General features: G+C 37.2%; 1 protein-coding gene and 1 long non-coding RNA gene across 2 annotated transcripts; one reads left to right on the top strand and one right to left on the bottom strand.

Moving 5' to 3' along the window:
* The first annotated feature begins 38,885 nt into the window (after positions 1–38,885).
* Positions 38,886–41,738, top strand: LOC128921559 (uncharacterized). The gene is made up of 3 exons (XR_008470995.1): positions 38,886–41,002; positions 41,064–41,339; positions 41,403–41,738. It is a non-coding gene; the product is annotated as an uncharacterized LOC128921559 (long non-coding RNA).
* Positions 41,739–42,032: 294 nt separating this feature from the next.
* LOC128921573 (uncharacterized) lies at positions 42,033–43,400 on the bottom strand. Its single transcript, XM_054229566.1, has 2 exons — positions 42,523–43,400; positions 42,033–42,458 (listed from the first exon to the last, which is right to left on the bottom strand). The coding sequence occupies exons 1-2, from the start codon at positions 42,579–42,581 to the stop codon at positions 42,122–42,124; spliced, it is 396 nt and encodes a 131-aa protein (XP_054085541.1). The 5' UTR covers positions 42,582–43,400; the 3' UTR covers positions 42,033–42,121.
* Between the last annotated feature and the right edge of the window lie 28,689 nt (positions 43,401–72,089).

The raw sequence follows: 72,089 nt of genomic DNA, 5'->3' as shown, positions 1-72,089 counted from the left end.
TTTAGAATGGGGCTGCCTCATAGTATTTGTGCAAAGTTCTGCACCGATATCTTCACTAGTACTTACTTTAAATATTGTAAAGTAAACGATTCATATTGTCTTCAAAGTTCTGTTATATAGGAAGTAGGCGTGGTTGTGAAGCTATTTGGCCTATTTTCACAACATATCATTGGGATGTAAGGAAACTATTACAAACCAAGTCTCATTGAAATCGGTGGAGTAGTTCCTGAGATATGGTTTTTGACCCATAAGTAGGCGACGTCACGCCCATTTTCCATTTTGTAAAAAAATCTGAGTGCAGCTTTCATCTGCCATTTCTTAAATGAAATTTAGTGTTTCTGACGGTTTTCGTTAATGAGTTAACCCTTCTTCTTCTTGACTGGCGTAGACACCGCTTACGCGGTTATAGCCGAGTCCAAAACAGCGCGCCACGTATCCCTCCTTCTGGCAGTTCGGAGTGGAGGTCTCCCTCTTCCTCGGCTTCCACCAGCGGGTACTGCATCGAATACTTTCAGAGCTGGAGCACTTTCATCCATTCGAACAACATGACCTAGCCAGCGTAGCCGCTGTTTTTTTATTCGCTGGACTATGTCTATGTCGTCGAATAACACATACAGCTCATCGTTCCATCGTCTGCGGTATTCGCGTTTGCCAATCCTTAAGGGACCATAAATCTTCCGCAAAACCTTTCTCTCGAAAACTCCTAGTGCCGTCTCATCGGATGTTGACATCGTCCACGCTTCTGCACCGTAAAGTAGGACGGGAATGATGAGAGACTTGTAGAGTTTGGTTTTTGTTCGTCGAGAGAGGACTTTACTTTTCAATTGCCTACTTAGTCCATAGTAGCACCTGTTGGCAAGAGTGATTCTGCGTTGGATTTCCAGGCTGACATTGTTATTGCTGTTAATGCTGGTTCCCAGGTAGACGAAATTATCTACAACTTCAAAGTTATGACTGTCAACAGTGACGTGGGAGCCAAGACGCGAATGCGCTGACTGTTTGTTTGACGACAGGAGATATTTCGTCTTGTCCTCGTTCACCACCAGACCCATACGCTTCGCTTCCTTATCCAGTCTGGAAAAAGCAGAACTAACGGCGCGGGTGTTGTTTCCAATGATATCGATATCATCGGCGTACGCCAGTAGCTGTACACTCTTGTAGAAGATTGTACCTTCTCTATTTAGTTCTGCAGCTCCTATAATTTTCTCCAGCATCAAGTTAAAGAAGTCGCACGATAGTGAGTCACCTTGTCTGAAACCTCGTCTGGTATCGAACGGCTCGGAGAGGTCCTTCCCGATCCTGACGGAACTTTTGGTGTTGCTCAACGTCAGTTTACACAGCCGTATTAGTTTTGCGGGGATAACAAATTCAGACATCGCGACATAAAGGCAACTCCTTTTCGTGCTGTCGAAAGCAGCTTTAAAGTCGACAAAGAGATGGTGTGTGTCGATCCTATTTTCACGGGTCTTCTCCAAAATTTGGCGCATGGTGAATATCTGGTCTGTTGTTGATTTTCCAGGTCTAAAGCCACACTGATAAGGTCCAATCAGTTTGTTGACGGTGGGCTTTAGTCTTTCACACAATACGCTCGACAGAACCTTATACGCGATGTTGAGGAGGCTTATTCCACGGTAATTGGCGCAAATTGTGGGGTCTCCCTTTTTGTGCATTGGGCAGAGTACACTGAGATTCCAATCGTCAGGCATGCTTTCTTCCGACCATATTCTGCAAAGAAGCTGATGCAAGCACCTTATCAGCTCTTCGCCGCCGTATTTGAATAGCTCGGCCGGTAATCCATCGGCCCCCGCCGCCTTATTGTTCTTCAAGCGGGTAATTGCTATTCGAATTTCTTCACGGTCGGGCAATGGAAAATCTGCTCCATCGTCGTCGATTGGGGAATCGGGTTCGCCATCTCCTGTTGTTGTACTTTCACTGCCATTCAGCAGGCTGGAGAAGTGCTCCCTCCACAAACTCAGTATACTCTGGTTATCAATAACTAGATCACCTCTGGGGGTCCTACAGGAGTGTGCTCCGGTCTTGAAACCTTCAGTTAGTCGCCGGATCTTTTCGTAAAATTTTCGAGCATTACCCCTGTCGGCCAGCTTGTCAAGCTCTTCATACTCACGCATTTCGGCCTCTTTCTTTTTTGTCTGCAAATGCGTCAAATGAGTTATGAGTTAACCCACTTTTAGTAATTTTCAACCTAACTTTTGTAAGGGAGGTTGGCGTGGTTATGATCCGATTTCTTTTATTTTTGGACTGTATTAGGATGTGGCTAAAAAAACGACTGCAGAAAGTTTGGTTTATATAGCTCTATTGGTTTGCGAGATATGTACAAAAAACTTAGTAGGGGCGGGGCCACGCCCACTTCCCCAAAAAAATTACATCCAAATATGCCCCTTCATAGTGCGATCCTTCATACCAAATTTTATTTCCATAGCTTTATTTATGGCTTAGTTATGGCACTTTATGTGTTTTCGGTTTTCGCCATTTGTGGGCGTGGCAGTGGTCCAAGTGGTGCCAAGAAATAAGTGTGCCCAGTTTCATTAAGATATCTTAATTTTTACTCAAGTTACAGCTTGCACAGACGGACGGACGGACGGACGGACGGACGGACAGACAGACATTCGGATTTGAACTCCACTCTTCACCCTGATCACTTTGGTATATATAACCCTATATCTAACTCGTTAAGTTTTGGGTGTTACAAACAACCGTTATGAGAACAAAACTATAATACTCTCTTTAGCAACATTTGTTGCGAGAGTATAAAAAATGAGTTGCCATTATAATTTTACCATACTGACGTGTTTTTGCTATTGGGTCATATTGACCCACTAATTATTTATGAGGGGTACAATCTCAATTTGTGCCGAAGGGTTAATAATGATATAATAATATTTGCCGAATATTTTATATAAATTTGAAAATATTTTCTGATCAAAAGCATATAAATTATCTATACTAATATTATAAAGAGGAAAGGTTTGATTTTTTGTTTGTTTGTCTCCAATAGGCTCCGAAACTACTGCACCGATTTTAAAAATTCTTTCACCGTTGGAAAGCTATACTATCCCTGACTGACATAGGCTATATTTAGTATAAAAAAAGTAGAGTTCCTTACCAAAACTCCGATAATGAAAAAAAATACCAAAAAACTTTCTTTAATCGCGAATGCTGCAAAAACGATTGAAGATATAACAAAGTGATGTACTACTTAGAACTTATCATTATCTACAAAAAACGTCCGGACATCATATCTCTAACTATTATAGTATTGTCACAATAAGCGATTTTATATAAAAAAATTAATTAAAATACCACTCCTTGAAAAGGCTCTTTATTAGTTCCTTTGTATTAATCCTTATCGAAATAAATGATTTATTTTTTAAGATCGCTTCAAAACCTTTATATAACTTTTTGAATTATTAGATTCTGACATTCCATTCAAAAGATATCACGAGTTAAAAATTTTGAAAAGCCGCTCGACAACTAACTATGCGTTGTATGTAGAGTTGTAGGCGTCACTCGGGCACGGTGGTACGGGAGGGGGTTAAGATCACTCGCTCGGTCGATTCCCTACTGAATGGTCCTGTGCGGAATTAAAAAAATTGTCGCTTGATAATAATATAATATAAAAATGAATTGCTGTTCGTTTGTGCCGCAAAAAAACGAGAACGGCCATACCGATCTGGGTAATTTTAGTCTTGAAATATTCGTGTAAAGCCAGAAAAAGATTAGAAAGTGAGTAAATATGGAAAAATTGCGATGAAGATAATAATAAGAGAATTTTATTCGAGTTGACAAGAAAAAATATAAAAAGAGAAAACAAAAAAATAATATTTTGAAGGTTATCATTGTTGTTTTGTTAAAATATTTTTGTTATTGTTCAATTGTATAAGGTTGTGTCGATAGCCCAAAACAATTTGTAACAAATAAGGAAAGGCTAAGTTCGAGTCCAACCGAACATTTTATACTCTCGCAATTTATTGATGTAATTTTATTAAGATGTGATTTACGCCAGACTCTTCCAATTATTCCTGGATCAACTGTTACTGACGGGCTAATCGCATGCCTAAAATCATTTAATTTGTGGCGACACATAAAAAATCATCAATTAACAACTAACATATGAGTGTTTTTGCAACAATATCAAATTGCGACTGTAGAATCAGTTGAAAATGGGTAGGGTTGCAGTTGACACCTCCATGGATTAATAGCATTTCCAACAGATTTCTGTCACTTCATTGACTCGAAAGAGAAGTTTTCCTGACATGAAACCTCAATATGATAACCATAAATGACTGATTGAATGACCTATATTGGTGGTAAAAAAAAGATATCGATGATCTTAATGCGACAATTTAGAATTTCGGTCCAAGAGAGTTGACACAGCTACAAACCAGGATGACGTAGTCAATTATTCCAAACTATTTAAAATTGCCTGTACTATCACCACTCACTTTGCAATTAAAATAGTATGAGTTGTCATCATGCTGCGTAACATAACTCAACCTCGAGTAATCAATATCGTCGCTGAAGTCAAGATTGGACCGACTTAATTTAATGAATACCTTAGCCACAAAAACGTGTGACCGGGTCTGTTAGTTCTTTATAATTTCTAAAAAACCGAAAAATATTTCAAAAATTCCTATAAGTTTACATAAAGTAATAAATTGTGTAGCATAACACGGCAACTCGACATTGTAGTTTTGGGTCTTTTTTAGTACAGTGCAACCCGCGGGAAGTGCCCATTGCCTTGAGTTGTTGTTGTTCATAGTAGCAAAATCTTAAGGCAACCCGCGCGAAGTGCCTTTTTAGTAGTATATTACGCACGTAAACCCTTACCGAATGCCTATCGGTTTCCTTCATTCTATTGTATTCTAATCGCAATATCTTTCTATGTAGTTTAGATTATCTACTTGTAGGTTTATACAATGACGCATACTAAGTTGGTAGCAATTTCTTAGTTAAACAATTAAATATTTTTGAGTTAGAAATAATTTACAATAAACGAGTAGTAGATTGCTACAGACAACTCTCTTTGATATGTACGGTATGTCAAGAAATTGTTTTGACAAGAGAAAAATATGGTTTTACGATTTCTAAATATCTTAAAGTAAGTAATTTTTAATATAAAATATTGATTTTTAAAGTCGATTATAGTTCCTTATAACATTTAAAATGATTTATAAAATAAAAAGGATAAAAATTCGGAAGAAAATCGTTTTAAAAAGCTTATAAATTAGAAACTTCTTCAAATACATAGATGCGTCAAGAAAGTATTTTAACACAAGTCAAACAAACCCAATGCGACCAACACTTTACTGGAAGTAGGATTTTACTGTATGAAACGCTCAAAGCGTACAATACTAGGAATTTTACAACTTATTTGCTATTTATTTATTTTTTAATCTGTTATCAACTAGTGACGAAATTGTAATTCGATCTTTTGTGTGTTGAAAAAATAAAATGCCTGGCAAAAGAACCTCGTTTGATGTGGCTTAGTTGCTATACTATAATTACCAGATCGGTAAAAGTGTCGAAGAGTTGTGATTAATGTTTTGCTTAAGTAGAAAAACAATTTATAATATTTTAAAACGTGCAAACAAGGAAAGCAGTCTGGAAGCAAAGCCTTCGAGTGGCCAGCCGCATTAAATATATAACGACCCACGAATCTTGACTAGGGCCCTTGCATTTGATCTGCAGATTGAATGAGTTGTCACTGTGTCCCATAAAACTGTAAGATATCTTCTTAATCGGAATGAGTTTACATCACGAGTTACAACAAAGAAGCCACTGCTTTCCGTTAAGAATATTGAAATTCGGTTATCGTTCACCAGTTATCTTTTGGGATGATGTCATATTCTGTGACGAGACCAAAGTAATGCTCTGCTATAATGATTGACCAAATAAAGGAGGAAGCCTTTAAAAGCGTTGGAAAATCGAAACTAATCCAACTGTTAAGTTTGTCTGTCATGGTATGGGGCAAGTAAAGAGTTGGCGATGTGGCTTTAATTTTAAAAACATATGTATTTGATAAGCAGTGCTCAAAAGTTTGGTTTTATTAAAGACAACAAGCCGAAATTTAAATTTTACCAGTATAATGACCCAAAACATGAGGCTCATACTGTGAAGATGTGGTTGTTCTTTAATTGTTTATTAAAAATTTGTGGGTTTATTACAAAAAAAAGTATCTAAACGAACACCTAAAAATCGGGCAGAGCTGCAAACCATAATAACGGAATAGTGGCGCAAAATACCTAGCAACTACGACGTAGAAAAACTTATTTACTCTACGAGGGCTGCTATATATATTTCTGGCTTAGGCAACACTAAGTGTTGCCAGGTGCAATCTGACATTTCCATTGGAAAGTTTGACATTTTTTAGCATAACATCACTCAGAACGTTTTGTCATTTAATCGTGAATTGTTTTATTTACAGGGAATTAAAAAATTCATCTCGGCCAAAAAATGGAATTAACTCGTGAACATTTTCGTGCGATCATTTTTCACAACTTTCGAACTGGATTATCGCGAAAAGAGTGCATCGATGAACTAAGATCTTTGTATGGCTATGAAGCACCATCCTATAGCACTGTGAAAAACTGGTACAACGAATTCAATCGTGGCGCACGCTCGCTCAAAGACGAATTTCGTGAAGGTCGTCCAAAAATAGCCGTTGGGCCAGAAAACATCGATGCCGTACATGAACTGATAATGCAAGACATGTAACATACCTTCAGATAGAGGCATGCCTATGTATTTCTCCCACCAGCATACATTCGATATTGCATGAACACCTGAACAAAAAGGTTTGTTCTCGTTGGATCCCGCACAATTTGACAATCGCTCAAAAAAAGTGCTTCGAAAATTGGTTTGAGCGCATGCAAAAGTGTATAAATCTTGATGGAGAATATTTTGAAAAACAATAAAACCATTTTCGTTGATAAATATTCCTATTTTCATTATTAGGCCAGAAATATATATAGCAGCCCTCGTACGAAAACTCGACTATAGGCTGTGTATATTGCAAAGGGAAGCCACACAAAATATTAATTTGAAGTTTTTGTTTCTTATTCCACTTTTCCACTGACACAATAAATATTGAGTGTTTTTGAATTTTGATGTTTAAAATGTACTTTTTTATCTAAATTTTATCTATTCTTATTGCATATCATTTTAAATGTTCCATGTAACTATGTATATACAACAAACTTAATAACAGAACAGAAAGAACAGTTATACTAAATAAGACGTACACTCATTTCGTTTAACTTAAATATGCACATTCCATATATGTATGTATATGTATATGGAAATTTGTAAATATAATAGAATCTACGGTATATGTACTATATGTATATGTACTTCAAAAGAGATGCTTTACAGAAAACCTGTTGTTGATAAATCTGCCCAACAGTACAATAAATCAAATAAGGAAAAAATGCGTCAATTCCCACTTTTATGGCATTAAGTCAATCAAAACTGAACCTTTTTATTCCTAATTTAACATCTGTGCAGTGCTTATTAAAATTTTATTACATAAATGTCAAACACGACTGTCACGTACTATATATATCACAAACAAATTATGGAATAATGCCTATGGTTTCCGTACTACAATGTGTACGACAATAAAAGCTCAAGATATCATATACCAGCATAGTGACACACATGTAGTATTGTTTACATGCATCAGCTGATACAAATAAATTAAAGCAAAATATAATTATGGATAACAGGCAGGAAAATGGATCCTGACTTAGTTATTAATGCAAGCAATCTTAAAATATTATTTTGCATTATAATTATTACTTCTCAACATATTTATACTCTCGCAACCTGTTGCACAGAGTATAATAGTTTTGTTCACATAACGGTTGTTTGTGTTACCAAGAAATATAAGAGTTAGATATGGGGTTATATATACATATATGATCAGGATGACGAGTGGATTTAAAATCCGGATCTGTCCGTCCGTCTGTCCGTGCAAGCGATAACTTGAGTAAAAATTAAGATATCTTAATGAAACTTGGAACACATGTTCCTTGGCACCCTGAGGAGGTTGCTTTCGAAACCCGAAACCCCATAAAACGCGATAACTAAACCCTAAATAAAGCTATGAAAGTAAAACAAATAAAGCTATATCAACAAAACTCTCTAGAGTATACTATTTTAGGTACTATCTTATACAATTCAAAAATGGAGACAATTTAATAATTTGTATCCGTATCAAAAATGGGTGAAAAGGGGTCATAACTTCACATAGCTCCCATACTAATACTATGGTTTCCAACTTTTGATGGATTTTATACCATATATATGCCGAATATATGCGTCAAATTGCGTGTTATATTAATTAAATTAACCTTCCCGGTTCCTCAAATACTACGCAAACTTAAGGTCTTCGGGTCATATTGACCCGATTTAAAAAAAAAAACTCGGTGTTATTTTTACAAATTAAATACAGATGGAATTATTTATGTTATATATTTATTCAAATAAAAAAGACACAATTTATGACATTTGTTACTCTTGACAACATGAGAGGCACATAATTAACAAATGTCTTGGACATATGGATTTCTTACATTTTTTACAGATTTTCGAAGTATTGGCATCTCTTGATGACGGACATACATTACACCTTTTTCTTTTATTACAACTCTGTGCACTGGAAGTAGCTGTTGTCTCAGTAACAGTTGTCTTCACTCGTTGTACTAATTCCAGCAATGCATTTGTCCAAGGAAGAGTACCTACGCTCAATGTGACCATTGACCAATTCCATGCCCAGTTTTTCTAAAAACAGACGTCTTTGTACTGTCCTGTTCTGTTTCCAATCAGGATTGGTATCACAATATAATACGTAAGCATTGAAACATGAGATATCAATCATATTATGAAATATGGCTACAGGCCACCTTCTTGTCATACGTTTGCAACTATAGGCCGAAACCATTTTGTCTAGAAAATCAACAGCTCCCTTAGTTGCGTTAGGGGGTGTAGTGCAGGTCGCCTCCGAGTGGTGCACCCTGGGTAACGCTAAATGACCTGCGGCCTTTCACGGCCTTACCAACCCCCCTTGATTGACGACCTTAGGCACGTATTCGGACAACGAGTAGGAACACCTTTTATGAATTGGTTGAACCCTGGGCTGGTGGGTGCGGCATTCTGTCACCTGAGTATGATGTGGTGACACACATCAGAAATGGCTGACGGGTTAATGTCGCAACCGCCTCCGTCCCGTTAAAACCATGGCAGGCCTCGGAGTACGTTCCCCCCCCCGTCACCATTCAGTTGGTGTGGTAGGTGTTGGTTGAGAAGACTCCCTCTTTACGCTGGTCGGCTCTGAACGCATAGCCTCATAAAGGAGTGCGTCAACCCTCGTCTTGGCCTCGTTTACGAGATAACCTTGGGACCATCAAAGGCGACTACCTCTCGGGGGGTGGATAGCGGCTCTGAGTGGGGACCCATTTAGCATGAATACTGAATCAAAAAACAACAAAAACAACACAACTAACGAGGACAAGAACGACAGCAGTACATTGGAAGGTGAAAGGAAGTCGGAACCGACACCTGGATCCATCCTGGTCTCAATTGGGAGCTCGGCACCTGAGGTGAGGACGAAATCGTCCCCTCCCAGATTGCCCAACAGGAATAGGGCGGCCTCTGTCTCCGGGAAAACTACTGACGGACGGACGGGAGGTGTCGGCGGAGTCCAGCCAATTGCTGACCACAAGAAGGCTGAGTTGCTTGGCGACATCGCCAGCACTAGCAAAGGAACCTCTGCTAGACTCATGGCACGGTAAACTTACGGTCTAAAAGTGTTTCGGCTAATTCATATGATGTAAAAAAATTATCACATATCAGATTGTAGCCCTGTAAGCTCTCTGTCAGATCTAAAACAACACGCATCCCTTGATTTTTTTCCGGAGCATTTCCTTGAAGTTTTCCGGTATAGCATTGAATTGAACGAACATATCCTGTTTCACTGTCACACAAAATCCAAAATTTTACGCCGTATTTACTTGGTTTACTTGGCATATATTGGCGAAAAGGACACCGACCTCTGAATAAAAGTAACTGTTCGTCAATTGTGATATTTGTATTCGGATTATAGTACATAGGCAATAGCGTCGCCCATTCATCCCATATATCTCTTATAGCTGCTAATTTATCACTCTGTCTCCTTGCTTCTCCATCCGAACGTTTATCAAAACGCAAAATGACGGTAATTTTTTGAACTGTTTTAGGGACATTGTTACTCGAAATATAGGTTGTCCAGACCACAAGCTGTCGAGGCTTTCATCGTTAGACTTGAAAACGCCAGCAAATATAAGAAGACCTAGATATGCACCTAACTCTATTTAATCCATCGCATCCCATTCATTTCCAAACTGTGAAGATCCTTCCATGTTTGTTTGTTTCAAAACTATAGATTTTATGCGTTTGTTTATAAATAAATCAAAAGCGCTTCTAAATATATTGATGCGATTAGAAGCATATCTGGTATTTTCGACCACACAAATTCACCATTTTTTGATCGCATTTCATTCTAACTAACACTTAGGGTATTCACAAGGTGTCATATTGTGTCATATCGTCATATTGTCATATTTTTTTATGACTGTCATATCAACACTGTTGTTGTTTCACATGCAAAATTAAAATATGACTGATACAACACTGCGTGGTATGTTTCTTGAGTTCGTTATTCTATTAGGCAATTCACAAGCTTTGTTGTATGTCTTATGTCATATTTTAATATTCTTAAAAAATACGACACTTGTGAGCATCCTGAACTGTTGTATGTCATATTTTGTCATATTTCTACACTTAATCATAGCGATTTTTGCTGAGGCCAAAACCAGATATATGTCCGTATTTTCCAGATATATGCAATGTGCGGTATAAATCGGTTGAGAAGTGTTCGGGCAGAAGGGCACGAGCAAAACCGACCCAGAAAAACCGGTTCTTCACAGAAAACCGACTACCCGTCGAATTTTTGCCCCAAAACGCCCCAAAACGCCCCAAAGCCCCACCCACCGACCGCCCACACTGCCACGGGTGTGTCCCAAAAAAACCCGGTTCCAAAAAATAACCGGTTACTGCAGTACTAGGCATATGCCGCAAAAAACCGAAAAAATTCGGCAGCAAGTGGGTAGGGGCAGCGGGTAGGTGGGTAGGGCAACGAGTGTGTCCCAAAAAACCCGATTCCAAAAAGTAACCGGTTACTGCAGTACTAGGCATATGCCGCAAAAAACCGAAAAAATTCGGCAGCAAGTGCCCCTACCCACCTACCCACTGCCACTACCCACCGATTCAATGTTCCAATTAGGTTGAATATTGTCCGTAGGATTTCCATCGGAATTATTCTCTGTTTCACTTATTATTTCATCTTCAGAACTTATATCGTACAAATAACTAATGAAACAAAAAACTGTCAACGCTTGTAAGAGGGCGACGAAAGCAATATGATTCTACCCACTTAGAAACAATATTTCTAAGATTACCATCAACAAAGAATCGCTTGGTGACTTGGGTATAATTGATACTCAACAATAATAAATATGTTCTTAGAAGCTGTATGTTTGAATCAAAGCATTGTACTTCACCAAATACGGGTATTTCTGAACCGAGGATTTTTTCATTAGCAGACATCACCATAAATTCACAAGCCGTTATGAAATCTATTAGATATTACTACTTTTATTATAAATCACAACCGATCTTAGCCCTTCCTTACTTGTTTTCTTTATTTCAGTTTATTTTGAATTTAATTAATTTTCTGTAATGTAAAAATGTCAGAAAACATATGATTGTGGCAGACGACTCTAAAGCTTTCGGCGTGTTCAATGCGATCCATTGAAGTATATTTCACAACACCACACAATTTCAATGCTTTCTAGAAATGTGTTGTAGTACAGAACACCATTTGCTTTCAAACAAAATTCGGTGATACACATATGGTTTCTGAAGCATACTACAATATGTACTACATGTATGTCTCAGGTATAAGTCAATTTGAAATATGAGAACTGTCTGGATAATGAAATTTATTCGATGCATAAAACGAGCATCTATCATACGTATATAAGTATATAAACTATCATTAGCTAAATAAACCTGTTTTACTCTAAGCAACATGTTGCGAGGAGAATGGGATCATGTGTAGAAGTTCACGTAAGTGAGAAAAGTTTCTGATTGTCATTCACTTGGGAATGGCCAGAAACGATTCTTCTCCACATGATTCAAGCAGCTCACGACTTCCGGTTTTAGGCCAAGTATCCTCTGGGTAGCCAACAGACATCCGTTTGAAGGCGAGCTAAAGTGAGAAGGCGAACCCGCTTCTGCTTTTGTGCGTAGGGTTTGGCACCCACCACATAAAAACGAAGTACCAATGAAAAATCGAAGAAAGCCTCGGATGAGACACCCTCCTTTTAATGACGACCCCTGCAAACGTTTTAAGGATAATGATTTAAGGGCATGCACCTGGAATGTCCGGACCCTTAATTGGGAAGGTGCCTCTGCCCAGCTGGTTAATGTCCTCATACGACTAAAGGCTGATATCACGGATATCCAAGAAGTGTGAGTGGGACAAGGACGGAAGAAGGTGGGTCCTTGTGAAATCTACTACAGCGGCCATATAAAGGAGGGCAAATTTGGTGTTGGATTTGTGGTGGGATAGAGACTCCGGCGCCGAGTCCTGGCATTTACCCCGGTGGTTGTACGTCTAGCCACAATCCGCGTAAAAGCGAAGTTCTTCAACATATCGCTTATTTGCGCCCACGCCCCAACGGAAGAGAAGGACGATGTGACCAAAGATACTTTCTATGAGCGCCTAGAACGCACCTACGAGCGCTGCCCCCGCCACGATGTCAAAATCGTGCTTGGTGATTTCAACGCTAGGGTGGGTTAAGAAGGTGTCTTTGGCACAACAGTTGGAAACTTCAGCCTCCATGACGAAAAATCGCCAAACGGCCTGAGGCTGATCGACTTCGCTGGGGCCCGACATATGGTCGTCTGTAGTACCAGATTCCAGCATAAGAAAATACATCAAGCTACTTGGCTGTCTCCTTATCGAAACACGCGTAACCAAATCGATCACGTTGTGATAGACGGAAGACATGTCTCTTTTGTTTTAGACGTGCGTACGCTCCAAATGTAGACTCGGCCCATTACCTAGCAGCAGCAAAGATACGCACTCGCTGCACTATGTGCAGCAAAGAACGCCCGTCAACAAACACAAGGAAGGTTAGACGTCGAAAAGCTGCAATCACAACCGACAGCCGTACTATTTTCTACTCGACTTGCACTCCAGCTCTCTGAGAGCACTCATCAGCATCTCGATAAAAGGGATCTGTGGAACGGCATCTCAAACTCACTGCGTACAGCTGCAGCCGAAACAATTGGATTTCGGCAACTACAAAAATTAAGCTGGTACGACGAGGATTGTCGTCTCGCAGCGGAGAGAAATCAGACTGCCTACAACAAGTGAAGATGGGATAGATACCGAGAGCTGAAGAGGGAAGCGAGACGTATCTGCAGGCAAAAAAAGAAAGAGGCCGAAATGCGTAAGACAGAGGTAATGCTCGAAAAGTCCACCATGGACCAGATATTCACCATGCGCCAAATCTTGGATAAGACCCGTGAAAATAGGATCGACACACACCATCTCTTTGTCGACTTTAAAGCTGCTTTCGACAGCACGAAAAGGAGCTGCCTTTATGCCGCGATGTCCGAATTTAGTATCACTGCAAAACTAATACGGCTGTGTAAGTTGACGTTGAGCAACACCAAAAGCTCCGTCATGATTGAGAAGGACCTCTCCGAGCCGTTCGATACCAAACGAGGTTTCAGACAAGGTGACGCACTATCGACTTCTTTACTTGATGTTGGAAAAAAATAATACGAGCTGCGGAGCTAAATAGAGAAGGTACAATCTTCTACAAGAGTGTACAGCTGCTGGCGTACGCCGTTGATATTGATATCATCTGAAGCAACAACCGCGCCGTTTGTTCTGCTTTTTCCCGCATGGATAAGGAGGGGAAGCGAATGGGTCTGGAGGTGAATGAGGAAAGACGAAATATCTCCTGACATCAAGCAAACAGTCGGCGCATTCGCGTCTTGGCTCCCACGTCACTGCTGACAGTCATAACTTCGAAGTCGTCGATAATTTCGTATACCTTGGAACCAGCATCAACAACACGAACAATATTAGCCTCGAAATCCAGCGCAGAATCACTCTTGCCAATAGTTGCTACTTTGGACTGAGTAGGCAATTGAAAAGAAAAGTCCTCTATCTATCGATATAAATAAGAGCACTACAAAATAAATTTTTTATACCTGTGGAAGTACATTTGATGCCATTATACATATATGGAACTCGATTTCTTTTGCATGGCCACCACGGGCTCGCTTGCAGAATTCCAGACGCTGAACCCAAGACCGCGAGATAACAAGTTCACCAAACTTGGTTTACAATAAATCAATTGTGGCGTCGTCCTGTTGGAACCACATATTGTCCAAGTCCATATCATCCAATTCGGCCCAAAAATATGTGGTTATCACTGAGCGGTCAGACAGGACGATTATGAAGACCATAAATTGGACGTAGGCTCTTAAAGTTGAGGCCACTGACTCCGAATTTCGGTAATAAATTTAAAAGTTTTCGCCTAATTGTTGAATCATATGTATAACTTTCAATGATGAACTAGCAAACCCCACTGAAGAGAAATGTCAAAAGAACAGGAAAATTATGGCGTTGTTTGCTGTCACTATCGGTATACTTTTGTAGACCCTTTTGAAAAACCGTCTACATACATATATATGTACTTTATAGATTTTTAAATTTATTAATAAGTAAATAAACAGAAACAAGTAAGGAAGGGCTAAGTTCGGTTGTGACCGAACATTTTATACTTTCGCAATTTATTTTCACAACATATCATTGAGATGCAAGGAAAATATTACAAACCAAATTTCATTGATATTGGTCGAGTAGTTTCGGAGATGTGGTTTTTGATCCATAAGTGTATACAAATTTGGGTGGAGCCCTTCTGTATAATGAAATTTAAGGTTTCTGGTGTTTTCCCTTACTGAATTAACTCAATTTTAGTCGTTTTCAACATAACCTTTATATGGGAGGTGGGCGTGGTTATTATCCGATTTCTTTCAGTTTTGGACTGTATAAGGTAGTACCTAAAATAAACGATTCTATAAAGTTTCCTTGATATAGCCTTAGTAGTTTGCGAGATATGTACAAAAAGTTTAGTAGGGGACGGGGCCACGCCCACTTCCCCAAAAAAATTACATCCAAATATGCCCCTTCGTAGAACAATCCTTTGTACGAAATTTTACTTTTATAACTTTATTTATGGCTTAGTTATGGCACTTTATGTGTTTTTGGTTTTCACCATTTTGTGGGCGTGGCAGTGGTCCGATTTTGCTCATCTTCGAAAGCAACCTTCCTATGGTGCCAAGAAACAAGTGTTCCAATTTTCATCAAGATATTTATTTTTTACTCAAGTTACAGCTTGCACAGACGGACAGACGGACATCCGGATTTGAACTCCACTCTTCACTCTGTTCACTTTGGTATATATAACCCTATATCTAACTCGTTCAGTTTTGGGTGTTACAAACAACCGTTATGTTAAAAAAACTGTAATTCTCTCTTTAGCAACTTTGTTGTGAGAGTATAAAAAGGCATGTCTAAGTAACACTTAGTTTATACATAAAAATTGATCAACTGAATATTTGACCCATATATGTAGTATATCAGGGCTGAGGTAATTCCTGAACCGATTTCACTCATTTTTACCACAAAGGTACACTATATCAAAGACTATACGCTTTAGGTATATGTCAGCTTCTTCTTTTTGACTGGCGTAGACACCGCTTACGCGGTTATAGTCGAGTTCAAAACAGCGCGCCACGTATCCCTCCTTCTGGCAGTTTGGCGCCAATTGGTTATACCAAGCAAAGCCAGGCCCCTCTCCACCTGGTCCTTCCATCGGAGTGGAGGTCTCCCTCTTCCTCGGCTTCCACCAGCGGGTACTGCATCGAATACTTTTAGAGCTGGAGCACTTTCATCTATTCGAACAAAATGACCTAGCCAGCGTAGCCGCTGTCGCTGGACTACGGTAATTGGCGCAAATTGTGGGGTCTCCCTTTTTGTGTATTGGGCAGAGTACACTGAGATTCCAATCGTCGGGCATGCTTTCTTCCGACCATATTCTGCAAAGAAGCTGATGCAAGCACCTTATCAGCTCTTCGCCGCCACATTTGAATAGCTTGGCCGGTAATCCATCGGCCCCCGCCGCCTTATTGTTCTTCAAGCGGGAAATTGCTATTCGAATTTCTTCACGGTCGGGCATTGGAACATCTGCTCCATCGTCGTCGATTGGGGATCGGGTTCGCCATCTCCTGGTGTTGTACTTTCACTGCCATTCAGCAGGATGGAGAAGTGTTCCCTCCACAAACTCAGTATACTCTGGTCAACAATTACTAGATCACCTCTGGGGGTCCTACAGGAGTGTGCTCCGGTCTTGAAACATTCAGTTAGTCGCCGGATCTTTTCGTAAAATTTTCGAGCATTACCTCTGTCGGCCAGCTTGTCAAGGTCTTCATACTCACGCATTTCGGCCTCTTTCTTTTTTTGTCTGCAAATGCGTCTCGCTTCCCTTTTCAGCTCTCGGTATCTTTCCCATCCCGCTCGTGTTGCGGTCGATCGCAACATTGCGAGGTAGGCAGTCTGTTTTCTCTCCACTGCGAGACGACAATCCTCATCATACCAGCTGTTTTTCTGACTTTTTCGAAAACCAATGGTTTCGGTTGCAGCTGTACGTAAGCTGTATAAGTATGCCGTCCCGGCTCTCTTATACCGAGATGCTGATGAGTGCTCTCAGGGAGCAGGAGTGCAAGTCGAGTAGAAAGTCGTTCGGCTGTCGGTTGTGATTGCAGCTTCTCGATGTCGAACCTTTCTTGTGTCTGTTGACGTGTGAGCTTTTCTACACAGAGGCGGGTGCGTATCTTAGCTGCTACAAGATAGTGGTCCGAGTCGATGTTGGGACCACGAAGCGTACGTATATCAAAAACACTGGAGACATGACGTCCATTTATCACAACATGATTGATCTGGTTGCGAGTGATTCGATCCGGGGACAGCCAAGTAGCTTGATGGATTTTCTTATGCTGGAATCTAGTACTACAGACGACCATATTTCGGCCCCGGCGAAGTCGATCAGCCTCAGACCGTTTGGTGATGTTTCGTCATGGAGGCTTTATTTTCCGACTGTTGTGCCAAAGACACCTTCTTTACCCACCCTAGCGTTGAAATTGCCAAGCACAATTTTGACATCGTGGTGGGGGCAGCGCTCATAGGTACGTTCTACGCGCTCATAGAAGGTATCTTTGATCACTTCGTCCTTCTCTTCCGTCGGGGCGTGGGAGCAAATCAGCGATATATTGAAGAACCTCGCTTTGATGCGGATTGTGGCTAGATGTTCATCCACCGGAATGAATGCCAGGACTTGACGACGGATTCTCTCTCCCACCACGAATCCCAAACCGAATTTGCGCTCCTTTATATAGCCGTTGTAGTAGATGTCACATGGACCCACCTTCTTCCGTCCTTGTCCCGTCCATCGCATTTCTTGGATTGCGGTGATGTCAGCCTTTACTCTTACGAGGACATCAACCAGCTGGGCAGAGGCACCTTCCCAATTAAGGGTCCGGACATTCCAGGTGCATGCCCTTAATTCGTAGTCCTTTAAACGTTTGCAGTGGTCGTCATCAAAATTGGAGTCTCTCATCCGAGGCTGTTTCTTTCTTTTCATTGGGGGGTGTTTTTATGTGGTGGGTCCCAAACCCTACGCACAACCGCAAAAGCGGGTTTCGCCTTCTCACTTTAGCCCGCCTCCAAACGGATGTCTGTTGGCTACCCAGAGGATACTTGGTCTAACACCGGAAGTTGTGAGCTGCTTGGGCCACATGTAAAAGAATCGTTCCTGGACACTCCCAAGTGAATAACAGTCAGAACTTTCCTCACTTACGTGAACTTCTACATATGACTCCATCGTCCAATGGGAGCTAGGGGAAGTTATAACCCGATTTTAACCATGTTCGATATCCGGACCCTTGAAAAGTTATAGTCCGATTTCGACAAATTCCATAAGTGATGCCAGATCTCAAATACAGTATTTATGCAAAGCTTTACTCCGCTATTTTCATTCCGCATTCATCTCATGTATATAATTAGGTTAGGCATAAGCAGTAATAAAGATAAAAGTCATAAATGAAAATGTTAAAAAAATACGATTGTTGTGAACACCTCATTATAATTTTGTTGTGATAATTCTAAGACAGAAGCTGATTAAGTAAAAACATCAATATACAACGAACAGAATACAAAACGCTCTGAGTTGTAATTGTGTAAATTTGTTTTGTAAGAAATCCCACAACAATTTTTTTAAACCATTTGTGAGTACCCCAATTATAAAGTGAAGGAATGAGAAGGAATTCAAAATTGAGTAATATGGGAAGTAGGCTTGGTTGTGAACCGATTTCGCCCGTACATCTGTGTCATTAGCCCCATTTTCAAAAATATAATTAGGATGCCATGAAAACTAGTAGCAACTTTAGTTGTTTACGAGATTTGCAAAAAAAAACTTAATTGAGTTAGGAAAAACACTAGAAACCTTTAATTTCATGGTAAAGATTGTACACTTATGAGTCAAAAACCATATCTCCGAAAATACTCGACCAATGACAAATGAAATTCGGTTCTTAACATTTTCCTGGCATCCCAATGACATGTTTTGAAAATGGGTCCACAACTACGCCTTCTTTCCATATATCACAACTTTGAAGTCGATCTGAATCGTTTACTTTACAATATTCAAATTAAGCACTAGTGAAGATATCGGATCATAACTTTGCACAAATACTGCATTTATAGTGTGACATCGCCCTTCTAAAAATCGTCGAAATAAGACCATAAGTTTTCAGGGCACCATGTATCGAAAATGATGACCTCAGTACTTCTAATAAAATGTTTAACGAAAATATAGGTAAGGCTTTCAGATATTTGAAGAATTTCAGAGGGACTCTTTTTCTTCTAATAGTGTTTTTACGTGGCAAAAATGAATTTGATTTTAGAATTTTGAAAAACGTTTTCGTTCTCGTTTTCATTCCGATACATGATTCAATTATAAAAGGTTTGGTAAGTAAGCAGCTTTCTCTCTCTTTTTTGACACCACTTCTGGTTTAGCAAAAAAAATAATGTTTTTTGTGAAATCTATCCAAATAATTGTTCAAAAATTTGTAAATAGTAGCAGATATTTACCAATACAATGCAATCTTTTTCATTTTTATATGTTTTTTCGAATATTTATTTGTTGACATTTTAATTTTATATTGCAGAAATTTATGTAAAATGTTCGACTGCATTTTTAATGTGAAAACCGCATAACCGCTTCGTTTTTATAATTATCGTTTATTTACATATATCGACGCGATGATCGCTTCATTTATTGGATTTCAGTTATTGTGTGTTTGAACAAAAACTGAAACCGTCGATGGTCAAAACAGCACTATTTCAAGGTATAAGCTATACCGAAGTTTACAGGATTGGGGTCCGATATTTCGTCTCAAAAGGTCTGAACTCATAACAAAATGCAGCAAGGAGAGAAATGAAGTTATAAGAAAATTTATTTGTCTGCCACGGTTTGAAGAACGAATGTGCAGACATTTTATTGCAAGAACTTTCTTTGGAATAGAGTTAAATGAACTCCAGTTATATTACATTTGTGTTGCTTAACTACAGTGTAAACCTTATATTAAATACATAGTTTTCATTGTAATTGACAGAAGAGCGGCACTCATATTGGTATATAAAATTTGAAAAGTGGGTCAAAAACCATATCACCGTAACTACTCTACCAATTTCTATGAAATTCGGTTCATAATATCTTCCTGGTATCCCAATGATATGTTATGAAAATATTGCAATTCGGTTCACAACCACGCCTACTTCCTATATACCAGAACTGAGAAGACTATATGAATCGTTTACTTTACAATATATAAAGTAGAGTGAAGATATCGGAACTTGTGTTCGCACAAATACTGCAAAATGTGTGTCATCGCCCTTCCAAAAATCGTCGAAATCGGACTCATATATCGAACATGAGGACCTCAGACCATCGAATAAATTGTTTACCGAAAATATAAGTAAGTCTCTCAGATATTTTGAAGAAATTTAGACGGAATATTATTCTTCTAATAATATGTCTCCGTGCTAAAAATGAGTGATATTAGGTCATAACTTCCCATAGCTCCCTTATACCTAATAACAGAGTTTTCAAATAATGACTACTATGAGAGTCAAATTGTGTGTTATGTTAATAAAATTAAATAAATAAATTGCGAGATTATAAAATGTTCGATTACACCTGAAATTAGCCTTTCTTTACTTGTTTTAAATACAGTATTTAAATTCGAAGAATACTTCACAAAAATATTTTGGTTAATTCGCAAACAACTGACTACTACATACATACATATATCCACATACAAAGCATAGCTATTTGATTTGACCACCTCAGTCATCGTTTAACTCAATTGCCATCCACAAGGAAGCCTAAATGAAGTTGTTAACATGTGAGAAGTAAACAAATACATGAACGAAACTATTGTCAGAAGCGAGCGATACATTGCTACAATGCTGATGTACATTAACATTGCTCAATAGACAACAAGTAAAGATGGATGTTTGTAAAGAACCGAACAATTTATACTATCGCAATTTACAAGGCTTAAAGGACATATTTCCAAGTGTTGGTGAAACTTTATATTAAAACTGTTGCACATAAATTCATGAATAGATTGCAGTCATATATGATATAATCGGTCCTATTCCCGTTGTCGTTATCGTTTTAATACGAAATAAGAACATCTATTGGCATTCCTGTTGGCGTTATAGACATTTATCGAAAATAAATTGAGATTCTCCAATTGAAACGAGTGAAGCTACGACATAGGAACAGTCGTTCTTTGCCGTTGCTTTAATTGAGAACGACATAGAAACGACGCGGTTGTTTGAAGGAATATTTAAAGTGAAGATGAAAATTCCAAATCAGAAACAGTTCGAAATTTAATTTTTTTCCGGAAATGGAAAAATATCGTGCATATGTCAAAGGTTTTAGAAGAGGGATAAAACCTTTAAATTTCGATTTTTTTGGAGGGATATTTCCAAAAACTAAATCCATTCGAACCGCCATCTCGCGTCGGAGATGGTTGACATTAACAAAATTGCACTTTTATACTCTCGCAACAAATGTTGCTAAAGAGAGTATTATAGTTTTGTCCACATAACGGTTGTTTGTAAGTCCTAAAACTAAACGGGTTAGATATAGGGTTATATATACCAAAGTGATCAGGGTGACGAATAAAGTTGAAATCCGGATGTCTGTCTGTCCGTCCGTCTGTCCGTCCGTGCAAGCTGTAACTTGAGTAAAAATTGAGATATCTTAATGAAACTTGGAACACGTATTCCTTGGCACCATAAGATGGTTAAGTTCGCGGAATCGGACCATTGCCACGCCCACAAAATGGCGATAACCAAAAACACATAAAGACCTATAACTAAGCCATAAATAAAGTTATGAAGATAAAATTTGGAACATAGGATCGCATTAGAGAGGGGCACATTCAAATGTAATTTTTTTTGGAAAAGTGGGTGTGACCCCGCCCCCAAATATGTTTTTTGTATATATCTTGCAAACCAATAAAGCTATATAAACCAAACTCTGGTTCTCTGCAGTCGTTTCTTTTAGCCGTTTCCTTATACAGTCCAAAAATGAAAGAAATCGAATAATAACCACGCCCACCTCCCATACAAAGGTTAGGTTGAAAAAGACTAAAAGTGCGTTAACTCACTAAGGAGAAACGTCAGAAACACCAAATTTTAAATAAGAAATGGCAGAGGGAAGCTGCACTGAGATTTTTTTACAAAATGGAAAATGGGCGTGGCGTCGCCCACTTATGGGTCAAAAACCATATCTCAGGAACTACTCGACCGATTTCAATGAAACTTGGTTTATAATAGTTTCCTTACATCCTAATGATATGTTGTGAAAATAGGCAAAATCGCTTCACAACCACGCCTACTTCCTATATACCAGAACTTTGAAGACAATCTGACTCGTTTACTTTACAATATATAAAGTAAGTACTAGTGAAGATATCGGTGCAGAACTTTGCACAAATACTATGTTTTTGGTGTGGCAGCCCCATTCTAAAAATCGCCGAAATCGGACCATAGGTTTTTAAGGCCGCATATATCGAACACGAGGACCTCGGTGCTTCTAACCTAATATTATGGATTCCAACTTTCAATGAACTTTATACAATATATATGACGAATATGTGGGTCAAATTGTGTATTATATAATATATATAAAGTTAAATAAATAAATTGCGAGAGTATAAAATGTTCGGTTACACCCGAACTTAGCCCTTCCTTACTTGTTTTTCTTAGGTTAGGTTAGGTTAGGTTAGTCTGGTAGGCCTGCAGGCCACGCATAGACCAGTTATGGTGCTTTGCGATACCAGAATGGGGCGCCTTTACGTGTTCCCTGAGTAGTAGTCATCGTTCAGGATGCCTGCGCCTGTCGTGAATTTTAATAGTTTATGAGGCTTCACTGACGATAACTCCTCTAGCTTATCGTACTGTGGGGCCCCTAAGTACCTAAAACGCTGTCTCGCTAACGCAGGACAAACGCACAAGAGATGCTCCACTGTTTCCTTGGTGCCCTGCTCTTTACATTTTCTGCATTCCTCCCGATCTAACAGCCCCATTTTATAGGCATGCGCCGCTATAAGGCTGTGACCGGTAAGAATGCCAACCATGGTCCTACAGCCCTTTCTATCGAGCTCCAGTAGGAACCTTGTATATTTTTGATCTACCGCTTTGCACATGGCCTTTGCAGTTTTACACCCCGGTAGATTCTTCCAGCGAGATATGATTCTTCTTGCCATGCACCTGTCTATGTCATCGTATAGAATGTGCATGGGTTTAGCGATGTTGATCATGTTTCTGGGTGACAGCTGTACACCACTCTTGGCAATCCCGTCTACGATTTCGTTGCCCTCAATGCCTTGTAGCCTCATATTTCTGGCGACCCTCACCACTGCTGCCCTGCTGCTCAGGACACTTTTGGCCGATATTCGACACGATGTTACTGCCTTGATTGCCGCTTGGCTGTCTACGTAGATGTTAATTTTAGAGTATTGGCTTTGTGCGCTGGAGGCTAGCTCTGCTGCCTTCCCAATAGCAAAGACCTCTGCTTGAAATATACTGCAGTGGTTCGGCAGTTTGAACGGTTGTCTTATGCCTAATTCCGGACAGTATATTCCTGCACCTACTCCCTCACCCATTTTAGAGCCATCCGTATAGATATTTAAGGTGTTGCGTGTAGTTACGGTGCCCTTGCGCCAACCATCCTTTTCCATGTTTACCATGAAACCTCTTTCCCAGTTGTAGAATGGCAAAGAGATCTATAGGTGGTAGGTTTAATATTCGTTCTAGAGCAGCCGTTGGGGTGGTTCTTAGGGCCCCCGTTATACATAGCGCTGCAAGCCGCTAAACCTTTTCCATCGGCTTCCGATACGTAGATTTCCTGGTACCCGTTCACCATACCAGAACCCCGTAGAGCAGAATTGGTCTCACTATTGCTGTGTAGCACCAGTGCATGAGAGTGGGAGAAAGCCCCAGGTAGTGCCAAACATCTTCCTGCATGCATACAGAGCATTACTGGCTTTCCTCACTCTTTCTTCCACATTGTACTTCCACAGAAGTTTGGTGTCCAAGACTACCCCTAGGTATTTGGTACGGTCCTTGAGCGGGAGCTCGGTCCCATTTAGCGAAGGGGGCCTCCATGCAGGTATTTTGTACCTTCTAGTAAACACCAGAAGGTCTGTCTTTTCCGCATTGAGCCCCAGTCCCGCTTGCGTTGCCCAGTTATTGACAGTGCTGAGAGTGCTGGTCATTATACTGCTGACAGTGTGCAGACATTTTCCCGTTATTAAGATGGCGATGTCATCCGCATACGCTGTTATCTTGGGAGCTTTGTTTTCAAACTGTTTTAGTAAGTTGTTTACCACTAATGTCCATAAGAGTGGAGATAGCACTCCGCCTTGCGGAGTACCTCTACAGACTTCCTTGGTCACACTGGCATCATTCCATTCTGCTTTTATCTTTCTAGCAGGGACCGTGACTCTTATGACTTTTATCAAAAAAATCAAAAAGTAAGAGTTATTTTTGATTTTTATATATTTAGATCAAAAATAAAAATTATTTTTGATTTTTATATATTTAGATCAAAAATAAAAGTTATTTTTGATTTTTATTTTTTTAGATCAAAAAATAAGAATTATTTTTGATTTTTATATTTTTAAATCAATAATAAAAATCAATTCAAATTTTTATTTATTTATTTATGCCGTATGTATTACAATATGCTGCATGATTCCAATTTTTATATATGAATATATGCGTTCTATCCATTATCAAGTTCAGGGGCATAACAATTTGTTGTTATTATAACCGTACACCTTAGTTTTTCTTTAAAGCTTAACAGAGATTAAGAAACATATTATGTCACAAATTTTGAATTGATTTTTATTATTGATTTAAAAATATAAAAATCAAAAATAATTCTTATTTTTTGATCTAAAAAAATAAAAATCAAAAATAACTTTTATTTTTGATCTAAATATATAAAAATCAAAATTTAAAAATCATACAATATTTCGCATATAGTTCACCTAAAAATCATGATGGTGTAATCAAACTTTTCTACGATGTTCCTTTATGTATGACTTTTTTGATTAAAAATTGTAAAATAACTCTTATTTTCGGTCCCTGCTTTCTAGACATCAAGAGGTTTTTCACCCATCTTTGTATGACAGGCTTAATACCCATTGACTCAATACTTCGCAGTATGGATTCCGTAGACACATTATTGAATGCTCCCAGAGCATATTCCTTGTATTCTAGAGCTTTTTCAATGTTATATACCAATGAATGGAGTGCAGTCTCCACGGATCTGCCTTTGTATACGCATGTTGCGATTTGGACAAGCTGCCAGGAGGTGCTGTGTCTCTTATATGTGCATCTAGTATTTTCTCCAGCGCCTTCAGAAGGAAAGAGGTAAGACTTATGGGCCTGAACTCTTTCGAGTAGGTTAGATTGTTTTTACCTGCCTTCGGTATGAAAACCACCCTAGCCTCTCTCACAGCCAAACCTTAAACATCCTCTGAATATCATTCGCAACCACGGCACGACCATCTGCATTGCGTTCTTTAGCATAGCTGGAAAGATGCCATCCGTACCGGGAGATTTGTAAGAGTCGAAGGAGCGGATTGCCCATTCTATTTTATCCTCCGTGATTATACACTCGGACAGGATAACAGCAGTATTTCCTTCGTGTGGAGTGTTAACCGGGTTCTTGCATCCCGGAAAGTGTGCGCTAACTAGAACCTCTAAGGAGTCCCTGCAATTCTCCGTCCACTCTCCGTTGTTTCTGCGAACCAGGCCTGGCGAGGGGGGGCGTTTAGATAACAGTTTTCTAAGTCTTGCCACCTCATTTGTTCTTTCAAAGCTGCTACAAAAGTTTTTCCAGGACTGTCGTTTGCTCCTGCGCATTAACTTTTTTTGGTCTCTTAACAGATCCTTATATTCCAACATTCCTCGCTCTCCGCTAGCTTGGCCAAGTTGAAGATTTTCCTTACACTGCGTCTACACGATTCGAGCTCCTTGTTCCACCAAGGGGGTCTCGTTTTGCGTTTGGGCCGCAGCATAGGACAAGCGGACTGATAAGCCTTAGTAAGAGTGCTACAGAAGAGATTCACACCTTCCTCTAACTCTTGTGGAGAGTTGAACACGCACGGTCTAAGTCTTTTACCAAACAGTATTTGTCGGTAACGTACCCAGTTTGTAATTTTGGAGTTTCTTTTAGCCTCAAGTCTAGCTTTAACCCCCTTTCTAATAGAGAAATGTATGTATCTATGGTCAGAGAATGACGGTGTACTTAGCACCCTCCAGTTCTCAACCGTTGTACCACCACTGGTATAAAGTGTAAAGTCTAGGACGTTTTTCGAGGTTGGTCCTATATACGTAGGTTCCTCCCCCCGGTTTGCTATCACTAGACTACTCATTAATATAAAGTTTAATAGGGACTCACCTCTTGCATTGATATCCCGGCTTCCCCAAATCGTGTGGTGCGCGTTAGCGTCAGCCCCAACTACCAGCGACTGTTTCCTTCTGCTGGATGTAGCCACCAGCCTCTGGAGTTCTGCAGTCGGTGCCTCGCCGTCATGTGGCAGGTAACAGGATGCAAGGAGTATGAGCTCATCCCTGCAATCCTTTACCGCCACCACCGTCAGGTCATCTGTGGAGAGATTTAAGTTAACATGGGAATACATCTTTTTGCTTACCAGTACCGCCGTTCTTACCTTGTTAGTGACGCTCGGGGTATATGTTGTGTAGTTAGGTGACTTTAGTCCAGCGACCATGTTACCCGATGCTATCCATGGTTCCTGGAGTAAAGCCACGTCGTAGCCGCCCTTCTCTAGATTGAGAAGGAGTTCGGCAGATGCAATCTTACTTTTGTGGAGGTTCACCTGAAGTACCGTCAGCTCCTGGTTCATTAACCTTAGAGTACTGATCAGGTGACCCCTCCACCTCCTGCAAGACTAATGAAGTCGCCATTATCTCTTCAATTCCGAGATCTTTTTCGACTTCACCCGTCTCCAGTGTGTTTACGTTGCCATCCGCAGGGTGGCGCTTTTTGAGACGAAGGAATACGCTTCCAACTCCCCACGCCATCTTCCCGAATCTGGCATATAAAATGTCGTCAGCCGCCTTATTGATTTGGAGTATATAGCTCTGGCCTCCATCTGCGTTTGCAGTTTTAGCTACGCTCACTACTCTCCAATCACTGGTCGGCACGTCCGGGTTTTGTCGTTGTAGCAGTCGAAGTGCATGTTCCGGGTCTACCACGCGAGGTATCACCACCTTCGCTTTGGGAACCGACGGAATGCTGCTCCGATCCACAACCTCGAGTTTCGCGTCCTTCCACAGGTTTGGAAGCGTTCTCACTGCTTCCTTCACCCATGTCAGCGACGGGTCGTCCTTACATTTAAGGATTTTGACGCCACCAAGCCACCCCGCTCCATCAAACGTTGGCATTGGCTTCTAGCTTCTAGTAGCTTCATTTCGACTACTTTCCACCGCTCCTGCGACATCTGTCCCAGCGGGTTACTGCGGTCAATGAGAGCCACGATCAAGTGTCGCTTTGCCACCTCATTAGCTGCCGCCGCTGCTCTGGACGTTGTCGGCTTGTCGTCCGCTCGCTTGACTTTTGGCTTCTCAGCCTCGTCTTTTGTCTTTCTTTTCTTTGTTGGCGCTTTCGGTTCGCTCTCTGTCGACCGTTGCCTCTTCTCAGCAATATGCCCCTCGATACGGTTAGCAAATGCTGAGTTCGAGGCACTGCACCAACTACGTGAGGCAAAGTGCGCTCGTCCGCTTTTCACATCCTCTCTGGCCCAAGCCAACCGTTTCATCTCCTCTTCACTCAGGTTGGACTTGCCTTCGAGTCGGTTACAAATGCTGACCGCCGCCTTGTACCTCGATTTGGCTTTCAACCCCTCCTTGCTGGGCTTCTTCCGGGGCCCTCTCTTGTTGCCAGAGTTGGAACCCTCGGTCGAATCCTGCGGAGAGCGAAGAAGCTCTTCTTCTTTGTCCGTATTTATGCTCACAGCGCTTTCTGGGTCCGAATCTTCATGGATTGCGGAACCCGCGCGCTGCAGAGCTGATCTGGCAGTAGCATTACAACCACCGCAACTTGCTCCCGTTGCAGTGGAGGTGTGGCCGCTGGCGACACAGCTTGAAAAGTCGCTGTTCCCGCCGGTGGTAGCAGCCTCGTCTCCCACCGACGTTTGGGCTGATATCCCAGCCCGCAGTTCTTCCTTTTTTTTCTTAAAAAAGTGAATTTTTTTTTCAAACATCGAAAAAATTTGTAATTTTATAACTTCTTCGGTATTTGTTTAGTTCATAAAGAAAAGAAACTTATAAAAATAAAAAAAAAATTGGTTCGACTGTTTGAGATGCATTATAAGTGCAGACTCCAGGCGCTCCAGAAAAATACTAACAACTTTGAAAAAATTTCAATATTTTTTAATAATAAATATTGTTTTTTAAGTCTTAAATATAGTACACTATCGTCTTAAAATTCCGTTTACCGCAATCATTCCCTTCCCTTTCAAAAAAATTGCTAAAAAAACGCATTTTTCCGGCTTCTAAAGCAGACTACTGCCTTAACTCTCTTTAGCAACTTTGTTGCGAGAGTATAAAAATGTATCTCCAGCTTTTCGTCATTAATGAAGAAAAGGACCGAAATCAGATAATAACCACGCCAGAACTCGATCTAGTTAACTCGCCAAAGAAACACCCTAGGAGAAGCAACTTTTACATGAAAGATGGTATGATAAGTATAAAAATTGCCAAAAAGTGAAGGTTATCCCGCCCCCATCTGGAAACCTACTACTGCTTTATGAACCAATCTTGCACAAATAATTTGGCATAATTGGCACTCTATTACCACGTTTATGCTTCATTTCTACTCGGTTATAATTATACATAAACACTTTTTTACCACGGATAGAATATACACATTAGGGTCCGGCCGATACCCAATTTTTTGCCGAAGCCGATGCCGATTAATCAAGTTTTTATTAATTCAATTAATATTTAAAACTAAATAACTAATTTTTATAAAATATAGAAAAAAAATAAGTTATTCGCAGAGTATGTATGAAGGGTTTCTATACGAGTGACATTATGAAATTATCTTCAAAATCTCAACAAATTGTTGAACAATACTGTGCATATTTGAAATAAATCGGGTCATTATAAATAATGTAATAATAAATTTAAAACAAAAACAAGCAAGGAAAGGCTAAGTTCGGGTGCAACCGAACATTTTATACACTCGCATTTTATTGATATATTTATACTCTCGCAACAAAGTTGCTACGAGAGTATTATAGTTTTGTCCACATAACGGTTGGTTGTAAGTCCTAAAACTAAACGAGTTAGATATAGGTTATATATATCAAAATGATCAGGGTGACGAGAAAAGTTCATATTGAGATATCTTAATGAAACTTGGAACACGTTTTTCTTGGCACCATAAGAAGGTTAAGTTCGAAAATGGGCACTACCACGCCCATAAATAAAGCTATTGAAACAAAAAAATTTGGTATGAAGGATCGCACTATGAAGGGGCATATTTGGATGTAATTTTTTTGGGGAAGTGGACGTGGCCCCGCCCCCAAATCGGTTATTTGTATATATCTCGCAAACCAACTAAGATATATAAACCAATCTTTCTGCAGTCGGTTCTCTTACGTACGTCACCATACATCATTAAAATAGTTGAAATCGGATAATAACCACGCCCACCTCCCATACAAAGGTTAGGTTGAAAATTACTAAAAGTGGGTTATCTCACTAATAAGAAACGTCAGAAACACAAAATTTCACGTAAGAAATGGCAGATGGAAGCTGCACTGAGATTTTTTTACAAAATGGAAAACGGGCGTGGCGTCACCCACTTATGGGTCAAAAACCATATCTCAGGAACTACTCGACCGATTTCAATGAAACTTGGTTTGTAATAGTTTCCTTACATCCCAATGATATCTTGTGAAAATAGAATCGCTTCACAACCACGTCTACTTCCTATATACCAAAACTTTGAAGACGATCTGAATCGTTTACTTTACAATATATAAAGTAAGCACTAGTGAAGATATCGGTGCAGAACTTTGCATAAATACTATGTTAATAGTGTGGCAGCCCCATTCTAAAAATCGTCGAAATCGAACCATAGGTTTTTAAGGCCCCATATATCGAACACGAGGACCTCGGTGCTTCTACCCTAATATTATGGTTTCCAACTTTCAATGGACTTTATACAATAGATATGACGAATATGTGGGTCAAATTGTGTATAATATAATATAAATAAAGTTAAATAAATAAATTCCGAGAGTATAAAATGTTCGGTTACACCCGAACTTAGCCCTTCCTTACTTGTTTTATTAAGATAACACACAATTTCACCTAATTTGAAAATCCTATAATTAGGTATATGAGGGCTAGGGGAAGTTATGACCCAATTTTATCCATTTCTGGTACAGAGAAACACTATTTGAAGAAAAATATTTCCTCCAAATTAAATTAAGATGCCTGAGAGATTTACCGAACATTTCGGTGAAAAATTACCATGGGGCACTGAATTCTTCATATTCGACATTCGAGGCTTTCAAAAGTTATAGTCCGATTTCGACAAATTCCGATTTTCACAAGTGACCAAGTGACGCCACAGATCATATACAGTATTTGTATAAAGTTTTATTTCGCTATCTTCATTGGTTCCTTAAATATATATTATAAAGTAAAGGAAGAAGATGGAGTTCAAAATTGAGTTACATGGGAAGTTGTCGTGGTTGTAATTTTTTCCATTTTCTACACGTGTCATCAGGGTTTCAAGAAAATATTATATACCGAATTTTAATTGAATCGGTCAAGTAGTTCCTGAGATCTTGACCCATAAGTGGGCGATGCCAAGCCTATTTTTATGGTGTGCGATGGGGCACGTAAGAGCACCGTTTGCAGAAAGTTTGGTTTATACAGCTTCATTGATTTGCGAGATATATGCAAATAACCGTTTCGGGAGCGGGGCCACGCCCACTTCTCCAAAAAAATTACATCAAAATACGCCCCTTCCTAGTGTGATCCTTTGTTCCAAATTTTACTCTTATAACTTTATTAATAGCTTAGTAATGACACTTTATGTATTTTCGGTTTTCGCCATTTTGTGGGCGTGGCAGTGGTCCGATTTTGCCTATTTGAAAGCAACCCTCTCACGGTCCCAAGGAACATGTGTTCCAAGTTTCATTAGGATATCTCAATGTTTACTCAAGTTATCCGTTGCACGGACGGACGGACGGACAGACAGACATTCGGATTTTGACTCGTCTCGTCACCATGATCATTTTGATATATATAACCCTATATCTAACTCGTTTAGTTTTATGACTTACAAACAACCGTTATGTGAACAAAACTATAATACTCTCTTAGCAACTTTTGTTGCGAGAGTATAACAAGTAAGGAAGGGCAAGTAAGTTCGGATGTAAACGAACATTTTATACTCTCGCAAAGTATTTATTTAATTTTATTAGTGTATCACACAATTTGGCTCACATATTCGGCATATATGTATGTAAATACAGTAGATTCCGGTTATAACGACTTTCAAGGGACCGACGATTTTACGTCGTTATACCAGGAGGACGCAATAACCAGAAGGAGCAAAAAAAAAATTTTTGTTTATTTTATGGGTGCCATGTTCGTAATAGGCTTTAAAAAAAAAAAAAACAAATTAATTCTTAAATCAAAACAAAAAATTTAATTCAATAACCTTGGTTTTTCAAAATAGGTTGTATGCATATGTATAACGGACATTCATAAACTTAATATAACTAGATTAATTTCTTTTCTTTTACTTTTTATACTCTCGCAACCTGTTGCACAGAGTATCATAGTTTCGTTCACATAACGGTTGTTTGTGTCACCAAGAAATAAAAGAGTTAGATATGGGGTTATATATTTATATAAATGATCAGGATGACGAGTGGAGTTGAAATCCGGATGTCTGTCGGTCCGTCCGTGCGTGCAAGCGCTAACTTGAGTAAAAATTGAGAAATCTTAATGAAACTTGGAACACATGTTCCTTGGGACCATGAGAGAGTTGCTTTCGAAAATAAGCAAAATCGTTTTACTGCCACGCCCACAAAATGGCGAAAACCAAAAACACATAAAGAGTTATAACTACCCCATAAATAAAGTTATACCAGTAGAATTTGGAATAAAGGATCACACTAGGAAAGGGCATATTTGGATGTAATTATTTTGGGGAAGTGGGCGTGGCCCCGCCCCCAAATCGGTTATTTGTATATATCTCACAAACCAATGAAGCTATATAAACCCAACTTTCAGCAGTCGATTCTCTTACGTATCCCACCACACACCATGAAAATAGTTGAAATCGTATAATAACCACGCCCACCTCCCATACAAAGGTTAGGTTGAAAATTACTAAAAGTGGGTTAACTCACTAACGAAAAACGTCAGAAACACTAAATTTCACATAAGAAATGGCAGATAGAAGCTGCACTCAGATTTTTTTACAAAATGGAAAATAGGCGTTGTGTCGCCCACTTATGGGTCAACAACCATATCTCAGGAACTACTTGACCGTTTTCAATGAAACTTGGTTTGTAATAGTTTCCTCCCAATAATATGTTGTGAAAATTGGCCAACCACGGCTACTTCCTATATACCAGAACTTTGAAGACGATCTGAATCGTTAACTTTACAATATATAAAGGTAGCACAAGTGAAGATATCGATGCAGAACTTTGCACAAATACTACCTTTATAGTGTGGAAGCCACATTCTAAAAATCGCCGAAATCGGACCATAGGTTTTCAAGGCCCCATGTATCGAACATGAGGACCTCGGTGCTTCTAACCTAATATTAGGGTTTCCAACTTTCAATGGACTTTATACAATATATATGATGAATATGTGGGTCAAATTGTGTATTATATAATATAAATAAAGTTAAATAAATAAATTGCGCGAGTATAAAATGTTCGGTTACACCCGAACTTAGCCTTTCCTTACTTGTTTTATTATATTTTTCTCCGTTAATTCTATGCCAAATCTCTGCTTAATTTCGTTTACATATGTTTCAATTGTTTGTTTTTTTTTTTATGCTCGGTAATTGACTCTTCTCTAGCAAATATTTATTATTTTTTAGTTTTTCTACCAAAAATTTTGAAATTTCGTCAGTTTCCTTTTTATTATTAATATTTGATTCCACTTCACTTTCACTTGACATGTTTGCAATTCTGTTGTTGATGAATATGTGGCAGCAGCGAAGATAACTATGTAGAAGCGATGTTCTATTAGTTACGTACGTACCTCTATTACGCACTAGAGCGTTAGAACGGCAATTTATAATTTTGCTGATTTTTCATTTTTTATCACGGTACTTTTAGCCGAAACTGTTTAAAACGCTTTGGTACATTTTTTTCTTAACGGACTATACCTACCGTTGACAAGTTTCCTTACACATATACAGTCATGTGCAAAATAATAGGGACACATGACACATGTCCCTATTATTGCGCACACTCAAAACCGATCTTACTTCACAAAATGATCAACATTTTTTCTTTGATAAGGGTTCTTTACTTCACTGACATCCCAGCAAACAATTGCATGTTGCATTTTTGATAATTTTTTTATTTTATTTTTAATTTTATTTTTTACCTATTTTCAAGAAAGTGTCCCTATTATTTTTCACATGACTGTATATGTACAGAGAACTTACAACATAGAGAAGGTGCAGGTTCGACAGCGACTGAAATTCAAATCTGAAAGAAGTGTACTAGGGAATTTACCACGCTGCTGGGGAACTCACCTCATGAAAAGTTAACAGCGATTTCAGTTTTAGCATAGGGAATTCTGTAAAACGAGAAATCGCTGGCACATGAAATAATCATTTGATATTATTATTCAATTTTAATTAAATTTTCATTTCTTTTAATTTTAAGTTATTTTAAACTAATTTATAAATTGAAATAATTAATAATTAAAATCATATTTTTACCCAATTATTAATAAAATGAATGAAAAATTATGTTTATGATGAGCGTCGAACCTGTTGCCCTTTCTCAACTAGGGAATTCCTTGGATAGGCAAAATAAGAAAATATGTGTGAATATACATATGTATGTACATATGAATGATAATTCACTGATTGTGCGAAAATTCGCCAATTGATGGTAGTCAATCCTGAAAGTCGTGTTTTATTAAATTTATATATTATTCATAAATATTTTTATTTCATTTAATTTTTATTAGATATTTTTTATTCAAATCTGATTAAAAAGTCCATTTTATTCTTTAATTATTTAAATAAACTATATACAGGATGGGATCATGTGTAGAAGTTCACGCAAGTGAGGAAAGTTTTTGATTGTCACTCACTTGGGAGTGGCCAGAAACGATTCTTCTCCACATGGTTCAAGCAGCTCACTACTTCCGGTTTTAGACCAAGTATCCTCTGGGTAGCCAACAGACATCCGTTTGAAGGCGAGCTAAAGTGAGAAGGCGAAGCCCGCTTATGCGGTTGTGCGTAGGGTTTGGGACCCACCACATAAAAACACCCCCCAATGAAAAATCTACGAAAGCCTCGGATGAGACACCCCCCTTTTGATGACGACCCCTGCAAACGTTTTAAGGATAATGATATAAGGGCATGCACCTGGAATGTCCGGACCCTTAATTGGGAAGGTGCCTCTGCCCAGCTGGTTGATGTCCTCATACGACTTAAGGCTGACATCACCGCCATCCAAGAAGTGCGATGGACGGGACAAGGACGGAAGAAGGTGGGTCCTTGTGACATCTACTACAGCGGCCATATAAAGGAGCGCAAATTTGGTGTTGGATTTGTGGTGGGAGAGAGACTCCGTCGCAGAGTCCTGGCATTCACCCCGGTGGATGAACGTCTAGCCACAATCCGCATCAAAGCGAGGTTCTTCAACATATCGCTGATTTGCGCCCACGCCCCAACGGAAGAGAAGGACGATGTGACCAAAGATGCTTTCTATGAGCGCCTAGAACGCACCTATGAGCGCTGCCCCCGCCACGATGTAAAAGTCGTGCTTGGTGATTTTAACGCCAGGGTGGGTAAAGAAGGTGTCTTTGGCACAACAGTCGGAAAATTCAGCCTCCATGACGAAACATCGCCAAACGGCCTGAGGCTGATCGACTTCGCTGGGGCCCGAAATATGGTCGTCTGTAGTACCAGATTCCAACATAAGAAAATACATCAAGCTACTTGGCTGTCTCCTGATCGAAACACGCGGAACCAAATCGATCACGTTGTGATAGACGGAAGACATGTCTCCTGTGTTTTAGACGTGCGTACGCTCCGAGGACCAAATATAGACTCGGACCATTATCTGGTCGCAGCGAAGATACGCACCCGCCTCTGTGCAGCAAAGAATGCCCGTCAACAAACACAAGGAAGGTTCGACGTCGACAAGCTGCAATCGCAACAGACAGCCACGAAATACTCTACTCGACTTGCACTCCTGCTCTCTGAGAGCACTCATCAGCATCTCGGTATAAGGGAACTGTGGAACGGCATCTCAAACTCACTGCGTACCGCTGCAGCCGAAACAATTGGTTTTCGGCAACGACAAAAAACAAGCTGGTACGATGAGGAGTGCCGTCTCGCAGCGGAGAGAAAACAGACTGCCTACCTCGCAACATTGCAAACGACCACAACACGTGCGGGATGGGATAGATACCGAGAGCTGAAGAGGGAAGCGAGACGCATTTGCAGACAAAAAAAGAAAGAGGCCGAAATGCGTGAGTACGAAGAGCTTGAGAAGCTGGCAGACAGAGGGAATGCTCGAAAATTTTATGAAAAAATGAAGCGACTTAACGAAGGTTTCAAGACCGGAGCATCCTCATGTAGAGACCAAGGTGGTAATCTGGTAACCGATGCCCAGGGCATACTGGGATTATGGAGGGAACACTTCTCCGAACTGCTGAATGGCAGTGAGAGTACAACACCAGGAGATGGCGAACCCGATCCCCCAATCGATGACGATGGAATAGATGTTCCATTACCCGACCATGAAGAAATTCGAATAGCAATTACCCGCTTGAAGAACAACAAAGCAGCGGGGGCCGATAGATTACCGGCAGAACTATTCAAATACGGCGGCGAAGAACTGATAAGGTGCATGCATCAGCTTCTTTGCAGAATATGGTCGGAAGAAAGCATGCCTGACGATTGGAATCTCAGTGTGCTCTGCCCAATCCATAAAAAGGGAGATCCCACAATCTGCGCCAATTACCGTGGGATCAGCCTCCTAAATATCGCATACAAGGTTCTATCGAGCGTATTGTGTGAAAGACTAAAGCCCACCGTCAACAAACTGATTGGACCTTATCAGTGTGGCTTTAGACCTGGAAAATCGACAACTGACCAGATATTCACCATGCGCCAAATCTTGGAAAAGACCCGAGAAAAGAGGATCGACACACACCACCTTTTTGTCGATTTTAAAGCTGCTTTCGACAGCACGAAAAGGAGTTGCCTTTACGCCGCGATGTCTGAATTTGGTATCCCCGCAAAACTAATACGGCTGTGTAAATTGACGTTGAGTAACACCAAAAGCTCCGTCATGATTGGGAAGGACCTCTCCGAGCCGTTCGATACCAAACGAGGCTTCAGACAAGGTGACTCGCTATCGTGCGACTTCTTTAACCTGATGCTGGAAAAAATTATAAGAGCTGCAGAGCTAAACCGAGAAGGTACAATCTTCTACAAGAGTGTACAGCTCCTGGCGTACGCAGATGATATTGATATCATCGGAAGCAACAACCGCGCCGTTTGTTCTGCTTTTTCCCGCATGGATAAGGAGGCGAAGCGAATGGGTCTGGAGGTGAATGAGGACAAGACGAAATATCTCCTGTCATCAAACAAACAGTCGGCGCATTCGCGTCTTGGCTCCCACGTCACTGTTGACAGTCATAACTTCGAGGTCGTAGATAATTTCGTATACCTGGGAACCAGCATCAATAACACGAACAATGTCAGCCTCGAAATCCAGCGCAGAATAACTCTTGCCAACAGGTGCTACTTTGGACTGAGTAGGCAATTGAACAGTAAAGTCCTCTCTCGACGAACCAAAATCAAGCTCTACAAGTCGCTTATCATTCCCGTCCTGCTTTACGGTGCAGAAGCTTGGACGATGTCAACATCAGATGAGACGACACTAGGAGTTTTCGAGAGGAAAATTTTGCGCAAGATTTATGGTCCTCAGAACATTGGCAACGGCGAATACCGCAGACGATGGAACGATGAGCTGTACGAGTTATACGACGACATTGACATAGTTCAGCGAATAAAAAGACAGCGGTTACGCTGGCTAGGTCATGTTGTCCGAATGGACGAAAACACTCCAGCCCTGAAAGTGTTCGATGCAGTACCCGCCGGAGGAAGCCGAGGAAGGGGAAGGCCTCCACTCCGTTGGAGGGACCAGGTGGAGAGCGACCTGGTTACACTTGGGATCTCCAACTGGCGCCGAACTGCGAAGGAGAGAGACAGGTGGCGCACTATCGTCGATTCGGCTATAACCGGCTAAACGGTTGCAACGCCAATCACATACATATAACAAATCTATAATATCATTCTGGACTCGAACAATCATTGATTTGCCGTCGGCAAATTTCATAACAATGTGTATGTTCAAATATTTTTACTACCATACGCGTGCAAAAATTTATATGTACATACATACATATGTACATATAAATGTGAATATACAAATCTACATTCCGCAGATTTGTCACTTCGACACATCTTCGGAAAAAGCAACTCGCCTACAACAAAAAATTACAACACATTTCCATGTTGAAACGCATGCGTATCAACAACAAAGCTGTGAACTTCATTCATAAGCGCAAGCGTCGCGCACATCTCCGCGCATGCCTTGCCCAAAAGCGGCATTGTCTGGGATGCTAAAAATCACAAATTCAAATAATTTCTGATATTTCCTTCAGAAGAGAAAACTGGCAGTGGCCGAGAATCATATTCATATTTCTATTAGAGCTAGCATCTTGTGCTATGGGTTATAAAATATCAATTAAGCTGATCGACTTTCAGCAGCTTTCGTGGTGCGTGTGGTACGCGCGCATCCGCTATTTAGACAGTGCTCGGGTTCAAATACTGGCCGAAGTCTTATTTTTCCGCATATTTTATATTTCTGCCACAATTGATGGCAAATATGAAAATTGATTCTTTTGTGATTTTTGTCAAGCTGCTTGAACTGTTGCTACTTTTCGCTTTGACTTCAGCATCAACATCGAAATATGATTTTAGCTTTTGTCTTCGTCGCGAGGAAGCAGTTCGTCGCCACCGACGTGTGCAGCGGGGAAAAGAGTTGACATATTGTTGTTTCTGCTTCTTGATGTTCATAGTTTTTTGTAATGAGTTACTCATGTACGTAAGTTTGTATATGCGTATATGTGCTTTGACGGTCATTCACATTCACATATTCTAATTGGTGCGTTTGCTGTTGCGCATATGAAGGAATGGTGTTGTTGTTCGTATGACGATTGCCAATTCGTAATATTCTACATACATACATATGTACGTACACTTGTAAGTTTGTAGGTCATTCGCGAATATTTGTGCGTTGGTGATTGCTCATATGAAGGAATTCCCTTTTTACGCTTACATAAAAATATATTTATGAATGAATGTAGTAGATACATACATATGTAGAAATATCGTGTACGTGGGAGGTTTTTTATGCGATCGCGCATATGACAGATAATATATATATGTGTATATGCATATCTATACATACAAATGCTCATTTATACCTATAATTTTTTTAAAATGTAGCAATTTTTTAAATTTTAACACATTTAATTTATAAAACCGAAATATTGAAAAATATTTTTTTAATTTCCTACAAATTCTATTAAATATTTTTCACATTTCATTTATAAATGAAACCGAAATATTGACATAAATTTTTATTTATTTTTCTACAGATTATTTTAAATATTATTTATGAGCTGAAAAAATTCTATTGATCAGTTAAAATTTATAAAAAGTCAAAATAGTTTATCATATCAAAGCATGGGCATATCACATCAAAAGGCCAATCATCACAAATGTTCATTCCCCAGCAGTCAATTCTGTTAAATAATAACGAGTAACGAGCGAATGGTGAATTCCCTACTAGCCAATTATAAGCTCTGTAAATGACCGTATCGAGCATCATACAAAAATCAAAATGCTCCTTCTCTATGTTGTAAGTTCTCTGCCTCAACTCAGCGCTTTTACTCGTTTTTATGCATGAGACCCATTATATCAAGGTTATTATGCAGTACATGTCTTTTGCATAGTAATCACCACCTGCTAGAAATCTTGGACCTAGCGTTCCAAAAAAGTCTTTAAATTCGCAGAATAATTTTCATCTTTGCTTTCATCCATATTGCTGATTATTTTAAGTACAAGATTTTTCCGAAAAGTTGATCCATTGGTTGTAATACAGATGTCGTATTTGGTGGAAGGAAAACTAATGTGATATTTGTTAGGTCACTAATTTGGGGATGGGCTGGATAATTCTAGCAATATCTTCCTTTTTCTGCTTTTTAAGCTCAGCATCCCAATCCTAGGTCGCTTTGAATTTCCAATAACCAGTCAATGCTTTTTAATATTACCATCCATATTGGCTGCAACAAGCACAGTTATCCTTTCCTTTCCTTCCAGTGCATTTTTCACCTATAAATTAAAATTTCAATAAACAGATATCTTAAAAATAATTTTCCTTCTCACCTTTAAATTATGTGTTCTCTGGAGTTCATTTGTAGAATAGTCCAGTTTCGTCGGCATTAAAAATTTCCTCATCAGTGAAATCTTTTCATAGTATAGGCCAAACCTTTGTAAGTCACTCGCTAACATCGATTTTTTGTACAGACAAAGATTCTCCACTGAATATACCGCCGACAATATTATGCCTGACTTTAAAGCGGCTTATCAAACTCACAGTACAATTAAAATTTTCAATTTTAAATTGCTTAGCGAAAAAATTTGCTTTTTCTTGAAGCAGTGGACCACTTAATGGGATTCCTCGACTGCGTTGCAATATGAACCACTGTAACAATGCTTTGTCCACTTGATCTTGAGTTGAAGCTCTGACGCGTTTTGGTTTTAAGATATTACTATTAAATAACGTTTTAATTGTTTCTTTATTTTTTTTTGATTGTGGCAATTGTTGTGTTGGCACTCTTTTGCCAGAGTAACGTTGCGCTCACCGGCTTCCAGGCGCCGAATAATTTGCATTTTTTCTTCAACAGAGAAGCACTTTCGTTTTTGAGACATTTTGCGGGTGTAATGCACAAGTGGCGAGCTTAAACTGAATGACTTCCTTATTGCGCATTTTGTGCATTTTGCGCATTAACTCAAATTTGGCGAATTTACGCATTCAAAAAAATGGAAAATTGGAAAAAAGCAGAAAAAACTAGAAATATAACGGAACATCCTATCGAATAGGCTATGTGGTCTGCACACGCACGATGTAAACATTTATGTGACGTCAGCATTGCACTTCGACTATATCTCTCTAGCAGCAGCAATGCTAAGACGACGGCTAAAATGACAGAGAGTAGTGAGAGTGTAAGAGTCTTCGTGTCGCTGCTACGCACACTAGCAAGGGTGCCGATCACTGATAAATACATACATTTCTAATTTCTGAAAAATTTCGTCGATATAAGCGGTTAAGCTGAAACGACATAGCTCGAGAATGCGAATGCGAAAGAATGCGCTCGACTGAGTTATTTCGAGCAACTACATAAATGCGCTTTTGAATGCGTTGACAGTTGTATTCAGTGATGCACGAGTGACACACGTACACATTTTTGATTTGTGAATTTTATAACGAACTAAATATAATGGAGGACGATTTTGAGTTTTTATTACTGATTATGTGCAGTGTTGTTGTGGTGTATATGGAATACATAAAATTAAACAAAAGAAAAAAAATGTGGACACGTGAGTTGTACCTGGAACGCGAAAAAATGGTTTTTTGCTACAACTTTTACATTATTAAAAACTCGAGATAAAGAACAGTTTCGTTTGGCGACACGTATGAGACCAGAAATATTCGACGTCCTTTTTAATATGCTGAAAGAACAGTTGGAGAAAAATTCCTGGCGCCCCTCTATACCAGCAGAATGCAGATTATTCCTCACACTAATGTAAGTATTTCATTAAGTGATTATTACTTATTAAAAAAATACACATCTTAATCTTCTTCAGATATTTGGCACATGGTCCTAGTAGGCAATATTTGTCTCTTAACATTTAGGATGTCAGTGGAAGTTATAAGAAGGATTGTGGTAGAAACTTGCGAAATAATTTGGAACACTTTAAGCCAGTTTTACTTATCTCAACCAAATGAAGAAGAGTGGAGAAGAATAGCGGAAGACTTCAAAAATATTTGGAATTTACCAAACTGTGTTGGAGCTATAGATGGAAAGCATGTCCCAATAACATGTCCCGCTAAATCCGGTTCTAACTTTTATAATTATAAAGGTATACGACAGAACGATATGTGTAGATTAATTGCTGCCAATAACTTGATTATATTTTTTGCAGGAACGTACAGTATTGTGTTACTTAGTATTTGTGATCCAAATTATACATTTACTGCTGTGGAAGTCGGTGCATATGGCAGTCAAAACGACGGAGTTATTTTATTAAATTCCTTGAAGTGAATCCGTTACGAAACATTTCACGATTATCATCAAATAATTCCGTTAGATCTGCATACCAATTGCGTGACATCCTAAAAGAATATGTTTTCGCAAATAAAACATGAAACGACTAAATAAAAATAGACCAAAAACCTTATAAATAAAAACATATCATTATAATTCAAAATATTTTATGAAGCATTTATTTAATTCAAACATAATAAAGAAGAAGTATATTCATTTGAAATAAAAAACATGTTTTTCACTATTAACTACATATATACATCACAGTCGTTTTCATAACTTAAATTAAACAATATTTTCACTATTAAACTTCTTATATACATATCTACATCACAGAAAACTTTATAATAATAATTTTTTCAAGTTTGACACAACGATTATTTGGAGAAATTCAATTGCAGAAGTAAAAATATTTCTATGTTAAAAAATGTATATACATCACAGTCATAAAAACTTAAAATTAAAAGTGTTTTCGTAACTAAACTACCACATAATTCATCACATATTTAAAGATAATAATAATTCATAAATAAAAAAATAAAAATAATAATAATTCATAAATAAAAAATAAACTATGCCTGGCGACGTCCAACTCTTTCAAAAAGATGGTTTAAAATAAATTTTTTCTACCTCATCTTGTTCCTTTTCCGGCAGTTCACAAATTTTTTCTCCTACCATCTGAAGGAAACTGTCGTGCTTACTTTTCTCCGAGCGTTTTTGAACAATTTCCTTCATGGTATCCATAAATGTTATTAAATGCTCTCCTACTTCATGGTTATCTCGTTTTTTACTTCTCGAATTCTCACTCGTTGAAGGAAGTTCTGGCGGCATAGAATCATCGAGAATTGTCTCGATCATATCATCATAGTTCTCGTATTGTACTGTGTTTGCTGAACCAGACGACGACTCAGTCTCTGATATGCTTGATGTCATTCTGTAGAAAAAAAATAAACTTATTACAATAATTCCTATGTGATGAATTATATAATATATATTACTTCCGCGGCTTCACATTTTCTCTTAGAAATTCTAATTGAGAAAATAATGGCCATTCCATATCGGGTGAGTCTGCTGCACTTCCATAAGCGTAGGTTCTTTTTGAGCATTCTCTAACATATCTATCTCTAAGATATCTCCATCGAGCCTAACATACAGCTTCTGCATAAAATTAAATTACGCACTTCGTTAATTAAAATTTCGTCATCCATGATCTAAAAGTATTTATTTAGTAGAATATTTGAAAGTAGAATATTTTCAACTTCTGTGCGTCTTCGAATCCGAGTTCGAATTTCGGAGCGTTGGTTGCGAAAACATGCGAAAGCTATGTAGCTCATCCCCTAAGAACGTGTGTATTCAACTCAACTGTCAAACGTTTGCATTCGCATTCGCGAGCTATGTAGTTGCTGCTTTAGTCGCTAAAAGCGGAGACGTACTAAGCGGAGGCTCTTTCATATAAGTTTGTATGGGGACCAACCAAGCCATCGAGTTTTCGTCGCAATAACCGGACGGACACTATAAGCGGAGTCGTTATAACCGGATTCTACTGTAGTAATAAGTCCATTGAATGTTTGAAAACCCTAAATTAGGTATATGGGAGCCAGGGAAGTTATGACCCGATTTTAATCATTTTTGGCAGTCATATTATTAGAAGAAAAATGTTCCCTCTGAATTTCTTCAAAATATCTGAAAGACTTACCCAACTTTGTTGCGAGAGTGTAATTATGATGTTGTTTATATTAGACTTAATATTAACATCGTGAGGAATGTTTGGTTCAGACAAATATGAATCAAATTGTGTTTTATAAGGTGAACAGGCTTAATATTTTAGGCTTTTAAGTAATCAAGAAAGTAAAAACAACAAATAAGGAAAGGCTAAGTTCGGGTGCAACCGAACATTTTACACTCTCGCAATTTATTGCTATATTTTTATTAAGATTATTGACACACATATTCGGCATATACATATGTATATATAGTATAGTATAAAGTCCATTGAAAGTTTGAAACTCCTAATATTAGGTATATGGGAGCTAGGGGGAGTTATGACCCGATTTTAACCATTTCTGGTACAGAGACACACTATTAGAAGAAAACGTTTTCCTCTGAATTAAATTAAGATATCTGAGAGATTTACCGACATTTTCGATGAAAAATTACCATTAGGCACTGAGTTCTTCATATTCGATATCCGGAGCATTGAAAAGTTATATTCCGAATTCGATCACAAGGGATGCAAGGAATAAGATGGAATTCACAATTGAGTTGTCAAAGTTGTCGTTGTTGTGAACGGATTTCATCCATTTTCCACACGTGTCATCAGGGTGTCAAGAAAATATTATATACCGATTCTCATTGAAATCTGTCGAGTAGCACTTTTAGTAATTTCCAACCTAACCTTTGTATGGGAGATGGGCGTAGTTATTATCCGATTTCAACTATTTTCATGGTGTATGGTGGGGTACGTAAGGCAACCGACTGCAGAAAGTTTGGTTTATATAGCTTTATTGGTTGGCGAGATATATACCAAAACCCTATTTGGGGGCGGGACCACGCCCACTTGCCCAAAATAATTACATCCAAATGCGCACCTTCCTAATGCGATCCTTCGTACCAAATTTTACTTTTATAACTTTATTTATAGCTTAGTTATGACACTTTATGTGTATTCGGTTTTCGCCATTTTGTGGGCGTGGCAGTGGACCGATTTCGCCCATCTTCGAAATTAACCTTCTTATGGTGCCAAGAAATACGTCTTCCAAGTTTCATCAAGATATCTCAATTTTTACTCAAGTTACAGCTTGAACGGACGGACGGACATACAGACATACGGATTTGAACTTTACTCGTCACCCCGATCATTTTGATATATATCTATCTATCTATATCTATATCTAACTGGTTTAGTTTTAAGACTTACAACCAACCGTTATGTGGACAAAACTATAACACTGTCTTTAGCAACTTTTGTTGCGAGAGTATAATAAGTGTACTATAAAATGTAACTGGATTAGTGTAGTATATTGAAATTAAAACATGTTACGAAGGGCTAAGTTCGGGTGTAACCTAACATTTCATACTCTCGCAATTTATTTATTTATTTGTATTAATATAACCCACAATTTGACAAACATATTCGTCATATATATGGTATAAAGTACAATGAAAGTTGGACTCCCTAATATTAGGTATATGGGAGCTTAGGACCCGATTTTATCCATTTTTGGCACGGAGACATTTTATTAGAAGAAAAATATTCACTCTGAATTTCTTCAAAAATAAAGGCGTGGCGGGTTGAAATTTTTTTTAATTGACCGCTGATTTTTATTTTTGGTACATGCTCACCTTGCTATGTGTTTTCCTTCGATATATCGTTTTCTGGTCCATGCTTGCCTGCTAGTGTTTGCTCATCCTTCTCACCGTTATAATGTTTATTTGTTGGAACAGATTTGGAGCGTTCATAGAATGCCTACGACCTTGTTGTTGAGGCTGCGCAGCGCTCATGTTTACTTCCTCTTTATTATTTTTGCTCACTTTCTACCGAAAAAAATTAAGGGATAAAAAAAATTCCAAATTTTTGCGCAAACTTCAACAGGCCGTAACTTCGAAAGAAATGGTCGTACAAGAAATCGATTAAGAAGGAAATTATAGCTAAAAGTGTCTAGTTTTTGGATTAGAATTATAAAATTTTTTAAACTCTGCGGTTTTTGAGTAATCGTAGATAAACCAGCAACAAAAAAAATTTTCAAAATTTTTTAGTTTTTTTTTTGTCTACGGGCGTGGAAAAAATCTTTTTAGCTTAACCACTATACGCATCGGATACTTTGTTCAATTGGCTTTAACTTGGTTTTTTGAACACCTCTATACGTCCACTTCTCGCCGAGATATCGGTCTTGAAATGGAAAAGAATCCTTTTGTCTTTGATTATCGATATCTCAGCAACCAATGATCGCACAGAAAGTTAAAGGTGGGTTTCAAGAACTTGAATGATTTCTCCTTAACGACTAGCCATTGCCTTTCCAATATTTTTTTTTCTTATTGTCACATGAATTTGAAAATGCAACAAAAAAAGGGCTTTTAGTGTTTTTTTGGAAAATCGAGCGCTAGATCGAAAATATTGAGGAAACCACTAATGTTAAGTGTGCCTTTTACAGTTCAATATGTCCACAATAACCCTACAGAAAATCAAATTAATCCAGCCAGCCGTTTTATTTGTTTCACTCGATCGAATTTTTGAAAAAAGTAAAGTTAAGGAAATTGAAGAAACCATCGCCCAATCATTTTTAACGCGTTTTCGCAGCTGTATTCCTTTATTCTACTGATCTCCTTTTACTTAAATTTAAAAAAAAAGAGTTAATACCCCCAATCGAATTTCGATTTTTTATCACACGCTTTTCGCAGATTGTTTTTATACTCTCGCAACAAAAGTTGCTAAGAGAGTATTATAGTTTTGTTCACATAACGGTTGTTTGTAAGTCATAAAACTAAACGAGTTAGATATAGGGTTATATATATCAAAATGATCTTGGTGAGGAGGCGAGTCAAAATCCGAATGTCCGTCCGTCCGTCCGTGCAACGGATAACTTGAGTAAAAATTGAGATATCTTGATGAAACTTGGAACACATGTTCCTTGGAACTGTGAGAGGGTTGCTTTCGAAAATGGGCAAACTCGTACCACTGCCACGCCCACAAAATGGCGAAAACCGAAAACACATAAAGTGTCATAACTAAGCCATAAATAATGTTATAAAAGTAAAATTTGGAACAAAGAAACGCACTAGGAAGAGGCATATTTGGATGTAATTTTTTTGGGAAAGTGGGCGTGGCCCCGCCTCAAAATAGGGTTTTTGCATATATCTCGCATATCAATGAAGCTATATAAAACAAACTTTCTGCAGTCGGTTCTCTTACGTACACCACCACATACCATGAAATTAGTTGACATCGGATGATAACCACGCCCACCTCCCATACAAAGGTTAGGTTGAAAATTAATAAATAAAGTTAAATAAATAAATTGCGAGAGTATAAAATGTTCGGTTACACCCGAACTTAGCCCTTCCTTACTTGTTTATTTTACTTTTTATGAATCCTTAGCAAATCGCTTAATTGAACAGTTTTTTTCAAAACTAATTACTTTGCACTAAAAGAATTTTTTTAAAATTTTTTTGGTCAGAATTGAAAATTTTTTTACATTTTTAATTTTCAGTCATGGTTAGACGACATTTATCGGAGGTAGAAGTTGCTCGGTTAGTAACTCTTATTGACGAAGGTTACAGACAACATTCAGTTGCTGTCCGGATGGGTGTAAGTCAATCCGTCGTATCTCGAGCTTATGCCAGATAACAAGAGACGAGCTAATACAATCGTCGCCCCGGACAAGGTCGCCATCGAGTTACTAATGTCCGCGATGATCGGGCAATTGTCAAAGAAGTTCGACGACAACCTTTTGTCAATGCGAATATTGTTGCTTCGAACTTCCTCAATCGCAGACAACAGCAACAGCAACGATGGCATCAAGTGCGAAACATTTCCTCTCGAACAGTCATCAATCGTCTCCGTGAAACTGGGTTACACGCACGTGTACCCCTGTTGACAGCGAGACATCGTCGAGCTCTTTAGCGTATGCTAACGCTCATCGGAATTGGACCTTGAGGCAATGGTCAAATGTTTTATTCACTGACGAGTCTCGTTTCAATCTGCATGGTAACGACTTACGTCCTCTCGTTTGGCGCCGTCGTGGAGAACGTTTTCGCCAGAACTTTGTCCGTCCAGTCGTCGCCTACGGCGGTGGATCAGTCATGGTGTGGGGCGACGTTTCAAGAAACCTTTGGTAATTGTACGCGAAAATTTGACAGCTAGGCGTTACATCGGCCAAATTTTAAGACCCATTGTTCTGCGCAGACGACAACATCTGAGGTCGTTCATATTCATACAAGATAACGCACGTCCACACACAGCCAACATTACCAGGCGCTTCTTTGAGCGGCATGACATCACATTGTTGCAACACCCAGCAATGAGCTCAGACCTCACCCCCATAGAGCACTTTTGGGACATAATGGGCCGTTGGTTGCGCAGAGAGTATCCAAATTTTCAGAATTTTTTTTTAGGTGCCTTGGAGCGCGCGCTTCAGCAAATTTGGAATACCATTCCGCAACCTCAAATTACCGTCTGCATTAACATGGCTGAACGATTAAGAGCGGTTATTGAAAACAGGAGTGGTAATACCCGGTATTAAATTGATAAAAATCCTCAGAGAATGAGTTACGAATACGGTGGAACTGATGAGCCAGCGGGTCTCAATTCTCCTGAAGGACCATACATACATACACACACACACACAGAAGCGTAAATCCGACCGCGCAACCTCCACGTGGTACGCTTTGGATAACGCTAATGCCGGCGGTAATTATTCTCTTAAAGTTTTCAAGAGAAAAAAATTCAAAAAATATCTTTTTTTTTGAAATTATTTTTTTTTTCATTGGTTGCTGAGATATCGATAATCAAAGACAAAAGGATCCTTTTCCATTTGAAGACCGATATCTCGGCGAGAAGTGGACGTAGATTTTTTTCCACGCCCGTAGACAAAAAAAAAACTAAAAAATTTTGAAATTTTTTTTTGTTGCTGGTTTATCTACGATTACTCAAAAACCGCAGAGTTTAAAAAATTTTATAATTCTAATCCAAAAACTAGACACTTGGAGCTATAATTTCCTTCTTAATCGATTTCTTGTACGACCATTTCTTTCGAAGTTACGGCCTGTTGAAGTTTGCGCAAAAATTTGGAATTTTTTTTTATCCCTTAATTTTTTCCAGTAGTTTATATTATTATTTTTTATTGTTGGCAAACTTATTTGTTTTAGTTGCTTATTTTTTTTTTTGTTTTGATATTGATTTTCCGCGAGAGTTTTGGTATAAAAACATCGATGCATAGAAAAAGCAGGGATAAAGGGATGTCCAACTTATTCCAGTATGAGAGCGGTTTCAAAATTTTCGTTTTTTATAACATTTTGCTTTGTTACCAGATCAGTCTAAATACTAATTATTGGGCATTTAAATTAAAATACCCAACATTTATTATGGTTAAAAATTATTATATACTGAATGTTTAATATAAAAATAGCTTTTTTCAATTTCATTTAGCGATATAATGGTATTCAGTAATAATTTCAGTAATAAATAAGGCCAATTATTAAGTGTCAACTGAGAATTAATCAATTTCTTTTATAATTTTCCATGAAAAATTAGTTTCTCGATGCTGCAATTCACAAAAATATTCTTAAACCACCTTTAAATTTCGCATTTTCATTTATATTTATTGTTTTAAGTTCTTATTAGGGATCTTGCACGGCGGTTATAAATGTCTCCATCGCTTTACTTTTTGGCAACATTTCAATGTGGCCTTTCCAGTTTCCCAATTGCGTAACGTCAAAACCTCCTCCATCCAGTCAACTGTCAAAGTCGAGGAGGTTTTGACGTTTAATATTGCACTCTCACTTCCAGTGAGATGATAGTTGTACATCTTTTTATCTCTGGAAATAGTATGTATCACTTTTAACGAAAGTTATTAAAATTTGCTTTTAAAGCAGTAAATCTAAAAATTAAGTTCTGAAATAATACTGTTAAAGAAAACTTCAATAAATAAATTTGAAGTGTAACAGTTTTATTAAATTTATTTATTTAAGTATTTGAAAGCTAATTTGTATAATTTAGGAAATTGTGTCTGTACATGGTTCCAAATTTCCACCAGATTTTTTTGGACTAACTTCTGATGATCAATCCAATTCAAATCTGCAATAGCTAGCTTGAACTACATAGTTCAAATACACCAATAGTTAGATAGGTCACAAATATGATTAAACAAGAGCAAGAGGATTTACCTTTATGAAAATTAAAACAGTCGTGGTGTGAACGCTTAACAACATTATAACATACACACATGTATAAAAAAGTAAGGTAGGACCAATTTCGGATGTTACCGATCTATTTAATTTTATTAAGATAACTCACAATTTGATTAATTTATTCGACATATAGTGCATTAGAACAATGAAATTATATACATAGTATATGAGAACTGGGTTAGTTCCTCGAGCAATTTCACTTATTTTCGTCATCAAGTTATACAATATCCAATATCCCTCACTTAAGATGTTTCACATATTAACCGATGAATACGGTACCGATTTTACCCACTTTTTTTCGAAAAATATTCTCTTTGAATTCCTATACAATATATGTAGGATTTACGAATATTTATTAATAGAGTATTATAGTTTTGTTCACATAACGGTTGTTTGTAAGTCATAAAACGAAACGAGTTAGGCTTATATGATATAATTATTAGGGCGACGAGACGAGTCGAAATCTGAATGTCTGTCTGTTCGTCCGTCCGTCCGTGCAATGGATAACTTGAGTAAAAAGAGATATCCTGATGACACGTGTGGAAAATGGATGAAATCGGTTCACAACCACGACAACTTCCCATATAACTCAATTTTTAAGACCATCTGATTCCTTCACTTTATAAGATACACATAAGGAACCAATGAAGATAGCGAAATAAAACTTTACACAAATACTGTATATGATCCGTGTCATCACTGTGAAAAAATTGTCGAAATCGGACTATAACTTTTCAATATATACGAATATGAAGAGTGCCTTATGGCAATTTTTCACCGAAAATATCGGCAAATCTCTCAGATATCTCAATTTAATTCAGAGGAAATAGTTTTCTTCTAATAGTGTGTCTCTGTACCAGAAATTGTTAAAATCGGGTCATAACTTAAACTAGCTCTCATATAGGATTTTCAAAAATATATTCAAAAATAGCTTATAAATCGGTTAATATGTGAAATATCTTAGCCAAATTAAGTGAGCATATACTCTTAGATATAATGTGTATTGGTGATGAATATATGGTGTGATCTTAATAAAAATATTGCAATAAATTGCGGGAGTATAAAATGTTTGGTTGCACCCGAACTTAGCCATTCCTTACTTGTTTCGAATATCAATCGCATATTCTACCAACGAATTCTCTGTATTTTAATTGTATTTAAAGCTTTGCCAGGAATAGAGGGTTTCAGGTTAATACGAGAAAAAGTTTAATGAATGTGGGAAGTAAAGTTTGAATAAAAAACATGGAAATACACAACCTATTTCAACGAAATGTGGTTCATAACAGTTTTTTGGCATCCCAATGCCATGGTTTGAAAATGGGCGAAATCGGTTTACAAGATTACCTACTTTCCTTATTATGCAATTTTGAAATTAATCTGATTCGTTCACTTTACAATATATAAATTAAGGACCACTAAAGATATCGCAACAAAACTTTGCACAAATACTACATTCATAGTGTAAGATCGTCCGTCCAAAATTCGAAATCAAGCTTGTGGTTAATTTATCAAAAATATGGGTAAAGCACTCAGATGATCTAAAGAAGTTTAAAGGATGTGTTCTTTAAAAAAGAGTGCCTCTTAGCCAAAAATGGACAATGGCCCCATGTCCCCATGTATGTACATACCTCAAATACGGATTTTCAAACATCTCTTGGCTTTCTACCGCATATATCGGATAATTTGTGAGATATCAAAGCAAATATAAATGAACGTATACTCACAATTGGAGTTGGCGAAATTCTACTGAAATTTCATTCGCTTCGCCAGTGACAATACCAGAAATTGTAATATTCTGTTGGCAAAAGCTCCTTAATTTTGATAGGAGTCCGCTATGGCAAACTTTATCAAAAACTTTCGAGTGATTCTATGCACTTGGTCAATAGTGGAGTGATTTTATCAAAATCCGAACTGATGCACCGGTATCATCTTCTTCTCTTCTATTATGTTGCTAAGACGAAGAGCAAACAATTCTTCCATAAGCTTTGAAAGTATTGCCAGGAGAGATATGGGCCGATACGAAGATATGTACATCATGTGCTCACTTTCCAGGTTTGTTGAACATAATCACTTTTGCGGTTCCTGTAAATAGAAACGTATTGTTGTAAAATTCATTATGCAGTAATTTTACTTACATATAATATTTTGAGGAAGTTGTTTTCATATTTCATATTGAGGAAGTTGTTTTCGTGGTTTATGCTGAATTACTGGTCGCGAAGAGTTTTTTGTACTCTTTCAGATAAAAGTTAGAGTTATATTTACACTCTCGCAACAAAAGTTGCTAAAGAGAGTATTATTAGAGTGGTTGTAAGTCCTAAAACTTAACGAGTTAGAAATAGAGTTATATATATCAAAATGATTAGGGTGACGAGTAAAGTTCAAATACGGTCTGTCCATCCGTCCGTGCATGCTGTAACTTGAGTAAAAATTGAGATATATTGATGAAACTTGGAAGACGTATTTCTTGGCACTATAAGTGGGTTAAGTTCGAAGATGGGCAAAATCGGACCACTGCCACGCCCACAAAATGGCGAAAACCTATAAAGTGTCATAACTAAGCCATAAATAAAGCTAGAAAAGTAAAATTTGGTTTGGAGAATCGCACTATAAAGGGGCATATGTGGATGTTTTTGGGGAAGTGGGCGTGACCCCGCCCCATACTAAGTTTTTTGTACATATCTCGTAAGCTACTAAAGCTAAAGAAACTTTCAAGAATCGTTTCTTTTAGGTACTACCTTATGCAGTCCAAAAATGGAGGAAATTGGATTATAACCACGCCCTCTTCCCATACAAAGATTAAAAATTCTTTAATTCGGTAAGGAAAAAACCAGAAATTTTATTTTAAAGATGGTACAGAAGGGCTACACTCAAAATGGTATACACTATTTTAAATGGTCGTGGCTCCGCCCACTTATTGGTCAAAAATCAATAAAATCCTTTGTGCATTTACGACGTGAGAATAAGAAATATGCAGTTCAGGCGCTAAATAGAGTCGGAGGTTACAGGAGAATTTTTGGGGATGTTTTCCTTACTTAAGATTTGGAAATTTGGTACTAATTTAGGGTTACTAAATCAATCCGGATTCTACAAGAGTGTACAGCTACTGGCGTACGCCGATGATATCGATATCATTGGAAACAACACCCGCGCCGTTAGTTCTGCTTTTTCCCGCCTGGATAAGGAAGCGAAGCGAATGGGTCTGGTGGTGAACGAGGACAAGACGAAATATCTCCTGTCATCAAACAAACAGTCAGCGCATTCGCGTCTTGGCTCCCACGTCACTGTTGACAGTCATAACTTTGAAGTTATAGATAATTTCGTATACCTAGGAACCAACATTAACACCGATAATAATGTCAGCCTTGAAATCCAACGCAGAATCACTCTTGCCAACAGGTGCTACTATAGACTGAGTAGGCAATTGAAAAGTAAAGTCCTCTCTCGACGAACAAAAACTAAACTCTACAAGTCCCTCATCATTCCCGTCCTACTTTATGGTGCAGAAGCATGGACGGTGTCAACATCCGATGAGACGGCACTAGGAGTTTTCGAGAGAAAGGTTTTGCGGAAGATTTACGGTCCCTTAAACATTGGCAACGGCGAATACCGCAGAAGATGGAATGATGAACTGTATGTGTTGTTCGACGACATAGACATAGTCCAGCGAATAAAAAGACAGCGGCTACGCTGGCTGGGTCATGTTGTTCGAATGGATGAAAGTGCCTCAGCTCTGAAAGTTTTCGATGCAGTACCCGCTGGTGGAAGCCGAGGAAGAGGGAGACCTCCACTCCGGTGGAAGGACCAGGTGGAGAAGGACCTGTCTTCACTTGGTATTACCAATTGGCGCCAAACCGCCAAAAGGAGAGATGCGTGGCGCACTGTTGTGGACTCGGCTATAACCGCGTAAGCGGTTTCTACGCCAGTTAAGAAGAAGAAGAAATCAATCCGGATATGCAATAATTCACATAACCATGACGTGGTACAGGTCAATCGGCAATGCTCCATATCATGAAGGATTGTTACCTACAAAAGTTTTAAATGAAGCAATTCTAGTTGGCCTGCGCCGATCACCGATCTAAACTTTATTAAAAATGGTAGGGCTTTCGTTAAATATCAGAGGACAATTGATACAATGAATGAACGAAATTGGGTATAAATTAACACTTAACTTAGCGCACAATTGGGTAGAATCAATTCGAACCAGATAGCAGGCTGTTTTTGAGGAATATTAAAATTTATAAAATTATAATTCATTAAGAACTGGATAATACGGTTTAAGTCGTGTGAAAATACTTTTAACGCAAAAAAAATGTGTGTAAATAATTTTGACTACTGACAGTTTTCATTTCATTTGCTTATTTCTCCGCCATATTTCTAGCTATTCTAGCCAAACTGACTTCATTCGCTCAGGAATATATCAAGATTTACAACAACATAGCATTTTGTTACCCTGCGACAACAACAAACAAAAGCTTTTGGTGTGAAATTTGTAAAAAAACGTTCGATGTGTAAATAATTTTGACTACCTCTGTATATGCCGAATATGTGAATATAATTGTTTGTTATATTAATAATATTAAATAAATAAATTGCGAGAGTATAAAATGTTCGGTGACACCCAAACTTAGCCCTTCCTTACTTGTTTTAAATGTCTTTATCTTAATGGAAAGTTTTTAAACTATTTTGTTAAGACAACTCTTGCCAGTTGGGTTTTCTGCAACCATTTTTTTTCAATTTCTTTGGTATACTTGTAATCTGTTGTGACGTTTCTTTCAATTGATGTATTACAGTGACAGACATTCGTTTAAATGCAGCCTTATTTTTCATTTTGCTTCATTCTCTCTCTTTTATAAATGACTTTCTTAAAACAAATTCTATGTTATATAATGCATTTTATTTTAATAATATGATAAAAAAGATCTAAAAATGTAAATGCCACTTTACAGCGGCAGATGTGCACATTAAATTTATGCTTAAAAAAAATCAGATTTTATAGGTATTTCATTTATCTACAACAAAAACCAACTACAGCATAATATTGCACATCACAGCGAAAATGATGCAGTAACAAAATATATTGCAATTTTTTAAGGAAACAATTAAATTTTTAGGTCGATTAGTACTTTGTGGGATGCCCCTTACTATCAATAAATGCTTTCATTAGTTTCAGCATGGATTCTACCAATTTCTTTGTATAGTTCGGAGCAATTTTATTCCGTTCTGTTCGGCTTTAATTCTAATTTGGTATTTTCGCATGTCTCCCACCAAATCTGACCACAGATTCTCAAGTGCATTAAAATCTGAAGATTGCGCTGGTGTTCGCACTATGTGGACAGTTCCAAATAAGCCAACTTTGCGCAACTCCGAATATGTGCTTCGTATCTTTAGCAAATTTCGTTTCAAAATTTCCAGATACACACTCTTGTTCATATTACAATCGATGAATTCCAAATTCCCGACACCAGAAGACGACATGTATCCCCACACCATTACATGCTTTCCACCATGTTTTACGGTACTACGTAGATTTTGCGGTAGTAGCTCAGCAATTGGTTTTGTCCATACATGTCTATATCTATCCAATCTAAATAGGTTGAAATTACTCTCATCTGCAAAAAATACGGTATTCCAGAATATAACTGATCGTTTTCAACATTCAACCTTGCACTACGAGTTTTAGCATTGATATATAGTTTATTCGGGCTGTGCGGACATTTAAATCAGCTTCTCTGAGCCTTCATTTTGTGGTTTTGGGATGACTGTTCTTCCCAAGGACTTTTTCCATTTCGTTGCTTTAAGCTGGAGCACTTAAATGGGGATTTTCTCGTATTTTCCGTGCAATCCAACGGGAATCACTTTCGTTAAATGTTTTAAATGAGTCGATTAATTTTATTTGCGCTACGATTTTCAAGAGAATAACATTAAATGATACGCCGAATAGTTCATTGACCCAGTTTCACCATTTACGCGACGTTGCGTTGAATTTTTCCGTCTTTATAATACTTAGGAGTAACTCGCGCACTTCAATATTTGCTTGGCGGCCCATTTTGAAATATACTTTACAAATGACAATACTAAAATGTCAAAACTTTTAAATGTTATTCCAGGATAGCTCACATTTATAACCATATTTACTTTGCATTCTCATTTTGGCTGTGAGTATACTTAACGCTTGTAAAAAATAAATAATTTTTGCGGCTTTTTTTATAAGATTAAACATATGTAAGTAAAATTATTACACAAAATTGAAATATCGAGTTTTTTTTTAAGAAAGGATTGTTTAAGTTTATTTACATTTTTCATTTTACTATCACGATCCTTGTGTAATAATTTGACTGGCGCAGTCGATTCTTCATTTCGTTGCGGTGTTTTTGATATGGGCAGAAGGCGCAAATTTCGTCCATTTGTGTTTATTTTTCCCACGTAAAATGTTTTTTGAAAAAGGTATAATATTTTTGCTTTCTTCATCGCTGCCTTCCAGATTGTGATCACTGCCTACATAACCATCACTATCTACTGCTTCATCTGACGAACTTCCCTGCATCATTTCTTCGGATGGACTTGGTGCGTACTCGCTTTCGGAAGCACTGAAATCTTCTTCTCCATCATCGGAAAGATCCAAAATTCTCTCAATTTCATCGTCAGATATTCTATGTGCAGCCATATTACTCGCTAAAAAAAGTTGCACTTTTGGGTTTAATGTTAGTCGTAACGACTACCTTACTTTTACAAACACATACATACATACCCTTCAGCTAATCCACACAACGTGACCAGGGATAAAGGGATGTCCAACTTATTCCAGTGTGAGAGCGCCTCAAAATTTGCGTTTTTTATAACATTTTGCATTATTACCAGATCAGACAAAATACAAATTTTTGGGCATTTAAATTAAAATACCCAACATTTATTACGGCTAATAATTATTTTATACTTAGCGATTAATATATGTAAATAATAACTATTTAAATCTCGGTTAGTGATATTATGGTATATCAAACCAACCGGTTTTCCAACTTTTAGCGGTAAATAAAGTAAATCAATACGTATCAACTGGCAAATAATATTTTTTTCCATGGAAAACTAAAATCTCGCTGCTGCAGATCACAAAACATTTTTTAAAATACCTTAAAATTTCGCGATTCCTTTTATATTTATTGTTTTAAGTTCTAGTAAGTGATCTTGCACGGCGGTTATAAATGTCTCCGTCGCATTATTTTTTTGGCAACATTTCAATATGGCCGTCCCTCTTTACCAATTGCGAAACGTCAAAACCTCCTCATCTCGACAAACTGTCAAAGTTTAGGTGGTTTTGACGTTTGATATTGCGCTCTCAATTCCAGTGAGATGAGAGTTGTACATCTCTTTATCTCTGACGTGACTGTGTTCATCGGCAGTAGCTTTGCAACTGAATCAAAGATGACATGATACGAAACTCTCTCATTTTTCCTCAAACCGAATTCCCTGATCTCTCATTTTAAGTTGGTAGCAATGCGAGTTGAAGGAATTTTTGACAGAAAAGGCGGGATGCCAGAAGTAATACCGGTAAAAGTATATGACAAAATCAGTGCGAAATATAATTTTAGGGAAATACACTGATAATATTAAATTGTGTGAAACTATTTTTTTTGCTATTATTTGTTACAAATGGCATCTAATATATCAAATGACATCATTATATTTAATATATTATATATTTTATGTTAATAAATTAATATATTTTGTTGCATGAATTTATAAAAAATCATGTTTTTATTTTCTTAATTATTTATAATTAGTATATAAGTATATTTAAGTTAGTATATATATGATATAGGTCTAATAGGGAACAGAGCATTTAAAAATAATATCTAAAAGTTAAAATACCCAAAAGTTATTTCTAAAATGCCCAATTTATTTTTTACATAGTGGGATCATTGTCAAATGTTATAAAAAATGTGGATTTTTACAGCGCTCTCTCAGAATAAAGAGTTTCGTATCATGTCATCTTTGACTGAATCAACTGTCACAATATTAAATGAGAGGACGATAGATAAAAAGAAAAAAAAAAATTGCGAGAGCAAAAAGAAACGTCGTTTCGACTAACATTGGTGAGCCAGGGTTAATGTTAATGTGAGTTCCTTTTATAAGTCCGATTGTCCGTCCAAGCCAAATATTTCAACTATTGCTGGTGGCGAATACTTGCATGTAGGATTAAAATGGCAATTAAATAATATAGACAAATTGATTCAGTTAGACGACACCTTGAACATTGATATTAACATAAACGGTTTACCGCTTTTTCAAAGTTCAAGAATTCAGTGGCAAAGTTAATTTTAATCAATCAATGGCCAATTTTAATTCGTATAAATAATATTCAGGGAATGCCAGTTTTCCCTGTTGGTGTTTTTATTGGAAAGTCAAAACCTAAAAGCTGCGAGGAATATTTAAACTCCTTATTTTCCGAAATTACCGACTTAATTGAGCATGGCTTGCAATTGAAAAACAAGACTATTAAAACAGATATTAGGGCTATAGTTGGTGATGCTCCCGCACGAGCTTATGTATATTCGTGGAACTCCGTCACATACCTCCCGGTATGGTTGCTTCATATGTACACAGGTAGGTCGAAAAATAGATGGTGTTTTGACATACAGCACTACTTCTAGTGATTTAATAATTGATGAGGATTTCTCGAACAGAAAGTACCCTGAACATCATAGTTCACATTTTGTATCACAAAAGAACGTACTTGAAAATTTAAACATTTCAATGGTCAGCCAGATTCCATTGGATTGTATGCATCTCATAGATTTAGGCATTATGCGCAAATTTTTATGCAGATTGTTGAACAATAAAGTTTCCTTTAAACTTTCCCTTCTAAATAAAAACAACATTTCTAAAAAACCACTTTCTATTAGCTACCACATTCCAAAGGAGTTTATTCGAAAACCAAGACTCTAGAAGATTTGGTGCATTGGAAGGCAATCGAATTTAGACAGTTTTTATTATACACTGGCATCATAGCACTGAAAGGTGAGGTACATGAAGATATTTATTACACCTTCCTTTTATTGCACTGTGCATATAGGCTTCTTTGTTGCTCTAAGCAACGAGATTCAAACTTAGACACTGCCCAATTCATGCTCAATGACTTTGTAGAAAACTTCCCCATTTTGTTTGGTGAAAACAGTGTTTCTTATAACGTTCACAGTCTTCTGCATTTAAAGGAAGCCGTAAAATATATAGGGGATCCGATTTCTGGATCTTGCTACTCTTTTGAAAATTATTTGCAGTACCTAAAGAAAATGATAAAAAGGCCTTCAAAAATCTTAGAGCAACTACATCGAAAGATTTATGAATGCCCCTTTTCAACATCGCCTGGCCATTTCGACACTTATGTTAAAGGTAATAAATGTATTTTCAAGGGATCTGTCCTCAGTAGTTCCCAACCTGATAATTTTTGTTACATGGATTTGCCAGTAGTAATTTATGAAATAACAGATGATTCAATAATAGGTAGAAAATATGTCAAAACAAGCAGCTTCTATGATACGCCGTTTGTTTCTAGTTCCTTAGGGATCTATGTTATAGATTTAGCAGATTCTGGAGCTGATATTGCAAAATTTGCTTTATCAGAATTAGAATGTAAGGCTTTCGCAATTCCCTTTGAAGGCAAACATATTGTAATACCAATGCTCCATTTTTATTAGATGCGAAAACATTTTTGTTACCTGTAAATACGTATTACCAAATATATTATAATATATATAAATATCTTCAATAAAATAAAGCAGTAAAAAACGATACATTAACATGAAATCTAGTGATAATAAAATTTAAAAAATAACAACAATAATAGTAATGAGTAACAAATAAAATAAAAATAAAAAATAAATAATTATAAAAATTGGGAAATAAAAAGTAATAAATTACAGAAGGCAATATGGATGGTCCGAACCCAAAAAAAATTAAAAAGACTTGCTACAATCAAGTACATACAGAAAAGGCATGTAAATGCGAAGGTAAGGAAGCTTTAAAGGCTTTCATCGAAGGTAAAGTATAAGCTACCAACAAGTATACTCCTCTTTTCATTCATATATATTTTTTATTTCTAGAACTGATGGAAAGAAAAATGAGCCAAATATCTGCTCAGTACCAAGTGCTCCTAGAAGAAGTAGCGCAGCAGAAAGTCCTCATTCAGCAGCTTCTTAAAGAACGCACCGACGACTCATCGATAATTAGAGAATTTCCGATTAAAAACAAAAAAGATTTGGGCCGAATTAATGAAGATATAGAAGCTATCGGAAAGAAGAACTACGTAAGTAATATTTTTTCTTTCGATTTCCTTATTTAAAATACGTTTCAGTAAATTTCGATTTTTTTTTTATTTTTACCGTTTCAACCCTTTACTTTCTTGCAGATCAAATGTATGACACAAATTCTCCAGGGTTCTGGTTATAACGGACGAATTGGCCATGCAGTACAATATTGATGGAGTGTTGGGCAAAGATTCGCTCAAAAGCTTTAAAAAAATTTTTCGACGCCCTTATTGGTAAGAACAGGACAAGCTTTTTAATTAAAACAGTTAATAACAAATATATTTTAATTTATTTGAGAGTCCATTCCTACCGGGATAGACGCTGGATCGCCAGAGAATCAACTGCGCCAAAAAAATCATTTAGTAAATAAGGAAAAAAATAATTAATAAATAACAATATAATGTAAGATAGTACATATTTTAAAACACGTTAAAAAATTATCTTTGTTTAATAAATTAGTTTGAACTAATGGTGAAAACAAAACTACTAAGTAAGAAAAAAAATAAAAAAAAAATACATATGTATAATTGAATTTAATAAATCTATTGGTTTGAATTTCATACAAATTTCTTTTATTTTCGTAAAATTGAACCAGTAGAATCGCTAGCGAGTTTGAATTAATGAAATCGCTAACGATTTTGAGTTAGTCAAACCACTTGTAATTTCGAATTAACGAAATCACTAACGATTTGGAGTCAGTCAAATCACTAGCCATTTTGAATTAATGAAAACGCTAGCGATTCTGTATTAGCGATTCACTATCGATTTTGGAACTAGTCATTTCACCAATGACTGGTAATGCGTCGCACCGCTCGATTACTCTTGTAGGACATTGCAATGTAAAAATCTTTAGTCAAATAACATTGCGAGTAATCGGGCTGGAACTGGTTCTAATGATTAGGAATTAGTCATATCGTTAGCTCTTCCCCGATGGTACCGAACTACAGGGATTTTTAGTGCATGTACATGTTTGTATATGTATATGTATATGTATATCGTATATGAGGAAGACGGGCCATCACCATAATAGTTTATTGTCGCTATGATTATCGGTATAATTAAATTGCCAACCATAAGAAATATGCAACCTACCTTTGGTAAAATTACTAAGATAACAAGTACTATCTTTGGAAAAAACAATCATGGAAGTATTTTCAGTTGATAATTCTATGTACCGGTTTTACTTAGTTCTGCGATAAGTTTTGTTACAGTTCTCACAAACTACTGAGACTACATATGTACGTATATGTATCAACTAAACTTACTAAAGACATTTACCTTTATCACCGCATCAACCAGCTGGTATTGCAGGAAATCGGAGCAATGCCACGCTGACAAAATGCCATGAAGTTCTATAACTAAATCAGACTAAACCGCACTGACCCCCAATATTTGTTTGGTTGAAAACTACTATAATTGCTTTGATACACTAATAAAAAATTGAAATATTGAGCAACAAAGTTGCTAAGAGAATATAACAGTTTTGTTCACATAACGAATGTTTGTGTCATCCAGAAATAAATGAGTTAGATATGTGGTTATATATACATAAATAAATAATCACGTTGACGTCCGTCCGTACAGAGGAAGCCATTTGACTTTTTATTTATGGACCAAAAAGTGGGCATAAATGAGTAAAATGGACCAAACCTAATTCAAAACCGAAGAGGACGTGGGATTGTCTAAGCAACAAAAGAGAAATATATTTTTCCAGAAAATAGAATTATACATTCACTTTATTAATTGAATTTAAATTTTGTTTTTTTTTTTTTTCTTTTTTTCATCTTAGGGTACGCGAGTATAGTATTAAGATGTAAGACATTCAATTTAGTATCAATTTATACATTTAACAACCATTGGATAATCTTCAGGTTTATGTACTATAAACACTAAACATATTAAAAGTATAATAGAATAGAAAAAACAAGTAAGGAAGGGCTAAGTTTGATAATAGCCGATATTATCGGTGAAAAATTACTGTAAGGAACTAAGTTCTTCATATTCGATATCTGGGGCATTGAAAAGTTATAGTCCGATCTCGACTATTTTTTCACAAGTGATGCCACGGATCAAATACAGTATTTGTGTTAAGTTTTATTTCACTATCTTCATTGGTTCCATACGTAGATCTAATAAAGTGAAGGCATCAGATGGACTTCAAAATTTAGTTATATGGGAAGTTGTCGCGGTTGTGAACAGATTTCATCCACACGTGTCATCAGGGTGTCAAGAAAATATTATATACCGAATTTCAATGAAATCTGTTAAGTAGTTCCTGAGATATGGTTTTGACCCATAAGTGGGCGATGCCACGCCCATTTTCCATTTTGTAAAAAGATCTGTGTGCAGCTTCTTTCTGCTATTTACTCTGTAAACTTTAGTGTTTCTAACGTTTTTCGTTAGTAAGTTAACGCACTTTTAGTAATTTCAACCTAACCTTTCTATGGGAGGTAGGTGTGGTTATTATCCGATTTCTTTAATTTTTGGAATGTATGAAGAAGTGGCAAAGCGTGGGAGCACTTACCAAAAAAAATTACATCCAAATATGACCAATATTAGTGCAATCCTTTATTCCAAATTTTACTTTTATAACTTTATTTATGGCTTAGTTATGACACTTTTTGTGTTTTCGGTTTTCGCCATTTTGTGGTCGTGGGAGTGGCCCGTTTTGCCCTCTTGCGGGACCAAGGAACTTGTGTGCCAAGATTCGTCAAGATATCTAAATTTTTACTCAAGTTCTCCGTTGGACGGACAGACAGATATTCGTGTTTTGACTCGTCTCGTCGCCCTGATCATTTTGATATATATAACCCTATATCTAACTCGATATATATAACCCTATGCTCGAAAATTTTACGAAAAGATCTGGCGACTAACTGAAGGCTTCAAAACCGGAGCACACTCCTGTAGGACCCCTAGCGGTGATCTTGTTGTTGATGACCAAAGTATACTGTTTTTGTGGAGGGAACACTTCTCCAGCCTGCTGAGAGGCAGTGGAAGTACAACACCAGGAGATGGAGAACCCGATCCCCCAATCGACGACGATGGAACATATGTTACATAGCCCGATCGTGAAGAAATTAGAATAGCAATTACCCGCTTGAAGAACAACAAGGCGGCGGGGGCCGATGGATTGCCGGCCGAGCTATTCAAATATGGCGGCGAAGAGCTGATAAGGTGCAAGCTAACACCACCGATAAGATATTTACAATTTGAACTACGAAACAAATGTGTCCAATATGTCATTGGCACATCTACTATTAAGAATCGTGTTACACACTCGTTGTACACATTGGATTGTAAGATGATCTTTTCACTTACCACACGTGGTCTTAAGTGGACATTCGTCACACACATTAGATTGTAAGATGAACCTTTCATTTACCACATGTAGCGCATCTAAAGTGGAACATATGTTTAAAAGATGACTATTAGATTGTAAGAATATTTGTACTTAGCCTTAAGAACAAGATTGTATAAAAGTAAGTAAAATAAAGATAAAAGGACAGTCTCTTCCAAGACTCGGACGTTTTTCGGTCGCTTGACTAAACACTCGTTTTTTATTTATTAAAAACCTTTTACATAAGGTCAAGAAATTAATTGGCGATCCTGCCAGGAGAAATAAAAAACTCCTATGGACCAAAATGTTTTAAACGGATCGGTTTAAAAACAAACAAACGCAAACAAGTATTGCGAAATCGCGAGAAAAGAAAAAAAAATATAAAAAAAAAAAAACACAATCAATCCATTTTCGAAAAAAACAGCAAAAAAAACGAAATATTTAAATTTGCAACTAAATTGTTTTAAAAAAATGATACATCACACACAGTTTCTTGGAACAATCCATTTACAAAATCAAGTGGATAAATAAATAATTTTAATAAAAAGAACAACAACATATTTTTAAAGTGCGTAAGATATGTATAAAGTCAACTCATAGAAATAAGTTGGCAATTGAAGGAGCAGCTCCAACCCCCAAAGGCAGAGCAATAACAACAACTTCAACAACAACAAGTTAGTAGTAATTATTATAAATATTAATTCCTCTTGTACAACTGACCGTACATAAGACAACAATATTAATTATTATATTACTGACCGTACATAAGACAACAATATTAATTATTAAATTATTGATACATTAAATACAACAAACAACTAGTATTTAAGCCGGATAACAAAATATTTTGAAACCGCGATTCACCACCGCAAGGGGGACCCTCCGGTTTATAATATAAACTCAATTCTGCGATTCTGAACCCCAGACCCTCCAGAATAAAAGAGTATCCTTTCCCAGAAAGGATCAAAACAATAAATATTTAATAAACAGAAATTATAGGTAATAAAGAAAGAAACAATTGAAAAAAAAAATAAAATAAATAAAAGATAAAATGGCAGTCAATAATTTTACAGTAGAAGATATAGCTAGAATAATAGCTACACAAACTAGTAATTTAAGAACTGAGATAGATCAGTTGAATAATCAATTAAAAGCATTAACTAATGCAACAAATGTAACTGAGTATGAAACTCAGAAAATTAACGATTCTATATCATGCAATGAAAATTTAGATATAATAAAGTCTTTACCAGAATTCTCTGGCAAATCTTATGTCAGCTGGAGAGAAGCTGCAAAAAATTCTATGAGTCTCTATATAGAAGGAAGTAGGAGATATTTTGGGGCGCTAACGATATTGCGAAACAAAATTGTAGGCAATGCCAACGATATCTTAACTAATCATGGCACAGTATTAAACCTAGAAGCCATATTCTCTAGATTAGATTTTGCGTATGCAGATAGAAGGCCAATTCATGTGATTGACCAAGAGATGAGTATTATGCGACAAGGATCAAAATCCTTAATTGATTACTATAATGAAGTTAATCAGAAATTAACATTATTAATTAATAAAACCATTATGACACACGGAACGAATTCCGAGATCACGAAACAATTGAATATAAAGAACCGCGAAACCGCGCTTAGAACGTTTATAACAGGTTTAAATTATCCTTTAAACCAAATTTTATTTACGTTGACACCTACCGATTTGCCAAATGCTCTTGCAAAAGCACAAGAACTTCATTCAAACCAATTGCGATCCCAATTTGCTTTGCAATTTACTAAAAACAACCATGAAATTGGTTCACGAAACCAGCCTCAAGCTAATCGAAGATATCCGCATTTTCAGAATAATTTAAGGTACCCTCAAAGGAATTTCAACCAAAATAATTCATACCAGATATATTCCAATCATACAGAACCAATGGAAGTGGATCAATCAATCCAATTAACAAATAGGCCCAGTGCTATGCAAATAAACCAACCAGATGTTAGAAGTAACAGGTATAATTGGCAGACCAATTATGGACCAACCAATATACCAAAGAGGTTAATTGAAAGTGCACAAATAAGCACACAACCTCAGCCAAAAATTCAAAGAATAAATAATATTGGTGAGAACCATTTTTTAGGGTAAACTCAGATTTGCCTTATGTTATTAAAACCGATACAAAAACGGGGCAAATCTTTAGAATTCTTATAGATACAGGGGCAACCAGCTCATATATACGGTCTGGAATTTATCATAATAAAAACATTTTAGTAATTAAGAAGAGAGTAAGAACCATTCATGGTTCAACTATAATAAAACACTTTCATAATATCAATCTGTTGGGTATACAGGAACGTTTTTATCAAATTGACAATTTAGAAAGCGATCTTTTAATTGGAATTAATTTCTTAAATAAAATCGGAGCCACGATTGATATCCCAAACAGAACATTGATTTACGGGGATAATAAAACAGAGAAAATAAATTTTCTTAATGATTTAATTATAGTAAACCCCTTGGGACGAAAACATCTTGAGACACCTATCAAAGATAATACTGGCAAGATTATCGAAAAAAATGTATCATGCCAAAATGAAATAAGAAATGATACTACGAATAAACAAATAATAAATGAAGCAAATGCTCATAATATTTTAAAAATAAATAATTTTGAAATGTCTAACGAATTATCTTATAACGATAAGGAAACAAAACATATCTGCATCCCACTGTTAAGAAAGGATGTTATTAAAATAATTAATCATCATCATCAAAACGTGAACATGGATTTACCTTTTAGAACAGATATTAAAGCAGAAATTAGGACTGAGGATGATAAACCTATATGGTCAAAACAATATCCTTATTCAATATCTGCGAATAATTTTGTTAATAAGGAAATCGAAAGTTTGCTAGAAAAAGGAATTATACGGCATAGTAAAAGCCCATATAATTCTCCCGTTTGGGTCGTTCCTAAAAAAGGAATAAATGAAGACGGAAGTCCGAAATTAAGAATGGTCATTGACTTTAAAAAAATAAATGAAAAAACTATAACCGATAGATATCCAATGCCTAATCCTGAGGTGATTCTCTTTAATCTGGGAGAATCGAAATACTTTTCCACAATAGATTTAGAGTCTGGATTTCATCAGATATTGATGGAGCAAAAGGACATAGAGAAAACAGCATTTTCTGTAAATAACGGAAAATATGAATATTTAAGAATGCCATTCGGACTTAAAAATGCTCCAAGTATATTTCAGAGAGCAATGAATAATATATTACACGAATGTATAGGAAAATTTTGTCACGTATATGTTGATGACATAATAGTATACTCAAAAACCCTAGAAGAACATATATTCCATTTGAAATATATAGTGAAAACCCTCGAAAAAGCACATATGAAAATATCTATAGAAAAATCAAAATTTATAGAAACCGAAGTTGAATTTTTAGGATACGTTGTATCTCATAAGGTTATAAAAACTGATCCCAAAAAAGTAGAAACAATAAAAAATTACCCATATCCTAAGAAGTTACGACAACTTAGAGGATTTTTAGGATTAACGGGATACTATAGGAAATTTATAGAGAATTATGCAACAATTGCTAAACCATTAACAAAACACTTAAAGGGGGAAAATGGTCAAATTTCGCAGTATATGTCTAAGAAAACAATTATTAATCTTGAACAAGAAGGCATCGCAGCCTGTGAAACCTTAAAAAGAGCGTTGCAGGAACAAATTGAATTAGTTCAATCAAATTTCGAGAAAAAATTAATTTTAACTACTGATGCATCCAATGTTGCTGTAGGGGCAGTCTTATCCCAAGACGGAAGACCTATTACATTTATTTCGAAGACACTTAATTCTACCGAAGAAAATTATGCGACAAACGAGAAAGAATTATTCGCCATAGTTTGGGCATTAAAAGCATTACGCCATTACCTTTATGCAGTAAAAGATTTAGAAATTCACACGGATCATCAACCACTAGCATTTGCAATGTCCGAAAAAAATCCTAATGTTAAAATGAAAAGATGGAGAGCTTTTATAGAGGAGTTTTCTCCAAAAATAATTTATAAACCAGGGACAACAAATGTAGTTGCTGATGCACTATCAAGACAAATCTTAAATAATTTAAATAGTTCATGTGAGTCGAGCGACTCAGGTGATTCACTAATAGAAACCCAACACTCTGCAGAAAGTAGCGATGAGTATCAAATTCTTGAAACAAAAAAACCTTTGAATCACTTTAAGCAACAAATAGTAATTGATAATGGAGCAAGAATTACTGTCTTAGAGACGATTTCCTCTTTTAATAATAAACGATTTCTAATTGAGTATGATAGACCAGAAAACATAATTGATATTCTAAAAGAATATGTGAGCCCAAAAGTAGTTACAGGAATATTTTGCACACCTGAGGTGCTATATGCTATAAAAAACATTTTGAAGGATACATTTCCCACAGTAAAATTTCTATATACTAAGCTATTCCCTAACGATATAAGCAATAAAGAAGATCAGGGAACGATAATTGAGCAAACACACAATAGAGCACATAGAAATTATAGGGAAAATTTAGCACAAATTAGGCAGCAGTATTATTGGCCTTTAATGATAAAACAGTTTAAGCAATATGCGAAAAATTGTAACATATGTAATAATAATAAATACGAAAGACATCCGAAATTAATCCTAATAGGGGAAGCACCAATACCAGAGAAAGAGGGAGAACAACTTCATATAGATATCTTTTTCGCACAAAAACTTAAATTTCTTACGTGTATTGATTCATATTCAAAATTTCTAATAGTCAAATATATAGAGGATAAATCAAATTTAGAAGAAAAAGTTTAGAACTATTACAAACATTTCCAGATGTTAAAAGTATAGTTATCGATAATGAACCAGGCTTAAGTACGATACAGTTCAAGTCTTTAATTGAGAGGATAAACATACAAATTTATTATTGTACACCACGCCACAGTACAAGTAATGGACAAATAGAAAGAGTTCATTCAACACTAATAGAAATTTCTAGATGTTTAAAACAAGAACACAGCTTAATAAGTAATTTTGAATCAATTATGAGAGCAGTTCAACAGTACAATAAAACAATTCATTCAGTAACAGGCAAACAGCCCTGCACTATTTTATTTAATAAAGAACCACACCAAAATATGAAAGATGTGTTACAGAATGCCCAAGAAAAAAATGCTGGAATATCATAACAAGAAAAGGCTTCAAAAAAGCTATCAATGGGGAGATATAATATATGAGAAAATATTTGGAGAAAGAAATAAATTAAACCCCAAATATAAAAAACAAATAGTAGTAGAAGACTTAGGAAATAAAATTAAAATACAAAACAGAAACAGAACAATTCATAAAGATAATATCAAATCTTAAAATCTTTTAGGCTCAAAATGTTAACCAATCAAAAGTAATAGAAATGGATACAAACCATATTTATGTAATCAATGCAAAAAATAAAACCATTTATCATAACTGTAACTCTAACAACCTTACTATTAACGGTAATTATTTAATAAAATTTGAAAATTGTAATGTTAAAATTGATAACTTAGTCTATAGACATCGTAAACCTCTCACTATAAAATTATTACCAAATCCAGTTAAAGTAATTAATATTACAATCACAAAGAATTTAAGTATGGAAGAAATACATTTTCAAAACATTGAAAATATTCAAGAAATAACAGAACTCAGACATGAGGCAAAAAAAAGTAAAATGATAAATTACTGTCTGATAACAATTGTGGGCCTTATAGTAGTAATATTGATAACCTGTAAATACAAAAAAAATAAGAGCACATAAGTTAAAGTTAACATTGAACAAATTCCAATGCAAGAGCAAGCCCAACCTATTGATCAAATGATGGAAAGGATCAAGTACTATTCCTCTTTGAATCGGGACGCTTCAATTTAGAGGTGGGGGAGTTAACACCACCGATAAGATATTTACAATTTGAACTACGAAACAAATGTGTCCAATATGTCATTGGCACATCTACTATTAAGAATCGTGTTACACACTCGTTGTACACATTAGATTGTAAGATGATCTTTTCACTTACCACACGTGGTCTTAAGTGGACATTCGTCACACACATTAGATTGTAAGATGAACCTTTCATTTACCACATGTAGCGCATCTAAAGTGGAACATATGTTTAAAAGATGACTATTAGATTGTAAGAATATTTGTACTTAGCCTTAAGAACAAGATTGTATAAAAGTAAGTAAAATAAAGATAAAAGGACAGTCTCTTCCAAGACTCGGACGTTTTTCGGTCGCTTGACTAAACACTCGTTTTTTATTTATTAAAAACCTTTTACATAAGGTCAAGAAATTAATTTGCATGCATCAGCTTCTTTGCGGAATATGGTCGGAAGAAAGCATGCCCGATGATTGGATCACTTTGATATATATAACCCTATATCTAACTCGTTTAGTTTTATGACTTACAAACAACCGTTATGTGAACAGAACTGTAATACTCTCTTAGTAACTTTTATTGCGAGAGTAAAAAAATAGGATAATAATGTGAAGTGTTTTAAGGGGTTATATATGTTGAAGTCGGTCAAAAAATTTTCAAAATTTTTATAAAGATTTCAGCAGTAGAACCGAAGTTATAGACGCATCAATCACGAAATTCATGTTTAAAAGTCATTGCGGTGACTAGGATTGCAGAAAGAGTTTTCAAATGATTTAATTTTTTTTTCAAATTGTTCTTAATTTTTTTGACGTGTCCTTGAACGATTTTAAATTTTCATATAAAATTTTTTCATTTTCAATACATTTCATCAGAAGAAAAAAGTAGCCTTTTTTAGAAAATTGTCCCCGTTTGTAATTTTTTTTTTTTTCATTTCAATGAATGAACAAGTCCCTATGTATAATCCGGCTCGAAGAACCAAATGAAAAATCATCCAGCTCGAAGGACCAATTGTAAAATCGGCTCGAAGAACCAAATTGTAAATCCGGCTCGATTGTTCAAAAGAATGCAGTTTCTAACAAACCTTACCGAAGGTGAGGGGCAATGAAAGACTTGAATTGAGTGAGAATTTAATTCATTCTAGTTATACTCTCGCAACAAAGTTGCTAAGAGAGTATTATAGTTTTGTTCACATAACGGTTGTTTGCAAGACCCAAAACTAAACGAGTTAGATATAGGGTTATATATACCAAAGTGATCAGGGTGAAGAGTGGAGTTCATATCCGGACGTCTGTCTGTGCAAGCTGTAACTTGAGTAAAAATGGAGATATCTTGATGAAACTTGGCACACTTGTTTCTTGGCACCATAGGAAGGTTGCTTTAGAAGATAACTAAGCCATCGTAACTTTCTTCAGTTTTTGATAGAGTTCTCGATATAAATGCAATTGGTCTCTCAGCTTGAGAGAGACTATTGCATGGACAGAGGCGTCTGTAGTTAATGTAAATTCTTTATTGAAATCAGGATATTGTGGTACTACGTCATCAGATATTAACGCATTTTTAGCTGTTCAAATGCTTTCTTGGCTTCATTATCTAGATGTATTGTTTTCTTAGCCGATGCACCTTTTGATACTCTTCCATCTTCTCCCCTGAGTAGTGCCGTGAGCGGTTTGGCTATTGCAGCGTAACCCATTATAAACCTTCTATAAAAACCGGATAGTCCAAGAAATGATCTGGGTTCTTTGAGGGTTTTTGGGTAATTAGCTGGTTGATGCCCTCGTAAGAGTAAAGGCTGACAACAGCGCAATCCAAGAAATGCGATGGACGGGACAAGGACGGAAGAAGGGTCCTTGTGACATCTACTACAGCGACCATATAAAGGAGCGCAAATTCGGTATGGGATTCGTGGTGGGAGAGAATGTATATACGCTAGGGTTGATAAAGAAGGTATCTTTGGCACATCAGTCGGAAAATTTAGCCTCCATGACGAAACATCGCCAAACGGTGTGAGGCTGATCGACTTCGCCGGGGTCCGAAATATGGTCGCCTGTAGTACTAGATTCCAGCATAAGAAAATTCATCAAGCTACTTGGCTGTCCCCGGATCGAATCACTCGCAACCAGATCGATCATGTTGTGATAGACAGAAGACATGTCTTCAGTGTTTTTGATGTGCGTACGCTTCGTGGTCCCAACATCGACTCGGACCACTATCTTGTAGCTAAGATACGCACCCACCTCTGTGTAGAAAAGCGCACACGTCAACAAACACAAGGATGGTTCGACATCGAGAAGCCGCAATAACAACCGACAGCCGAACAATTTTCTACTCGACTTGCACTCTCTGAGAGCACTCATCAGCATCTCGGTATAAGGAAATTGGCTTTCGGAAAAGTAAAAAAAAACAGCTGGTATGATGAAGATTTTCGTCTCGCAGTGGAGAGAAAACAGACTGCCTACCTCGCAATGTTGCGATCGACCACAACACGAGCGGGATGGGAAAGATACCGTGAGCAGAAGAGGGAAGCGAGACGCATTTGCAGCCAAAAACAGAAAGAGGCCGAAATCCGTTAGTATGAAGAGTTTGACAAGCTGGCCGACAGGGGTAATGCTCGAAAATTTTACGAAAAGATCTGGCGACTAACTGAAGGCTTCAAAACCGGAGCACACTCCTGTAGGACCCCTAGAGGTGATCTTGTTGTTGATGACCAAAGTATACTGTTTTTGTGGAGGGAACACTTCTCCAGCCTGCTGAGAGGCAGTGGAAGTACAACACCAGGAGATGGAGAACCCGATCCCCCAATCGACGACGATGGAACATATGTTACATAGCCCGATCGTGAAGAAATTAGAATAGCAATTACCCGCTTGAAGAACAACAAGGCGGCGGGGGCCGATGGATTGCCGGCCGAGCTATTCAAATATGGCGGCGAAGAGCTGATAAGGTGCATGCATCAGCTTCTTTGCGGAATATGGTCGGAAGAAAGCATGCCCGATGATTGGAATCTCAGTGTACTCTACCCAATCCATAAAAAGGGAGATCCCACAATCTGCGTCTAAT

The sequence above is a fragment of the Zeugodacus cucurbitae genome, chromosome 4 (genome assembly GCF_028554725.1).
Source record: "Zeugodacus cucurbitae isolate PBARC_wt_2022May chromosome 4, idZeuCucr1.2, whole genome shotgun sequence".
In the NCBI taxonomy this organism is placed as follows: Eukaryota; Metazoa; Arthropoda; class Insecta; order Diptera; family Tephritidae; genus Zeugodacus; species Zeugodacus cucurbitae.
This window is presented reverse-complemented; position numbering and strand designations above follow the sequence as displayed.

Bases quoted from the DNA above. Each gene is read 5' to 3' on its own strand.
- LOC128921573 (XM_054229566.1), bottom strand. From the start codon at position 42,581: ATGGAATGGCCATTATTTTCTCAATTAGAATTTCTAAGAGAAAATGTG. The intron at 42,459-42,522 runs GTAATATATATT...TTTTTTCTACAG, and splicing joins GAAAATGTGAAGCCGCGGAA to AATGACATCAAGCATATCAG.